Genomic DNA, 56,319 nt, shown 5'->3' with positions numbered 1-56,319 from the left:
TGATCAGGTTTGAGATATTTTGCAGATGAACAGTCGCTTCTCCTCTTTGCGGTTTTATCCTCATTGGCTGTTTTGATCGTGGTTTGTGTGTTCAAATTATTTTATGCTAACTTTGTACATCGGCATGACCATTTTCAGCAGAAACACCCTGGATTGCTACAACAGCGATCGACGACCTGCGCCAACCGTTTGACAGGAAAAGGCGTCCCCCTAATCTATAGCGCCTGTCTGACATGCACATTGGCAAGCAATTTAATACAGTCCAACAGTTCGGAATATTTTAAGTTTAATTTCATTGCCGAATGTTTCAAACGTGTGGATTTTATCAAAACCGTGTATATACGTTACCATGGTACGCCCTCGTCACAATTTATTGTGAATAGATTAAACGCTCAGGCAATGCACTATGATATAATAGAAACCGTATATGAATGATAAATGAACGCAGATTAATTAAGCTGAAACATTTTGACAGCAGACGAATATAATTGTATTTCACATCAAGGTCATCATCATCATGTCTATGCAACAATAGGATAAAGAGGTGAACTGAATATAGTTTTTGCATTGGCAAGGCAAAATAGCTAAACTATTTGTGTAAGCAGAAGATTGGAAAATACAGGATGGTGTTTTGTTCGATTAAAAAAAAATTACATGGGAGCCACGGGAACGCCACCATGGATTGACTAAACGGCCATTTTTGACTTTCAAGCAGGAAATGTTATTACTGAAGTGTATTTTAAAACGAAATGTTCAATTCAGGATTTTGTCGCTCCAAAGACAGACATTGACATGGAAACCATTTCACTATCCCCACGTATTACTAATTTTGTTTAAATGTTTAAAAAAGATTCCTGTCTACAAAACAGAAGATTCCAGGCAACACTGAAATTCATACCCTGAGGGAATTCTCTTTCGCGTGTACGAGTGTGTAACCTTGCCCAGTGACACTGCTAAACGCTATCAGAAATATTAGTGCGTAATTTGAGCGAACTCGTTCTCCGGTTTAGCCGCCTCGTTGCCGCCGGATAGTGGACCATAAAACCCGCTTGTCCGCCTACCTTTAACGACACGGCAGCACCACCCCCCTCTTCACGTTACGAGACCTTCTAACGGCAAATATATTTTACGTAGGTTTACATACACACGTTTCACAGCCATTTAAACTTTGGATGGCGTGGTCGCCGCTAAACTGTCCCGATTCCTGGTTTTCAGACATGTTATCGATCGGAACTGCACGTGGCTCCACTAAGCTTACTAACTGAAACTATGAGATCAACAACTGTGATAGCGAACTTAACATGTCTTTGAACACTGTATTGTAAAATTTTCAACATTATTACCTTGATCAATTTATTCTATTTTGACATACAAAGACATCATTCTATAGCACTGCTTCTTATAGCGAACTTACCATGTCTTTGGACAATACATTGAAACATTTTCCTATCAATTTAAGTAGAACGCGCCATGGGACAGATAGTCGGACTCTCAAACTTTTACAATTCTTTTCTGATATACCACATGTGGGGGTTCATTTTAAAGCTCTCGGCGTAGAAAGCTTTTACTGGTTTAATTTTACGGAATAGAAAATTTTATTTTTCTCCATAGAGTTAACATAGGGCGGGCGGCCATCTTGAATTTTAAATATTGGTAAATCTTGGGACATTTGTTTCTCTAGTACTAAAATTTTCGAGGTGATCCCCGATTTTTATTCTTGATTTTGAAAGAGAATGGTTGAAAAATTCCTTAAGGAAAGTTTGAGCAAAGTTTTAAGTCTTCCTTTTTCGAGACGCATACTACCTTAACTGATTACTTTGTTCTCGTTTGATACGGAGACATTTTTTTGTACCACTGCTACTTTCAATGTATTATTTTTGGTGAGAGTATCTCGTCGTTACTTGCCAAAAAAAACCCTGATATCTTTGTGGGTTCACTTCAGCTATCAGGAGAATTACGTTCCTTCTGTCACAACGATACCTCTCGACCTTCCTCGAAGTCGAAGCTCCAACTTTTTGCCGGTATTTTCACTGATTTTGTTCGCGAAAGTTCACTTTCCGCTTCTTGAAAATCAGTGCACTATTGACGAATGGATTCTCAGTAAGTGTTCCGACTGCAATGCAATTGTCAACAATATCGTTCGACGATACAGACGCACACCAGTGTCGTTGAAAATTTGAACCAAAGTAATTTCGAACCCCCCCCCTCAAAAAAACAAAAAAAATTGTCACCATACTCATTTCCTCCAGCCCCCCTCCCTCCCGAAAAAAGGAGAAATTAAAGTTCATGTAAATAATAAACGTAATACTAGCAAATACCTTGAAAGAAACAGCTGGTGGTTCTGTGACAGAAATATTCTTGTTAAAATGCTGTCATAGTTACATAGATTAATTTCACCGTATCCAAATTAAAACCGAGGATTTGAAAAGGCCTAATTTGCTAAACGCAAAGGTAATAGCCGTGGAATAGACAGTACGGAGTCCCCCTTAGGACATTTCTTATGTCTCAATAGCATTGTTGATCGACTGCAGCATATGCATCCATCTACACTTGCGTATCGCTGTTTCGAGTCAAAGTACGGTTTACCCGAGAGCGACCAGACACGGTAACTCTCCTCTGACGCCCAGTGCTTGGAGATAAGCTAAATACCCGAAGAGAACCGATGGTATGTTAGCTATTTCTTGGCAAGGCTCCATAATCTCTCCACGACAAACATAGATAATACAGGCTTAAGATTTTTTCAACAATGGCAGACGAGGCGAAAGTTTTTTTTCGACATTCAGATATGTCTAATTTTGTCGAGATTCACTTGTGCTTTTGCCACTATTGTAAAAGTGTTTATCAATCTACATTGATTTCATGTAGTATAAAGCTATATGGAAACTCTGATTTAAATCTAACAGAGCTATGCATGCCACTTTTTTATGTGACATAATTATATATAAGATAAAAAGACCACATATGTTATTATAGTTCTCTTACCGTCGTCTTTGCTTCCTGAACACCCCATGATTCCGAGAGAAGCGAATACACACCGACCACGTTTGAATCTTCCTCACTGTAATACAAGCAAGCGAATGAAGGCGTGTGAGTGGTCGTCGGTGTTGGCACGCTGCTTGGTGATTCAGCGCGGTGTGGTTGGATCGGATGGTCTTATGGGAATGCCGCTAAGCATCCAAGCAATCACAAGCAAGTGATAACTCGACTCGAGTCGTTATATACGGCTGGCAACGCAAACAAAGTATGATAACATTAAAAATTTATGCCGCTGACCCCGGCGGAGATGGGGTCATGATGAATTTAATCCATTTTGTCGTCAACCGCCGTGTTTACGAGGAACAATTCACGCATGGCGGGGTTCGGAGATGATTATTTGTGTGAAAGGACGACTAATGGTGGTTTCCTATTGTGTTGTTCCTGCTGCTCACGTTGATAGAGTCGACTGCGCGTGCCCAGACTACCCAATTATAGAAAGTCAAAAAGACAAGATGAGATATTCTAATTTTTATTTGATTGTAGCAGGTGGCAGTGACAAATGGGAAGTAATAACATTGACCTCATTAGGAAGAATTGTGTGTTTTTGCCTTAAATTCATTCCAACTTGACTTCTTTCTAGCGAGTGCATTTGTCTGTGATTGGACGCACATTTTTCAGTGGTTACGGTTCTTGAGCAAAGCTGTCAGTGAGAATATAACGCCGCGGGGACAGTTATAACGACATATATAATATGAAACTCCCCTGACAGTGAAATCTTACCCTCAAGATATCACTGACAGTATATGTATTGTGCTGTATTTTATGTTGACTTGCCCAGAAATATAGAGCAGTGGTCGCAAGATTGCCGGGTTATCGTTGAGTTATTGTTTCGTCAAATTATAACAATGCAAAATATTTTTTAACTTGCTTTTCTGGAAAAGGAGATCTTCGAAAGTACAAATTTCTGTGTTTTGAAAAACGTGCTCAAGCTGATTGACAGGGAAAGCTACTTCTAGATAATAATATTCGAAATTGATAACAATACTTCAATATCTTCATGATATAATTACAAAAAGACACAAACACACGTATGTATGTATGTATGTATGTATGTATGTATGTATGTATGTATGTATGTATGATGTATGTATGTATGTATGTATGTATGTATGTATGTATGTATGTATGTATGTATGTATGTATGTATGTATGTATGTATATGTATGTATGTATGTATGTATGTATGTATGTATGTATGTATGTATGTATGTATGTATGTATGTATGTATGTATGTATGTATGTACATCAACCTACGTTTTTCTGCATCAGTAGGTCCCCATTATAAATAGCTACAGACAGACAGACAGACAGATGCCCTTGCTTTTTGAGAACATAAACTTATAACTTGTCCAGACAGACAGATATACAAGCACACTTATACGTACAGGAATCTTAGCATGTGCATACGCGAGGATTATTGTGTGAAATGCTACACTAAGGACTCTATTGCATGATCGTGACTGATCAATCAAACCGAGAGAGATTTGAAAATAGATCTCGTTAGGTAAAGATATTATTTACGCTGTGAAATAAACAGATACAGTGTCGAGATGAGATTTATAAACTCTGTAGGGCAAAGTAATCTGAGGAATGGTCATCGACTTTTCCAGAATTTTATCTTCAGCTTTCTATATTACGACTACGTTCGACGCTTTTGAAATAAGATAACCGGATGTAGGTTTAAAGCAAACATCGACTCAGAAAACCGGCAAATAGAAAAAAAGCATGGTTAATTTATTTAAATTCGGCGCATTGATATCTGTTACCATCTTCCTTGATGGTAACAACATGAGCATCAGAATTAATTTCAACAAGGACTTGTCTATAAATATCACAAACACTGCCTCGGGGACAGGAACACCTTCAAAGCGTCACGACGACAATGGCAACAGTAGAATTTCGTTATCAGGTCACATGTATATACAGGGAAGAAAACGAGGTGTGGCTATGGTTTGGATGAAAAATAAGTGAAACATTTCATCCTTTGTTTTCATATTGTTTTAGGAAGGACCGTGGGGCAGTGGTTAGGGTACCTGACTCACTGTCAGAGGATGGTGAGTTCGAGATTCTAGCACTAGTTCGAGACTGAACAAGGCACTTTACTCATCAGTGCTCAATTGGGGTAATGGGTTATGGTATACCTCATGCTGTACCTGAGCTGATGCCCGTTGGATGATGGACTGACTAAAAAAAATTAAAAAATATTATGCCTGGTTTAAATCGTAAATACGATGCGGACATCATATGTAGCTGTTATCTTTCAGTAAAATTCATTGATTCGTATTCGCACGGAAGTACGTGCATTGTCATTGTTAGTCCAAAAACACTATCGTGCGTATTCTCCAAGTTTCATATTTTAAAGTTGTCGTGGCCAGTATTTTTATTCCCCTCCTGTCACGCTCGTGTGAGAAGCTTCGTCTGAACCGTGACGTCATTTCATTCATGATGTGCGTAGTGCATGTCGGCGTGCATGGCGTTTCAATCTCATAACTCGATTGTAATTAAAATTGATTTCCGCAATTTTCGTCGTTCACTTGTCATCCTATCTCTTTCAATGCCAACTAAAAATCACGACCGTCGTTACAGCGATATATTAGTGCATATCATGTTGCAAATTGCCTGAATATAAATAATACCATAAAATATACAACCTCCTTTCGACCCGATATTAGTAATTTCATCAACGACTTCTTCAAGACATTCCTGCCTCAAGGACTGTCTTTGCACCGCCATAACAGCCAGCTAGGGCATACACTTGTGTTTTTACGTCATACATCTTATCTGTTAATATATATCAGTGATTTTGTAGGTTATTGGACCTTGAGCTATGCAGTTCCTTTGACGCTTGTTTTCTATGTAACTTCTCACAATGTTATTACAAGCCAGCCGGCTTCCTGCAGCTGGCGAAAGTGTCAAATGATCTATTGCACTAATTCTTTGCCCTTGACAAATCGACTCTTTTATCATCTAACAGAGGCGAGAGAAACGAAAACAAACAAACAGGATTGTATTCTGAATAAACTAAATATTTTACTTGCAATATTGTTTAACTTGATCTTCAGCAATATGCCTCTTCTTTATTTTCGGTGGTATATTATTATCTGTCATACCAGTCAAGATTTGAGAGTCACAACATCACATATGATACTAGTTTAAGGTAGCATGCGCCTCGAAAGTGAAAGACTTAAACTTGTGCTCAAACTTTACTCAAGGAATTTCGGAACATTGCTCTTCCAAAATCAAGAATAAAAATCGGGGGTCACCGTGCAAATTTTAGTACTAGAGAAACAAATTACCAAAGTTTTACCGATATTTGAAATTCAAAATGGCCGCCGTCCCTGCGTTAACTCTATATAAAAGAAACCGCCAAAATTTTCGATTTTCGAAAAACTAAGGAGGTGAAATTTTTTCTCGCACAAAGAGCTTTAAAATAAGCACCCATAAGTGGTATATCAGAAAAGAATTGTAAAAGATCGAGTCCGTATATCTGTCCCCAAGGCGCTTTCTACCATAATGTCATCGCAGATAGTATCAATAACGATAGATGAGAAAATGATTCTTTGAATGATGGAGACGAGAAAGATCAAAATCACAGGAAACTAAATTTGAGCTGAACAACTGAATGCTGTTAATTACCCCGGGTACATGCAAACGTTTCGGTTGAATTCGGTGGACATAATGTACCGTGTTTTCAATCGAGTGACATATAACACTACCTCGGGTGGTTTTATCGTAGGTCATGCACCGCGGGCATCAAACAGTAACATAGATTCATTCGTGTAGTGTCACTGAATTTCTACTTCGCTGGCTGGCTGGATGAAGAACTTAACATGGTATCCCACTGCGCGCAACAAAATCTCTGTTTTGGCGTAATGACGTCGGCGTATGTCTCCAGCGGCTTCCCGAGAGTTTGTTCAGTGACGTCGAAACGAGATATTATCGCGCCAGTGTGTGTAAATTAAGGCCCTGCTCACGTTTTCCAAAACGATCTCTGTACAAATAGATATTTTCAAGTGTGGCATCCTTGGCACGCAGTTACAGTGAAGAATTAAGCATACAGCCGACAGTGAAATAAAATATGCCCTTCACAAAGGGGCGATGACCCTCAAGCTAGCGGAGAAATTTAAGACCTATCTGTCAAAACCAAGTCATGCAGACATTATAGCTAACATCAAGAGGCTGCACCTTATCGATATCAATTTTAATGTCGTCCTTTACAATGTGTCGATTCCTTTTTTAGCTCATTCTGTAGCGATCTCTTCCCCAAAAATAAATCAAACTCTTCAAAATCCTTCAATGTACTCAGTTATATATATATATATATATATATATATATATATATATATATATATATATATATATATAATATATATATATATATATATATATATATATATATATATATATATATATTATTTACTTCAACTACAAAGTAATGAAATCTGTCTTGGTAATAACTGATGAACACTTAGGAGATTTTGACGATGTTATTTCTTTGCTGTACATTAATTGTTATAAACTAATCCTGCTGATGTCGTATCTTCATCATTAATATGACACAACCATAGAGAACCCATATTGATCTATTGCTTGCACTTGCATGACGTTACTTTACATCATTGCTGTACGGTTTAACTACGTTTGATTATATATATATATATATATATATATATATATATATATATATATATATATATATATATATATATATATTATATATATACCATAAGGCATGAGCAAATCGGCTAAATAAGCATAGGTATGTACACACACACACATATATATATATAATATATGTATTCGGATAGTTTTCAATCGGATTCGAACCCACAACATACGGCATATATATAATATATATACCATAAGGCATGAGCAAATCAGCTAAATAAGCATAAGTATGTACACACACACACACACACACATATATACATATATATATATATAATATATATAATATATATATATATATATATATATATATATATATATAAAATATATACCATAAGGCATGAGCAAATCAGCTAAATAGCATAAGTATGTACACACACACACACACACATATATACATATATATATATATATATGTATTATATATATATATATATATATATATATATATATATATATATATATATATATATATATATATATATATCGAAGTATACAGATGTCCTCGAGGGAAATTACAGTGCTCAATGCAAAAAGCAGAGCGTTATAAATAAACAGATCACTTCAAGTACAAAGTAATGAAATCTATTACTTAAGTTTCATGCATCTTGCAATCCTCAGATAGAGTGAAAGGATTTCTAGCTCGACACTCTTAGTGTCGAACTAGAAATCCTTTCACTCTATCTGAGGATTGCAAAATGCATGAAACTTAAGTAATTGATTTCATTACTTTGTACTTGAAGTGATCTGTTTATATATATATATATATATAATATATATATATATATATATATTATATATATATATATATAATATATATATATATATTCGACGTCTATGTATACACAGGTGTTACATGCGTGTTATATGTGTGTATGTATATAGTGAATAGCACCAAAATTGCAGGGAAAGAATAATGTCCAAAATTAAACAAATCTTTTATTTACAGAAACATCGCTAAACTAACAGGACTTCATTTATTCACTACTCTAATTACACTTATTACAGCATGTGGTTCATTTGCCGTTGATCCATTATCTTCTTAGCAGCAATGACTGTGCAACGAAGAAAATAACCTTTGAACTTCGTATGTATTATACTGAATAAGCCATGGAAACAATACAGTGTTGGCAGATTGGCTCCTTTTCGTCACTGATTTCAAAGCTTCCTCTACTAATTGCTAAAGGTAGTAATAAACGTCATTCAGAAAACAGTCGATGATCTGGTAGTTCTGTTGAATTTGTTGAGGGAGTAAGTTCTACGCGGTGACTCTGTTATGCCTAAAGATAATGTACACTTCGCAAACACAGCACTACAAATAGTTGTCGCTTTTAGATAATGGTTATAAAGCAATGCATTAACTGTCCTAGTTCAAATAAATGTTTCCTTTAGTTACACTACTTTTTCCTACGTACGACTCGCGAATATAATCTCTAAAATCATCATGAAAAAAGTATCAAACCGAAGGAAATTCTCTTAGGCTGTCAACGACAGAAACAAATGCTTCACAATGTTCAAATGGCTATGAAATGTCGGCGTCAGAAAAGGCTCCTAGTAAAAACTATGTGAAATAAGTCGCTGAGTAAAACCTGCAGTCATCGAATGTCTATATCTCATATTTTGAAAACGTTTATTAAAATGACAAACTATAGCTTAACTTTCTGATGATAAAATGAAACGCATGTATGTATGTATGTATGTATGTATGTATGTATGTATGTATGTATGTATGTATGTATGTATGTATGTATGTATGTATGTATGTATGTATGTATGTATGTATGTATGTATGTATGTATGTATGTATGTATGTATGTATGTATGTATGTATGTATGTATGTATGTTAGTATGTATGTATGTATGTATGTATGTATGTATGTATGTATGTATGTATGTATGTATGTATGTATGTATGTATGTATGTATGTATGTATGTATGTATGTATGTATGTATGTATGTATGTATGTATGTATGTATGTATGTGCCATTAGCACAGTATTAGTTACCTGCCTATACCTATATTACGTTATCATACCAAAGAGATAAGAAATTCCATCGGTAACATATTGTGTCGCTAATACTGCCTTTTCGTTATTTACAATTTGAATATGCTACGATATAATTTATAAAACTCTTGGACTAAACTCCAGATGGCGCTGTCATTCGCTCAGTGCCAGTTGTAAGCTGCAAAACTATTAATGGACCCAGAGTTGAGGGTTACAATTTTAAGGTGAAAGTGTCAGTTAGCAGATATCGGGTGGTAAGTGTCCGAATCTGATTCTATTTCAATATCGTGTGATGATGGATTATTTCAATGTCTGTATAACAGTTACCGCTCCGCAATCTTCAGCTGCCATATTCTTTACACCCTACTTTTGCTGCAATTCTTTCTTTGCAGAGCAGGAAGCGTAGTTACTCTTGTGTGTTTAATTGTTTAGTTTTAAACTCTTGTTATTGTTATTATTGAGTGAAATGTCACAGCACCAATGGAAGATTCTTGAAAGCTAAATACCGTATTCTTGATGACATTACCTAACATCAGAAATTGGAAAACACTTTCTAGTTTTAATATATCACTTTTCAATACTTGGTTGACGCTTTTAGACATATCCATTTTCGAGTGAAGTCCAAAATTTCACCGTATTTATTACCTGTGTGTTACACACCATACTTTTACATTTCTATGTAAGGAAATGTTTCATTAAATAATTATCTACACTATCTACATACAATAGACACGGATTAATCGTGTTCTCTTGAAAAAGGGTTATGCTGCAAGGCAATTTGATAGAGACTCCAACTTTTCAATCCGATTTCTTCTTGAGCCTGATCACACCTTCGGTGTGAAAACCGCTTGTCTCATATAGGCGATAAGATGCTCTCATAGATACGGAGAATAACTTGTCAGGAGTGGTGGAGAATCCATTTTTGTCTATTTAACATCATTCCAATGATGTATTGCAGGATACTGCCAGGCAGGAGTCCTTGACAACGAAATCAAATAACAATGTCATTTTCTGTATTCCGTCTTCAGCCCCAGCAGCAAATGTGAAGGAAAGTATAGATATGCACAAAGGTTGACGTTTAGATAGCTGTCGCCGTATGTCTGCAGCTGTTCCTGTTTTAGAAACTTTAAGATATGCGATTTACGCGCGACGTGTCATACAATATGCCATGTGCAGGCGACCGTGTACACGCGTACCTTATATTTAATCTCGTTCATTTGTGATTACCGTCCTAAATGCAGTTTTCTTTTGCATTCAGGGTTTAAAACTTAACATTCAAAATTGGAATTGACAAGAGAAATCATGTAGGAAGACCAAGAGCCTAGGCTGTTCAGCGCCCTCAATGGTAGTCTATCCAAGAGTTCGACAAGGCTTTGAAGTAAAATCAACTGTACGTTCATAATGGTATCATATAATCTGTGCCCATAAAGAAAATGTCAGCTATTCCGTTTCGAAAATATTGAAAGCAGAATTCTTTACATATTAGCAGATTTATCGAAACAATCCGAATGATATCGATATTGTGCAATGTACTTGGTACAAAGTAGGTTGTCATACGAGCACAGAAGGTCATTGTCCCTGCAATCGTCTTGTGGGAAGTTGGACATAAATCGAATTGCAAAAGCACACGACTAATGCAAGTTGCCTGATCCTGGTATTATCGCCTGATTGTAAACCAATTCACACAGTGAATCACGCTGGGGTTGTCAGCGTCAGGTCGACAAGGAGAGCCTCGCCTCACCTTCGGTAATCAGGTAAAAGCGCGTTATCCATCAAGCAATTTATTACAGTAGCTGGCGGAGAGCCACACAATTCAATCAAAAAAGCCTTGACATCCGAGGAGTGTGTAATCGCTTGTCACAAACCGACTGCTGAAAAACGGCTTTGGCAATATTGTGAGGTGTCCCTGTTAATGAAACGGTGCCTCTTGAGATTTGCCAACTCTCTAAGTGGATTAAGGAGCGAAATTGTGAATTGCATGTACACCGATTGCAAACATAAGAATTCCACCTCTGTCGTTCTTTCGCTCAGTTAAAAATTATTTGATTTGAAAAGAGTGGATCTTGTTTCAATTTCCAATGTGTAATGCGGTTGATGATGTGGAAGAAACAGAAAAAAAACAGAAACAGAAAATTCAAAACAATAATCTTCCAGGACTTAAGAAGAGTTTTCCGTATGCCAGCATCCTTAAGACTTCCAAAGCCATGGCTTTACTGAGAAGAAGTTGCTCACTGCAAACCAGATAGCATTCTCGCGTCGTAGGCGACCTGCAAAACGTCATCCAGACCATAGTGGACTAGCGCCACCATCGGTGCGACGCACAAAGCGGGAGAAATTAGACACACCTTTTCCCGTCATGGGCGGTCATTTTTTGGTAGACGCCCGCAAAAATTCCATGTAGTTGACTTTCCCGTCTCCGTTAATGTCCGCCTCTTCCATCATGTCCTCGATATCCTCATCGGTGTAGTGCTGTGGAATTTTCCGGAGGGCATGCCGAAGTTCCTCGATCGTGATATACCCATTGCCGTCTTCGTCAATATCATGGAATACATCCATCAGACCCTGGTGGCTGGGATCTGTGAAAACGATAGCATACAGAAATATAGATGGCGATATATTGATGCCATACCCGTCCAGTTTACGACGAAATAACAAACCAATGCATTTTTCATTCGTCTAATCATCACGTGTCACATACGATAATGCATGTTGAAAGTTGTATTTGCGCTGATAATAATAGAGCCGTGTTCCAGGGCTCTGTTGCATGTCAAATACTTATATTAAGGACACGCCTTACTTGTAACATGGGTGAGATTATCTGTTGAACTTTGCCCATTGTCAAAAGTTTTCATAGCTTATCATTCATAGGATGGACTTGCCATCATGTTTGCCAGGACCTATTTCTCGACTTCAACATCTTGCAGGCATGCTTTCTACTGACATTTTTATCTCTCACACCTCGCTTCGAAATCACGTCAACATCACATAACTGGCCCACAACGATAAAAAAAAGCCCAACAGTTTCACTTGACAGATGTTTTTCGAGTATGGATACTTACTTAATTATCTTACCTGTGTGGTTGTAGGCGTCCATAGGGTCCTCGTTTCTGATGATCTTGGCGAACTCCTTGTAGTTGACCCTGCCGTCGCCATCTTGATCAGCCTCCTTCATCATCTCCCTCAGTTCATCTTCGCTGATCGTCTCTCCCAATTTCTTCATGGTCCTCCGGAGTTCGTCGATCGTTATGTAGCCGTCGCCATTCCGGTCGAACTCGCGGAATGCTTGGTAGAGATCATCCTTTGAACGATCTGTGAGGAAACGGAGAGAACGAAGATGGCAATCAATTGATTTAATGATTGATTGTCTGAAAATGTCACCCGGAAGTCGAGGCCCAATAATGGGATACAAAAAGGCTATAAAATCCGATCCAATACAAAATTCATTTATAAAAAGTAGATCAATAAATAGTAACTGACAACGAACAGAGAAATTGGAAGTCAGTACTTAATGCTAAGCCATGGTCACGTGAGATTTTAAAAACACACAAATGTTTTAAACAAGTAGTTCTCAGGAAGATGTCTGGTTTCAAATATAAGTCAAAATAGGTATGCAATCACATTCTCGAACTCTCCTTCCCAGTTATTCCGCTGACGATAACACTGTACTTTTGCGGTTTCTTGATCGAACGAGAAGTCATTTTATGCTTTGTGATGTAAATAACGTGGAACAAATGTCTCGGTTATTGCTATAAATACTATCATTTTTGAACCGAATATTTTGTTTTTCGATTACACGTGTGAAGTTTAGTTCCATGAGTTCATGGTTATTGCGAGAGATGTAGTCGAGTAAAGCAGTTGAGTTAGCTATAAATTCAATACGTTTTGTTGTGAAAAGCTAACTTTTCAACTCTGAAAAAAAAACCCATCACGACGCCGACTTAAGATTTACGGGATGAAAAGACACCCAGTAATGAAATCACGACGGGGATTACGTCGTAGCTGTGCTTGGATCTCGATCAGACCCGAGTTGTGTAATCCCCCCAGGGATTGGCTGGTTCAGCCGTATACATGCCGCCGTATCAATAATTCATCTCTTCCTAGTACACTCACACCACACATGGAGCACTGTGTTTCGACATGTGCATTAACCGTGTAACATGCAGACCCTCTTCAGGTCTCCAATATAATGAGTTAACTTAACCGTATAATGCTTCTTATCTCACAAACGACTCCATGTCTGTGGATGACGTCGATTCAAAACACCTGCGAACTTTGGTGAGAGTTTGTGGATAAGGCGAGACTTCGAATGGCTAAAGAGTATCTGTTTCGGAACATAGTTTTGACACCTCCGACGAGCTAACTAACTTAGTCATTGGTTTTCCTTCGTTTGAACCCACTATAGAAACACTTAATACATGTACCACACATTTGTGGTCTATGATGGAGCAAGACTCATGAAGATCATCAAACAGGTTGGAAATAGGGCCATGATCAGCGTAATATACTATTAAGAAGGGTTTTCCGTGAAATTCTATTATATCCCTTTGAAAAAATATCATCAGAGGAATATTGGATGTTAAAACTGTAAAGATAGACAACGTGACAAAGTATTAATGCATACTGGCCTAAGTGGCAATATACCTCTTCAGTACTCTCAGTACGTACGTACGTACGTATACATACATACATACATACATACATACATACATACATACATACATACATACATACATACATACATACATACATACATACATACATACATACATACATACATACATACATACATACATACATACATACATACATACATACATACATACATACATACATACATACATACATACATACATACATACATACATACATACATACATACATACATACATACATACATACATACTACATACATACATACATACATACATACAACATACATACATACATACATACATACACACACACACACACACACGTGTCACACACACACACATACATACATACATACATACATACATACATACATACATACATACATACATACATACATACATACATACATACATACATACATACATACATACTACATACATACATACATACATACATACATACATACATACATACATACATACATACATACATACATACATACATACATACATACATACATACATACATACATACATACATACATACATACATACATACATACATACATACATACATACATACAACATACATACATACATACATACATACATACATACATACATACATACATACATACATACATACATACATACATACATACATACATACGTTTGTATATAAAGCCGCTAAAGCTAGGTTACACACATACCACATTTGTTGAAAGGCGCAATTGATTTTCCTTCCCTTGTTCCTTTGGGTATGTGCCGACAATGACACAGTGCTAATATCCTGCATCGATTTCCTTGTTCAAATATCCTCGTAAGGTCGCTCTCGTCCTCAATGAAGGCTCATCAAATCGATTCTAGCGAGGCAGATATCACATCATTCTCATGCTTTGTAATATTTTTGATCGCTTGTGGAGGTTGATATTGCCTTTACAGACGGAACATCACGTAGGAATTGTGTCATTGGAACACGCATTTGATTAAAGTACGTGTGACTTTTGACAAATGTGTTCATCACAAATCACAACCCATCACAAGGCCTTGTTCTTATTATACATATTCAACATAGTTTATTGGCCGTCATTTATGTTGTATCAGCCAGTCGATCATACTAAGAAATGAGAAGAAAGAGCGGGAAGATTATTGCACTCTCACAATGTCACAAATCGTCGTTCGGTTGCGGATAGCATAGAACCATTCAGACTCCGCGTTGTTCTTATTTGTTATCGTTCAGAATAGCCGTAAGGTGTGCCATCGCCATGACAACAGAGGGAGGTTGCACGCAGGATGGCGGATGTTTATGTCGACTCTCACTACAAGAAATCGGTCTCGAAAAATTATACATTTGAAAGCGTCATGCGAAATGACGCATGGTCGATAGATACCCTTACTGCTAGGGTTTAATGACAGAAGAAAGTATCGGAATTCACAGTGTGATGCCACACAAAAGCTTCGGTAATTAAGGCAGAAGATATTATTTTCGTATTTGTAATTATTATAACTCACGAGAACACATGTGAAAGCCTCAATAACTGCACGCCCATTGTGCCATACGGCAGGCACTCATCAAAAGAAGCCTCTTGCAAGGCCACGGATTGTCGTCATAGGCCCAAGTTAGCGACATTTGTCGTAAAATATCGATTACCCTTGTACGGTTCACTGGTTCCATCTGCACAAAACATCCCCTCCGATGCACACTGTGAACGCTATGATTTACATCCGCTGTTTGATGAGTCTTCTCCAACAGAGTTCAATTATTCGCAGTGACAAAGGACACGGGAAATCGCGAGTGTCAGATTATACGTTGACGTATGTCGCCGGCTTGAATTCCGACAGACAGGCAGACAAGCTTGTTGCAAGCTTGTTCCGATACGCATCTGGACTTGGGACCAACCATGCTTGATCTCTACGGAGCTTGCCAGCCCTGATAATTTATCCGGTCAAAGGAACAGCATTCCTTTACCATAGAGAAAATGGTTTTGAAGTCTAGTTACACTAAAAACGATTACAAATGTCTCAGCTGGTTTCAGCTGGCATGTGTCTTTTGTGTGCATTAATCAAGAGCCCATGAAACCTTCGACCCGCAGCTGCGGGATACAACGACTTTGTCGACGCAAAGTAGAAATAGTGCCATGCTACGACGACTTCCCCTACGGAGATGAGCAAACACAAGCCCGAGAAACATCAATGTACAACGTGTTTGGCTTTTACAAGCACAGTTACCCTGTCTGCCTCAAGAAGTAAAAACATATATCAAATGGCATAGGGCAGGATATGTGCCGGTGATTTTCTTGCTTCCTTTGTTCTTTTCCTTCGATCTTCAGTAAACGCGCCGCTCGTCACCGCGAATGAAACTTTATGCCATCGGGCGATCTGAACACAATTAGGTTATCGCCATAGGCGAGAAGATCTGTGCACTAGAATTTTTAACATTACCATAGAATGATTTACGCGATACACGGAGCTTACGCAAATCGTCATGCGCATTTAATTAACATTCCTGTCGAGGACGAAATAACAAAATATGAAAGAGGACACATTTTCTAAACACTTTATTGAAAGCCTTACTCTCTGCCAAATCACCAAACATGACATGTTTGTCATTCATTGTCAAATTTTAAGAGGCCAGCTTTTAATTGCTAATCGCTAAATAGCTAAAAACTTAAAATACACTGAGGAATGCATATGCCATTAGCAGACGGTCGGTTCTGTTAATGTTGCAATAAACTCACTGTTCCCCGCACTAGGAATTACACGCCGCCGGGGAAATTTGTCATGATATTTTTTACCGTTTGCAAATATTCGTGCTTCGGGCATAATGTATATTGTTCGTTATTGTGGCAATCGTCAATATGAAGTCATTACTCGCGAATCGTTTGCGACTGAACATGTTTAACAATTTACCTCGGTGTTTGTGCCATGATCGACACGTTAGTTTTCAAATTAACACAAATCACATGAATATTGATAGGCTTTTTAGCATTTTCATAGTCAAAATACCCTTTTATGGCACGTAGGTAATCATTGAGGTCCAATATTGAGTGAATTTTCAGATCGACCACAGGCGATGGGAAACATTTTCATCATTAAAGTTTATTCTGTGATTCCATAGGCATCCTTTTCGAAGGATTCCCGAATTAGACTCCCTAAGCCTGTGGTAAAATTAAAAACAAACCCCTCCATAATTATGGGATATTTCAGTTCTAATAAATTGGCAAAAAATGAAAACCTATATCGCAAAAAATTAAACTTGCCATCTGTTATCATGTCAATTTGCCATCATGTGTGACAGACTTAAAGGTACCGTATGGAACATTACTGTTCTGTGCCTGCGCTATTTCATCTTGTCTGCGTCTTTGTGATAAATTAATCTTATGGGAAACATGCGTGGCATCGGCTTACCATTGTGTGTTGTACACTTGTTTTCGATTGGTCAATTGTACCGAAATAATATGGATTAATTACCACTTTCCCCGAGTAAATCAATTATGCAATTGAGATAGAGCATCTCTCTAGACCAGACTGGTATCGCCAACGCGATCGCGACTAAGAATTGCACGGCTTCCCCGTCGATTTAGTCGGAGATGGCCGCAATTATTATTCGCCCAGTGGTCTTTATCGAGTCTTCTACTGTCGACTTTGTCCCCGCGTTACGCATCAGAATGAGCATCGGTGTACATTATCTTTCTATAATCACCATTCAATCTCTGAGGATCGAGGCGCCGTCACGAACTTTCAATTTTGAAGAAAAATACGTTTACACAGAAGACATGACCGACCGCGTTGATGTAAACAAAGAACACTGTCGAAGCACGACTTGCACATTTTATTCAACAGTAGTAATTACGTAGAGTTGTGAAAATATTTTCCTCCATCGTATAACCATAGCAACGAATGACATGTCGTCCATTTAGTGTAAATCTGTCAGCTGTGATCACAAATACAACTGTGCTTTAATGATCAATGAAATAGTATTATGCATGTATTGATTGGAAGAATGGGAAAAATCATATTATGAAATTCTTGATGACAGCTTTCTTTCTACGCAAGATTAGCTTCAGTTTCTTCGCGAGCATGTTTTAATAAAAAAATGCGTTCACTAAAGCAATTTACAAAATTGACGACTATTATTTTGGTTAGCTTAAAGTAAAGTAGATGCGAAACCATCTTGAGCGAAAAACCAAGAAAGCAAGTCTTCATTAACATCAACATTTCCTTTCGAAGACTGAGTCATAATATCGTATTTTGATCCAACATTGACATCACAGATACGGAGAAATCTCCGCGCTCACATATGACCGAAAACTGAAATCGCGGTTTACTGCACCGATCGCTTGGGATAGCAAGTTCTTACAGAAGCGAACATCTGGCGGAGGAGGTATGTCGAATGAGCTCTCAGATGATGCTGTCTGCTGTATTCCCATCGGACAAAGTACTCGGAAGGAAATTAAGTAGGGCATGCCATAATCAGTGCGTTGTGTTCAATCAATACTAGGAGATGAATACATGGCTGCATTGTGCTAATGCCTCCCTGAAAGCCTATTTGATAAGTTGCACACATATTGACCTACTGACCTGCGGACGGACTATCAGACAGCGAGACACATTTTAAGAGATAAGCCGGGCTGCATCAATTTTCATGCACAAAAGTTGAATATACATTCCAAAGAGAAAACAACGCGGAAGACTGATGTGTTCTACATCTTGTGATGATAGCGGAAGTGGGGGGGGGGGGGGATCTACCTAGGATTTTAACCTCAAATCTATTAAGAAAAGTGTACCATCCCGATCTTTTCGTAATGTAAAAATGTCATCTAATGGGAACTGAAGTTCTTTACCCTCATTTAAACTTTAAAAAAAGTCTAATGTGGGTCGACTACTTCGCTCTGTCAATGATAGACAGCTACAGAAAAAACCACCAATGATTCCGTAGGGAAAACGTTTTAAAAAAAATTTAATGAAAACTAAGAGTCTGGTGGAGTGGGCAAAGAGGGGAATATACTAGTACTCAACAATTTGCCGGGTAATATTGAAATTCACTTGTCTGTGTCTGTTCATCCTTGTCGTGTGTTAGTGATATCCTTGGAATCCCATTATTACTGTTTATCCCTAGCCGAGTTATTATGTCCACTCTGCATCTTCCTCTTGTGATGTTTGTGATTTTCATCTACTAGACATGTCCATTTAATAATCATCATCGTGTCTCATATTTCCAGGCATAGAATCATACGATCAGAGCATTTGCTATCGAAGCTGAACTGGAGCAGCCTGCTTATGAAAGTAAGTGATACTTGTCGGCTGAAACCATGCAAGTTGGGCATCGAATGTTATTAGCATAAGACCGCAGACTAGACCCACTTATTTGAATAATAGTCTCGAATGCATAGATTCATCATCAGGTGAATTAAGGAACAACCTTTATGAAAAGTTAAAACAATGAACTCCATTGGCACAAATATACTTTTATAGGTCTAAATAACAAATATGGGAAACGTTTAAAGACTAGGAATATTGCAAGTTCAAAAGTGTGATTAAGTAAAAACGCGCGAGTAATAGTTACATCAAAATAACCCTTAACTATTGGTTGCAAGTTTTCGAGAGACTGTACTCAACTGCCAACTCTCAAAGCAAATATAGATACAAATGGTGAACACAGATATTTCTCTTACACACAGACTGTCCATACATGTGAAGGTACATTGTAATACTATACAAGGTAGCTCAATGGAAGATCCATCTCGAGAAGGGGACTCGTATAAATTTTGAAAGATGTGCAAGTTTGTTTACATTGTTTTGGCATATGTAAATGAACCTCAATCAACCAATAAATACATACACGCACTAGACGACTTGATCGACCTAAACACATAATGTTTGATGAACTGACTCAATATTTGACACCTGATTTAAATGTGTGGAACGTATTTAAAATAGAAATATTTGAGGTTTTTTCCGTCCGCTTTAATATTACTTCTAATTTTACTATATCCATCAAATTTCTGTCAGGCCAAAATCTAGGCTATCTTACTTCACACGTTATACTGTGTTGATAAGAATAGTTGAAGAGTATATGAGAAAAGTCGCGTTGACTTTATGGCGATTTTTGGCTATTTGTAACCACTTCTAATTGGACCATGCAGACGCAGCAGAAGAGCACTTATAAATTTGGCCGTCAGTCCGCCAGTACATCCATATAGGAAGTTATATATAAATCTGAATCCTGTTTATTCATACATGGCTGGCACAAAGACAGTGCGCCATTTATTCGTGTGCACATCAAGTTATCTTTCCATATGATCAAATCCTGCTATTAGGCAAAACAGTATTTTCCACAAGCTGAAAGAAATGTCTTTGCTTGTACGAGGCACCAGGTACCTTACGGTTTGCGATGCCATCAAATATGACTGCCATGCGGCCATTGTGTAACAATATGTTCAGGACCAGAGAGCTAAAGAGATCGTAGCCAGATTTTTCAAATTACAGATGCAAGGTATTCTTACATACTTTTGAACAAAATTTCGTTTTAAGAAAGAATCCTATATCATGCAACGAAGGGCCACTTCATTTCAAGCATGAATGAGCCGGGTTCTCTTCTACATCGCAAAACAATACACTATTATAACTTTAGACGGGATGTGAACTTGTTTTAATATATTATTCAGTAAGGCGGGCAGGCGGATAGAAATACATTTGTTTCAGATCTCTGTCCACTGCTTAAGAATCCAGAAACTTAATAAGTTATTTTTTGCACTATTTGAAAAATGTGTTGGGTGAGCAGAGCGGTCGCATATCCTGTCTTATTTATTTGATTACAGCTAAACCTCTCATATTAAATGGAAAAATAAGAAATGTTTTCATGACAACATTGTAGGTATGAGTGAAACTTACTTGCAGTGTCTCTTGAACATTCACAGTGTTTCTGCTGTGTACAACCTATACTGGCAACCTTTATGAATATGGGTGAGCTTGATTCATGTCACAATCACTCTCAGAAAATATTCGTTGTTCATTCAGTAAAGCGAATCACTCAAATTCATGGATGCAATCTGTGTTTCAAAGAGTTGGCCTGAACCCACCATCTATGTCGGAAGACAGTGGGACTAAAGAATTCGCGTGGAATAGTAATGTCTTTTTTCGGCAAGCTCTCTATTTGTATGCAATACAGTGTATATCGTTGAAATAATTTATCGCTTTTAAGTTTTCAGCTGACTTGACTTGTGTATCAAACGTTTCTGATCGCTACGACTGTAGTATGCGAATTCCGTTCTTTTTTTTCTCGGGTGACGTTGCCTTTCTAGTGATATCATTGTGCAATATTTACAACATGAGAGATTGGAAAATGGGCCAAATTTGCTCACATCGTAGCTATTCACAGAAAGCAACAAATCTTGAAACACCAATCTGATGATACTGAGGAACCCTGTATTAGTCTCAAGATGGCATGCACACATCTTATACAATGCAAAGTTACCTACAAACTTCTATTGAAAATCGACTACTGTACTCTATCACATGCTCTTTCTATTACTCACACTGTACTTTCCTTGCACATATAGGCGTCATTGACTAGACGTTTCTAATATGTGCTAATGATAATTATCAACGGGACTGTGTCCATGACGAAGGTCGCTAAAAGCATTAACGTACTAGTCAACACCTGACTTTTCGTCTATTTTTACGGACACATGCAAGCAGAACGATAAAAACGTGACCTGTATAAATATCATCGCTGACTACCGTTTGTTGTACTGACAGGTCCAAAAAGGAATGCTTACCCAACAATAATTTGGCGAAAACAAGATGTGGTGGTGACGAAATAAATGCCGCATCAGTTTAGATAAGCTTTCAATGAACTTTGCAAGCTGTAAAACTGTTGTGATGATAAGAAGTATCAAAAACAACTTTTGCACACGACTTCCTAATCTGCGAGTCGATTATTTGTGTCATCAGTCGCTAAGTTACGACGGCACAACTCAGTCACGAATGCATTGTGTTTTATTAATAAGAATTGAAAGTGAACCTCCAAAGTGGCATTCAAGATACCAATATTGCATTCGCAAGCTGGTGGGATAAACGTGCCAAGAAGCTGCATTAAAACTCCATTAAGTGTTAAATTATTTTTGTTTCATCTTCAAAATGCGATTTCTTGTTTAATGATGTCTACGGTTCACTTTGTTGACATGCTCTGTCTGTCTGTCTGTCTGTCTGTCTGTCTGTCTGTCTGTCTGTCTGTCTGTCTGTATGTCTTTCTGCGTGTTTGTCTGTCTGCATATAATGCTATTGCTGATACCCGTCGTTTATGCTTGACTAAAATGTATTTCTCAACAATAACGTATTTACCAAAGCACTGCATATTGAAATATGAAGAACATACATAATCGAAGTATTATCATTAGATACAGCTATTGCCACTCTAATAGATTTTGTCTTGCTCGGCTCTTCAATGTAACTTTGCTGAACGATGCCCCTTATGCCCACCAATGCAACACAAGTATTCTAAATATGCTTTTAACAGAGAATATGCATCATTGTGGATCTTAGACGCGAATCTTAGCTGTCATAATAGAAGTTCACTGCCATCGCTTGTGCGATATTGCATAAGAATGAATATTCTCTGAAGGTGCTGCCTTTTTGCCATTCTTTTGCGAAGATCTGATCTTGGTGATTGTTACTGTACTAGCTTTTCAAAGAATGCTGCTAATGTATACAAACTACATATCGATGCTATTGCATATTACGTGGTGTAATTTTCTGCCACTGTTACCGTTGCACTGGCTTGTACAATCATAATGTTCATATTCCTGTCAGAGAAATTGTAATTTGTCCGCCTTACCCCTGGGGAATGATAAACATGTTTTGATTTAGCTTTCGAACGCAATCGATCATAACATGCTGTCAAACCTTGGTATTTCCGGTATCCCGCTGGTATGACTTAAAATTATATTTCCATGATAGATCACACCATCAGTCGCCATATTTCATAAACTAAGGGTCCAATGAGTCACTGAGCACTTTTCTAGCCAGATCTGCAATTTTGCTTACACTGCTATCATTTGGCCAGAAATATATTACAAAGCTTAAACTCTTCAACCAACCTTTAGCTGGTCCTAATTTCGGCCGCTGACTTCACGTACAGCTAAGAACACTAAGACACTAGGATATATATATATATATATATATATATATATATATATATATATATATATATATATATATATATATATTATATATATATATATATATATATATATATATATATATATATATATATATATATAGAACCGTACTCTCTGTGCCCAAGTTCAGAGGTTGCCATAAAGCCATTATGGTGATAACCGGGAGGGCACATTGTATACATTTGTGTGTATATATATATATATATATATATATATATATATATTATATATATATATATATATTAATATATATATATATATATATATATATATATATATATATATATATATATATATATATATATATATATATATATATATATATATATGATATATATAGTATTGCTAATGAATGAATCATTAGATTCAAGGTTATTGAAATGATGTCTGTCTATCTATCTATCTATCTTTTCTATCTATCTATCTATCTATAGATCTATCTATTTTTCTATCTATCTATCTATATTATATATATATTTATATATATATTCATTTATTTATATATATTAACAAATTACTTCAAGTACAAAGTAATGAAATCTATTACTTAAGTTTCATGCACTCTGCAATCCTCAGATTGAAGTCATGACACCAAAATATATAGTTCTATCTGAGAATTGCAGGATGCATGAAACTTAAGTAATTTGTTTATTGATAACGCTCTGCTTAGCATTGAGCACTGTAATTTCCCCCGAGGACATCTGTATACTTCGATATATATATATATATATATATATATATATATATATATATATATATATATATTATATATATATATATACATATATATTGATGATGACTCTAACTTAAAGAATGATAAGATTCAATAGGTTGTTTATCTAATTATATATTATATATCATAACTGAAATGAAAAACCCAACTATTCATTTTGAAAATGGTGTCATGAAAATAATCTAGCTAATTGAAGTCAGGCTAAAACCTAATGGACTATTTTTGGTGATCGAATATTGATTCAACATAGTCATCTTCCTCTCATTTGGCTAGTAAAGTCGCCTTGAAAACGAGATTTCCAGATCCACAATAAATTAAAGGGATATTGAAAGCCCTTGGGAGGTTAATTTAATTACGTGCGCTGTATGGGCAGCTTGTGGACCGGTGATATCACGAAAGCGTGCTACTTTTCACAGTACGAAAACTCGGGAGCTCGTTGATATTCTCATGTAACAACGTTTTATGGTCGGATACACAGGTCATCCTATGCATATATAAGATAATTTGAGATATTTTAAGTTTCATATTGATCTTATAACTTGGACTGAAAATACCTTATTCTTTTGAGGACACCATTTTCTCTAGGGTATGACCTTCACCGCGTAATGTCTTTTCGATGCAGACGTACAACATCCATAGTACGTGTTTTGCCTGAAATAACGGGGGAGACACTCCCGCGGGTATTAAAAATTGCGTTATTTGTAGTGATCTTAAAATAGCAAATCGTCGAGACGAAGCATTTTGAAGTCACGGGGAAGACATGTTTGATGTATCTAGCGGCACGTTGTCCAGCGACGGAGGCAATTCAGCGTATTAACTGAGCTAAATACATAAAGCTTTATTCAATTTGGTTGGATTGATACACTAACGGTCAAAATTGAACGTGATTCAATCCAGCGTCTCCCTTTGTGTTAAGTCGTTGTAGACTCACAATTTGAATCGAGATACCATCGTCTCGTCGTCAAGGAAACCCGGTTTTGATTTACGTGGCGCCATTTTCGCAAGTAGAAGTTGATTTGCAAAAATTGTCGAATTTGTTTTGTGAGGTAAACTAAGCGCAGCAATACACTTCAAAAAGAAACGCATATTACCCTGAAAATATATTTTATTGATAGTGATCTAGGGAATAAATATTTATGTCGATTGTTCCATTGCTATTGACTATGAAGTGATTGTATTTTTTCATGGTGAGCCGCTAAGTCGTAATATATGTTATTTTCAGCTCATGATTTTTTTCTCAAATGCGCGTGCATTCACGTAAAATGAACTATAAATCCGATGTGAATGTTTCTAAAATCTGGATATTAAGGTTAACCGTCCCGCAAACACGGCCTGCGACCAGTAGTCACAAAGGGGGGCTGCGAGCATTAACTGGACTATTCCGACCGCTATTTACGAGTCAAAGTCAAGTCGACCGACACGCATGACATCCTCCAATCGATGAGCAGCTCGATTGGAAAATCGATCGAGTATGTATGCAAGCGTATCTAGAGGCCTGTAAATAACAACTCAGGCACTTGATAATCTTTAAATTTTATTACATCTCGACAGGGGAACCGCATTGTATACTTCGAGAGGCAATGAGAATTTAAAAGGGTATAGGCTGTACTAACTTTTGATAATATTTTCATCCCTATATTTTAAAGAACAAGTACAAATCCTTCTTTTCTGTAAAACGCATATTGAAATACAGAGTATTTGAGTAAATGTAGTCTCGTGATAGCCGTGTCAACACAAAACATAATACATAGCAGGCAATATCCAATTTTGACGAATAAATTCAATTATGGACTCTGGAATTTGACGTTCAACTATGAGCCGCGACGTTACATATGCAAAGAGCCTGTTTCGCCAGATGAACTCTGGACGCCTCGGCATGGTTTTTGGAGCAGAAAAAGAAACGTCACTTTACACATACAGCTAATACAGCTTTGATCGACGATTTATCAAAAGTTGTGTTTTATAATGTCAGCCATTCCGGAGAAGGATGCAAACAATGACAAAAGGCCACCTGTATAATTCCTGTAATTTTGTCCGCGTGGACTTTAGGATATTTTACACTTCCCTGACGTCAAGGGTTCAGAATATGACACTCTGGGTGATGTTTATTCCTATTCAGCAGTGCTCATAATTTCTCTCACGTAATAGAAAATTGTATTAATTCTAGATATCAAATTGATCTTCCATTTTCGCCGAGAACCCATTAATGCTGTTTCTGCTTGGCATGATATTACCTATTAGGGAACACACAGCCGTCTCATTGCCAATTTTTCGCCACATTTACCCCAACTATTCCATATTTTCAAGGGTAATTGAACAATTACTGAACAATCCAGTCGGATCACTCTTGCTGACGACAGCCATTGCCTCTGATTCGGGGTTTTGAAAGAATCCTTTGATCTGAGAGGGATGAGTCACGGTAGTAGAGCGAAACGCTATCTCGTAAGGGCTTAAAATTGAACTCGCTGCTTGCAAGTTACAATATTGAGGACATTTGTCTCGTGATAGAAAAATTACCCTTCCTATATATGAAGGAGCAAAACCATTGCTTGGCCTTTTGTTCAACAGAGAAAATGATTCATTTCTATATAGTTTTTCAGCCATCATCATATTGAATTAATCCCTGCTAGCTCAACGTCGAATGGTTCTCTTGGTAGTCGAATCAATATAAAGAAAAATAATTGCACATTAATTCGGGGAATATGAAGACAAAACCAGTTTAGAATCATTAAACAATTGAATGTCACAACAAATGCATACTGTTTCGAAGGATAGCAAAGTAAGTGTAAAGAACTTGATGTTCAGACCATCACAAGTTCAGCAAAAGTAGGAAAGCAAGCTACATGTAAATCTCCAATCACAAGTAAAATTTTATTTAAGTGCAATCCGATAATATGATTGCACAATAAGGTGTCGCACTGATAATTGGACATCGAGAAAATTGCACTCTTGAAAAGAGGTCACTCTTTATTCTTGTATCGTAAATAAATTTACTTCCAATCACTTACAATTTGGTACAGTTTACGTGTAATTCAATTACGATATTCAACAATAAATTTTGCACTAATAATTTTATGTCGGGAAAATTGACCTGACACGTTTTCGTAATGGAGTGAATCTATCACAAACTGATACCCGAAAATGGAGGAGTACTTTTGTGCAATGCACGAACAATATACTGAATAAATGGCCGCAAACGTGTTCATTCATGCTTTTGCTCATATGAAAGCAAAGTGCACCATTTTAGTCGAGTTCACTAAAAGAGAGTTTACTCTTTTTGACCACTCTGTGCTTGAACAAATCAATATGTGCAGTGTGTCGAGTGTTTGCAAATCTTACACAAATATTGTTTTTGTTCGTACGTGGAATGGTAACGGACACATGTTTCACACTTGCTGCAGTTTTATCCCTCTTTTGAGATCATTTGTAATGTTCCGAGGTTATGCCGTATGGGTATGGACAAAGACACCTTTGTCAGTATCCTTCACAACATTGCGGAGTTATTTATGTGCGTTAAAATCAATATTAACCCTTGAAACCTTGAAAACATGGAAGTATCCACATTTAAAACAGATGCATAGTTTCGTGTCAGCAAAACTAGACGGCAAAGCAGAGACCTTTGAGCTGCTCTTTGTTGAACAAGTTCCAATATATTCTCGTAAATGGTTACTGGTGACCTTAATCCCCTAGCATATGGAAGCATGATGATTTTGGATTTCTCGATACCAGAATCCCTAATGGTTCACTTCGTCACTATGCATTTTATTGTCAAAATTTTGCTATTATCCTCAGTAGTACCAAGTTAGCTCGTATATATCTAACGATATCGTAAAGCAGCTTTCGTCACAGACAAACGGAGCATGAGATCTCTAGTTTAATCGGGAACATTGATTTCGGAATCACCAAATTGCAGCTCCAAAAAATATAACAAAGGATAATATACACTTTCCAGAATAAAAACAGAATTTTACAAAAATAGCAAATTTGTCTGAATCTGGTAATGCTTACTGAGAAAGAAATACAGCTTGAGATGGTGTTCGGCTTGCATACTTGAGGAACAAATGTGTGGTATGTTCATTCAGTGATTATCACAGTAAAACTGGGAAATTTGGATACGCTGATCTTATCTCAAATAACATCGCAAACATTAATCTGCGTATTCTGACACAATTCTGACTGTAAGGATTCCTGCAGAACACACTATGACTGTTAACCGATGCCTATCATTCATCGCGAAAGGCGAAATATTTCCCAAGCAAATATCGAGAGACATGTGTTCAGTCTCGGACTGACAGGCCGCTAGTGTATGTCGACAGTTATATTATAACACAAGAAAACGAGCATTTGGCAGGAAAAAAATCGTGATAGAAAGTCACTATGAAAAAACTCCAAAATACTAGGGCTGCCTCAAAATTAACATCGGGAGATTTGTCATAAGCTGTAGAATTGGTGTCATGGCTAAATATTACAGCACTGGCAATTCACTTGCACCAATTTGCTAATATCTCCATCATCATCATCATCATCATCACCACCACCACCACCACCACCACCATCATCATCATCATCACTATCATCGCCATCACCACCAAAATCATCGTCGTCATCATCATCATCATCATCATCATCATCATCATCATCATCATCATCATCATCATCATCATCATCATCATCATCATCATCATCATCATCATCATCATCGTCGTCGTCGTCGTCGTCATCATCATCATCATCATCATCATCATCATCATCACGAGGTGGATACTGGAGCAAAGCGCTCGGCGACACAAACATGCGTGTTGCTCGGTCAAGTAAAGCAACCCACTAAACTTTCCCATATCTTCCTGACATTCGACCATAAAGATAACTTCGTGTAAATGCGTTTCGTAAGCGATCTATCTCGTCTGCCCTTCCACATCTACCTGGCCTCTTAGAACACATACCTCATCTTCAAATATGAAAAGCGACGAATGTAGACGTTGTAAAATATTATATCCATAGGTCTGACAAAATCTACAGATTGTCGTTGGCATATGCGTTTCTGTTTCTGTCGATATGGAATTGCTTTTAAGTAGGTCAAACTTATCCGGAATGCAGCGGAAGCCTCAAAATTTTTGCGATCTCTTAAATCTCGTTCAGAAGTGTTTTCGCATTGAATTCAGCATGAACATTTTAGTAATCAGTCGACAATGACAACGGCAAACTTCCAGAGCCATCGTCATCGGAAGCATTGAGCTTCTCAGAAACAAAGTGAAAATCTGCAAGTGCTGTCGATACGCCAATCCCTTTAAAAGGGGTATTTTATTCCAGAAAATTGTTATTTCGTCTACAAATAAATCATCACGTATCTGTCTTGTTTCTAGAACAGTACTCTACCTTTTTATTTAATTTGGTATAAATATAGATCTAAAGCACGGGGTGTATACAAACTTTGAAACATATATGTGCATGGGGATTCATTTATTACCGTATTGGTAATGCGGGTGCTGGTTTCTCGCTCAGTATTTTTAGATGGTGGTACTTGTTATTCATGATAGAGAAAGATAGCAGTTATTTTTGAGGCCAGGCTATTTTCCCAAGAATTCAATTGTTAGTGCCTCTACACTGTGACTGGCATTGGTGAAGTGGAGACAAATTTATTACAGTGCAAAACAACTGTGCTGTTTGAAAGAGGATGTTTTAGAGTGAAAGAGGTCTTCTCTATGGTTCTGTATAATATCAATCAGGTTTGAGCGATGTGTCCAATGTATCAGTACTCCGGTAAAGGCGCAAAAAGACGGAGGCAAAGTTAAATGAAAAAAAAAGGTTCAAACAAACCAGCAGACATTGCCTGTAAGCTTCTGACAGCATTTCAACTCTTTTCATTCAATCTGCATTTCTCTTTTTCACGTTCAACTCTGAAAAGCATATTTAACTGCTCAGCATTCAGTTTGTGAACACTACCCGTATCACTAATGCATGTCAATATTATTGAAAATTTAATTTCAGTCTAGATGTCGTGTTATCAATGATAATATGGTTTCATGTTAAGGGAATATAAACAAACTGAATATCAGTTATTTCCAAGTGCGCTTTAATTTACCTCTATATAGGCCAAACTACCATAAAAAACAATGGCGTTCGATACAAACACTGGCGGCAAATTGGGTACGAGATAAGACCATGACACCACCAAAAGAAATATAAAAAGTTGCACCTACTTGTACCTTTATCAGCAACTGTTTCTTAGTTCACCGCAATGAGGATAAACTCATTGAAAACAATTTTTTTTTACTTTTGATCCAGTAATTTATGTTTCATCAGTATTCGTCGCCTTAAAATTAAAGGGTATGTGTAATACATTGAATATCTAAATATACCTCTGAATTGTTATGGATCATTCCAGGGGCATGGGAGTCATGTCATGCTTACTTTGGGTCTTCTTGTGCCAGTGTGAACCTGATAGATGCATTTGAAATTAGTAAATACATGACATTGTGCCATTGATGAACTTGTAGCATAAAATATCATTATGCACGTTGATTTTTTTCACGGACATATGGTATGTTAATTCGATTTGTCACATGCACAACATATGTATATATATATATATATATATATATATATATATATATAATAATATATATATATATATATCTGAATTGTCTTTTAGCAGATTGCAACATGGTATTTCAAATTGAGTTATTATTGATAGTTCAGAGAACGAAGGCATGAGTAAACACATTCAAATAGTAGTACATCTGTTACTAAATTGAATTGTTGAAATTTTACGTAAGTTTTCTTTTAGTATGTCATTACATCAGAATCGCATTTCGACAGAATTTCTCTACGATTATCTTTTACTTCACCTAGTGAGCTGAGCACGCATTATTTCTGATATATCACAGTGTGACAAATATGGTGAAAACAGCCTAGATATATTCCTTTCAGATTCAACGTTTTACATTTGCATTATCATTGCATCGGCAAATGGCATATTTTATACGATATGTTATGTTTTGAAAGCTACAAACTATTAACGTTTGGACGTTTTTCACTACACTGAAAGAATGTACACAAATATCATATAATCCAGCGTCACTGTTTTGGTGTCGGGTTCTTGAAAAAGTCAACCACAAAATACATGTGCGAATGAACAATTTAAAAATATATAATTATATCAAGCTGCAGTGTTAGCCTTAAGTCTTATTTATAAGCCATGCTATTCAGGTTTGGTAGTATACAGTGTTTTACATTATTAAAATATTGATCTTGTGTCTCAAGAACGTTCAACAGAGATATAAATTAAAAAAGCTTGTGAACAACGTGCTATGAGCGTCTATAAATAATCGAGGTAAATTTAGAACGTTTTACCATTACAAAATGAATCAATTTACGTGTTCTAGACCGTTAACATTGAAACTTGGTGTCGTCATGCAAAGCAGGGCCGGTAGATTTTGTCACACAGAAGAGACGATATTTTTGTGACGAAAGGTTGTTAACGTGCAATGCGTGTTTTATTCCTTTTCTGACCTATCACGTGAACTGTTGTCGATGCCAATTTTAGGCAGTAATGCAAATACCGGAATCATTTAACGCTAATGATGATGTAACGTCTGATATATGTACAGAAATAACTGTTGTAAAAGTACTGCTCATCTAGGCTTGCAAGCTTCCTTTCAGTTACAGGGATCGTAAAGAGGCAAACAATACCTAACTCGAGGTTACAACGGCTGTCAAGATAGCGGTTCGGGAATAAATTTGGAACGCATTCACTCACATAAGCCACACATTTTAAGTCTTTGTAATTATATACCAAGAGCTAATTTACACACCACGAGCTAATCATGTAGGCAAGAGTTTTGCAAACAACATAAAATCCAGAGCTTAAATAAAACACAAAAACTAGTTATTTTCCCAACGTTACATTACTCTTGCGTTATAATCTTCATTTTAAAAGTCCTGTCTTCTAGGATAGATGTTCCGATTATGGAAAATTGCACCTTATTGATATACTACGTAGACCCCAATTTATCTTACCAAATCAACACTTTTGCCATAAGTGATTAATAAAAATGAAGTGGTAAGCAATTTATTTTACATATTATCAAATATCATAATAACGAAATTAGTTTCGACATTATTTTATATCAAATTCCCGTTATACGAAATGTAAATGCAATTCGTCACAGAATACTTGCTGTTGAAACTATCGATTATTGCAAATGGTATAACACGAAAACCTCATCGCTTAAAAACCAAAAAAAGTCTGCATTTCTCTTGTTTGATAAAACTAAAATAGAGGCATTCTAACACATTGGTTAAGACCACGCGAGCTTCTCCTTTTGTTACGACTTGCGGTATGCATAACTATGATACCATTGCGCTCTTCTTGTAAACATACTGGCAGCTTCGGATTTAATCAATAGCATCACATCTCCTGAACAATATACGACAGGGTAATTCCAACCACAGGAAAATATAATTTAGTTTTTTGATACAAAAGAAGTCACATTCAAGCTTCTCTCTCTCTCTCTCTCTCTCTCTCTCTCTCTCTCTCTCTCCTCTCTCCTCTCTCTCTCTCTCTCTCTCTCCTCTCTCTCTCTCTCTCTCTCTCTCTCTCTCTCTTCTCTCTCTCTCTCTCTCTCTCTCTCCTCTCTCTCTCTCTCTCTCTCTTTCTCTCATTCATGTCATATATGACATCTGTATACTTCGATATATCGAAGTATAAAAGATACCATATATGACACTGTATACATTGATATATATATATATGTATATATATAAATCAATATATATGTAAATCATATTATATATATATATATATATATATATATATATATATATATATATATATATATAATATATATATATATATATATATATATATATATATATATATATATATATATATCCAAGTTCCAAGTATCTCTTGGTACGTTCAAACTTTCCCCGCCTCGTGGGGGAATATGGTACGGTGAAGAATCCGGGGTAGAAAGTGTAATTCCCCTGTGCATGTCTCTAAACTAATTTTGATGGGGAATAGTTGGATGATTTACTCGACATTACACATGAACCGAGTCGGATTACTTCTGACTGGGACAAACACTTCATCAGTCCTGTAAAACTGTCTGCGCTGCTCATTGCACGCAAAAACATAAAGATACTTCATTCCAACAAATGGTGAACTTCTGTGACACTTGTAAAATATCGTGACACTGCTGTCTCAAGAGCTAATTCGAGTTATAGTCACTTTTATTTAAACTTTACGATACCCTCGGTATAATCACTATAGAAAATGTATAATTATCTTTTCAAGTATACAAAATACCAATACACGTATAATACAGATATATTGAAGAAGGTTTGTTATGATTTGCAATGTTGGAAAATCCCCCGCATTAAGAATATTACTGCTTATTTAACTAAATGCGTATTGAACGGTTGTGGAAAGCTGTGAAAGTAAGACGTCAACAGGTGCCGTCCTTTGTCTTCGTAGAGAAGGTTACTTAAGGCGATGAAATGTGCACAGCTGGTATTTACCTGAAGATATGATTTCTAATAAATGGGTGTATTCATAGAAAGCCAGATTTGTTAATCAACAATGGCCTCGGGGAAATGTCGTTTGAGAGATGAGGATTCATGAGGTCCTCACCCTAGATTGGAACAATATTTCTCTGGTTTTGTGTAGGTTGTATCTTGAAGTGAAGAGGCCGTCTCCTGACACCAAGCACCGGTAGGAACGAAGTCGGAAAATCATGCTGCCGTGCTACGAGACTTCGTAATACGGCTTTGTATTCATTAGATTACAGTTGACGCCATTGTAAGAGCAAAAATATCTATGGTCAAAGAAACGTAATATTGTTATCGTTTGTATAGTATATTCACAATTTACTATTAATTCTGCATTCACAATGGAATGTACGGGCCAAGTTTGACTGTATGCATAAATAATAACACCTTTGAGAGCGTGTCGTTTGTTTAAAAGTATTGTCTCATTCTTGCCGATGTATCCCGATTTTATAACAGAATAAGTCACTGTTAGTTTAATACTAAATCCATTGTTTTTGATGTCTAGTGCGACACAGACCAAACATGTATGGAACTCTGATTACATTTATTTATAGTAATAAGATATAGTTATTATTTTGTCGCACTGAAAATCTTCCGAAATGATGGCAAATAATTGAAACATGACGGGAAACGGACGTTTGAAACACACGTTCACTTTCTGTATCCAATTATGATGACGCGAAGTAACATTACAGATTAATTTAGACATGCCCCTTTGAAACTCGAGCTACATTGAAAGTTACTTCCCCCTCAAGTCAAATGTATCTGATGTAGAGGGGATTGTGTTGGTTGTATGGCAGTCTTTGAAAGATGGTTTGGATGGACCATTTATTTACCAGGAAGGTTGTAACATTTAAGCCGACCTGATGAACACAAAGGATTCTGAAACCAGGGCATGTTCGATCAGAGTAGACCTTAATACTCATAATATGGTTTTCCGTTTTGCCTGTTTGAATCGATGAACAGTAGAAGAAAACTCATTCCCTTTTAATCTATCGATTAAGACGGAGATATGTACATAATTACTATTTTAACCTAGATTTGAGAACGTACGATGATTTTATCATTCACCAATATTGAAGTTGATGTTATGTTTCTGTGACACTGTGGTTAAGTAAAATATGCTTTGTGAAGTGGGGATCTAGAATACCATATATATTGTAGATTGTTAAGAAATAAATAAAAAATCAGAGTAAGTGCCTTTGTTAACATGGATAGATTATATGACACCAAGTTTTTTCGGAAAATTATGTTTTTTCAAATTCTTTACATTTAATATTGTCTGTACATCCAGAGGAAAGGTACATTCATGATATGATATCAATGAGCTGATCATATTAGACAATAATAACACCATATCTACTGACAAAACAATAAAGATATGTGCCTGATTTTGACCGATGGAGTGAGACTGCTTCATGTTGATAGCGAACATGTTATTCAAATTAGCAACAATGCGCAGCAATGTCACCATTTACCTACCATTAAATTACCCCTAATTAACCAATTTGGCAGAATGCATGATTGTCATGTCGATTGGTACTGGGTGATGTTACTACCCTCTGTATTGTTACACTAAAAGTAAAGGTTATTTACATACACATATAAGTATAAGATTATCTATTTTTATCTATCTATGTCTCTCCTATATCCATAAACTATTTATCTATCCTGTCCATCAATCTTCATACACCTACGTATGTATATGGATAGAGAGAGAGAGAGAGAGAGAGAGAGAGAGAGAGAGAGAGAGAGAGAGAGAGAGAGAGAGAGAGAGAGAGAGAGAGAGAGAAAGAGAGAGAGAATTTGGTATTATTTCCGTGTATATTGTACTCATCGAAAGCTAGTGATTTCATTGCCGCAAATTTAATTTCCTTTGGAAAGCAATCAATTATCGTTCGTTCATTTGCATCGACAAATCTTACCCGGATAATGTCCATGGGCACAAGTATGGCGGATCCCTCAGCATAGTTGAGACACACTTTTCCGCTATTTTACGGAATCATCAGCATCCCGCAATTAGGTCTACACGTTCGGTATTTGGTTAATTATATCACGTGTTCGATATACATTGCAGATATAAACTTCATACTCGTAAATTTGCATTGTTTATGATGTCTTGGAAAACGTTATCACCTTCAGCCAGGTCTTAAAATTTATTAGTTTGAAGATAACGAGAGAGTATAAATGATAGTCATTATAATTTGTGCCGCTGTCAAGTTCCATAAAACTGATAACTTCTGTTCCATGATATGTTTGTTAATAGCATTGTGTGAAGGTAGAACAGAGGCAATTTCACGCAGCAACTGTCTTTGCCAATAAGCTGTTACTTCGAAAGACTCTTATAAGTTCTCTACAAAATTTTATGCGTCCTTTATACCGGATTATCTGGACGAAATGCAAAATTTATCGACCAGTGCTGTTGTAAATCCAGATGGCAATAAAACAAGTAAGGCGTATAAGTCGGTTGTAACGTGGACGTTCACTTAAAACCTGCCTAAGGTGGCTCGTAAACCAGATGTGCAACAGGGAGATTGTTGGCGACCTCTTGACCTGCACGCACTCGAAAGTGAGACGTGGGTGCTTCTGATTAATGTCAAATCAGCATTTTATTCTCCACGGCTGCTATTTCCAGCAACACAGATGGCATATTTATGACATACAGCTGGACATGACCAGCCCGACAATTTCAGCGAAAAATTTCATGCAATACATCAAACTTCTAGGCTCTCACTGGAGTAGTCGCGTAAAGCCAATAGCATATCTTGACCTTGACATATACAATCGAATAATGTCAGGCATGGGTGTAAGCTGCTGAACATTAAGTATCTAGGGTACTTTGCAGAGTGCACATGACAGCTTTGTTCTTCCAGTCGTGATACATTTAATATAAAACAATACACATGTATATGTATTAATGAGAGGCATTTCAATCTCATACAGAAATCACAATCATTATTCAAGACCAGCTTGTGAAACGGAAAAAAATATACATCATACCGTTGACTCAACAGATTAAACCCTGCAAAGTGAAACCACTGACTAATTTTCACGACAATACTGTAATACATATAGTCCACAAATTCACACCAAAATAGCGAAATAATACCAACAAAACATTCGACGTCAGAACTTGGAAATGATCTAATTATTGAGGTATAATTTCCAAATGAACCTATAATAGCATATGGATGAGTCAAATGTCAACAAATGAACAAACAAAAAAGATGAAGAAAATGCACAAATAATTTGATAATTTTGAAAGGCTGGTCCCTATATTTGAAGAATCGATAGTCCAGATTATAAATAAAGACTGAAATATAGAATAATTACTGATTTAAGAGTGCCTCTGGAAAAGGTACTTTACTAATGGTTTCTTAAAGCAAGGAAATGGACAACAACAAATGACTGGAGAAGACGTCTTGCCCGTGCATTCCTGTTCATTTTCCTACGGACGTTAAGACTACAATAATACAACATTACAATAATATTGTTTCAGAATCCATTTGAATATGTTCGGATTCGCCGTCGCTGTTAATAGATATGTTATTATAAAAATTGGTTTTGAGACTAAAGGCCAAAAATGCGTTTGGTCCTTGATATTCAACAAAAGTGATGCGGCGACGCGGTTTTTTTTTGTTTTCTTTTTTTCTTTCCTTTTTTATTCCTAACAATGCTGGTTTGGCACTATTGATGCAACAGTTATTGCGTTTTATCACTGGTAGCATAATGCTTCCGTTTTCTTTTTAAATTAGCATTTTTGGAAATGTTAACAGGGATATCAAGGATAGCTGTACTGATGAGTATGTAACCTCCCTCCTCCCCTCAAAAAAAAGCCATGACGCGCAAGTTCTGAAATGACGCGTGCGGTGACCAGAAACGAACTTTTTTGGCCTAAACGTTGTAACAATTCTTAAATTTAGTGACGATGCGTATAAAAAAACATTCTTCAAGTAGTCTTCATCTTTCGTAAAGTTCAGTGTAAGATTGAAATGCAACCCAATGCTGAAAGAGTGCGTATTTGCTTAAAATGCCGTTAGCGTCAAAGGTGAAGTCGTTTTACGGTGATACAGAACCTCTTGGCAATGCCTTGGGCGTTTTGTAGCCTGTCACTAGCGTTGGTAACGCTGCAATATATGTCAGCTAGTTTAGTTTACACAGCTCGGCGGGCATATCTGCGCAAATATCCCCTGAGATGTTGGGGAACCAAAGATAAATTACTAGCGCGATTGGAGCAAACGCTACTGTCAGGCAAATCCCAGAGGTTTAACAAGGTCGCGTGGCAGTAGCATTTACAATCTCGTTTCATTTATTTGTCAGACCCTTGTCCATAACGAGTCCGATTTCTGAAAATCTGGTAATTTATTTATTCAATTACAGCAAGGCGTTGACGTTGGAGAGAAAGACTGTCGAAAGAACACTTAAGGGCTTTGCAGACTTTAGAGAAAAGTCTAACTAACGAAGTTTGGGGATCGCAGACGTCTAACATGTATTACGTTTCAATTAACTCTTCAGTGTTTTGACTATGGCTTTGTTTATGTAAGCATAAGTTCAGATCACGGTCTTGTTCACGCTGAATTCTCTTTTCGATTTTTGAAAATTGCTTTCTGAAGAGTAATGACAGTAATAACTGTCTTCAGTTTCTCTTGCTTTGCATTATTAGAGAGGACGCTTTCCTCTCAGTCCCACTTTGTATTCGAGATTGAGCGAAGCAAGAAAATGAGGGGGTGTATCTGACACCAGCTACCCAAATTGAAATTCATGCGATGATATATTACCGCAAGTACGCCTAAGAAGTTTACAGTATGCATAAAGGCTGCATCGAGATGTTTGTTTTGCCTGATACCTAATATTTGCATAATTGAGTCAACCCTGTCTACTCCTTTGACCTTTGGTCAAATAAAAAAGATGTCGGTTGGCTACGAAACCGATTATGCCATTTGTCAAATGAACTGTTAAGGAAAGCCAAGTCAAGCGCAAATAGACCTATAAAGATATGCTTCAATGTAATATAGTTTTCCCGACGATGGGCGATTTTAACGAGACAAAACCTATGACTTTTAATTGTATTTTGATTTTGATTTGTTCTATGACTACAAAAATACATCCACTTTTTATCCTTAAAGCATGTTGAAATGTGGATTATTAACTATGCTGACACAACCAAATGGGTTCAGTACTCAATTGCATTGCAGATACAGCAATGCTTGCCTCGTCCGAACTAAAATTCAATTCTCGACCAGAGCATCGGACATCATTGGGCATTGTTCATATACGGGCTCAGAAAAGTTGAACTGCAGTCACATTGACACGATTTGGATACCTGGGTAAGAAACTGCATTTTAGAGACAAAGACAATGGAAATATTTCTGTAGTTAAAGCTGGTGGAGATCCAACTAGGTCTATTATATCCAATCGTTAGAGTCAACATTTTTTTCAGTTTTGACTCGGTTGAATGAACCTTCACGCAAGCTATAAGAATCTAGAATCTGTGCGAGAATGCTACATGTACTTTCTCATCTTCGTTTCTGATTTTCAAAAAATAAAGGGGGGGGGGATAACGCAAAATGTACCGAGGTGACCCGACTAAGAAAAGCAATTGACACGACTAGACACAATTTTGAAATAATAATTAGGACTTTTCTAGCTCCATATGAATTCAGAACCTTTGACCGATTTTTATCAAACCATAGGTTTTTTTTCCAACGACTGTAAGCCGCATAAAGCGTTGACTTGTCAGATAGCAATAAGCGGTTGATTGATCGAAGCCTTTAACAGCCTGTGCTATTTTTTTCTTGCGCAAATCTAAGAGAATTCTTTAATGGTTCGCCGCATTAGCCTTTCTGGAAACGTCAAGCTAAGGTAATTACATCTGAAGTGGTGTCGAAAGGTAGAAAATGCATCTTTTGAACTACATCTCGCAGGGACGACCACCCCCTCATTGTTAATCCGGTGTGTCTTACATTAGAAGCATTAATGTCTAAATGGCGTATAAGCATGGTACTCGTGTCGGGCTTGACGTTAGAGCTCTGAAATCTTGATAAAAAATCAACTACTGTAATAGCACAGTGAAAGTGACTTTACTGTTTTTAATCAGCGAGGTCAGTACTTGAGATTCCGGTACAAGGAACAACAGCTTCGACACGAGAGATTTCATGTATGAGAAATTGTGTGTAACCACAGCATGTATTATTTTGAAAAAAAACCCACGGATATCGGGAACGTAACTGTATAGTTTGGCTTTCGAGACAAAAATACTTTTGACTGCACGCAGTTTCGCCAAGCAATGCGTCAATTGTTTTGGTAAACTATATTGGTTTTATAATAAAGACCTGATATTAAATTCTAAGGGTGTAGTTTTTCGCTCTACGAAGTACCAACAGTCACTAAACAGAATGTATTAGTTGTTCGCTCTATGATGTGCCGATTGTGACCAACGACGGACGACAGAACACTTTGTTCAAAAGGACTGAGCAAGCTAGATGCGCATGCAACCCGAGCATTGCGCTATTCCGCCGGTGAATCGCACTACTTTTAATCGTTCTGATTGAACCTGATACACGATACATTAATCCTTCAAGGCGAGAAATAAAATAGGAAAATTCCTATAAAAATTCGAAGTAATTTGGTCTAAATTTAATCACACCTGATACAGTATACATAAATCTTTCAAGGCGAGAAATAAAACAAAAATATGTCCTTTAAAAAAATCGAAGTAATTTTGTATAAATTTAATCAAATTAAATAATTATGAAAATATCCTTTTACGCACTGGTCTGGGTTCACTGTACAGTAGTATTTATAGTCAAATTCAAGTATCTATAAATTTCAGGATCTTAGTACCTGCTAGGTATAACGACCTCCATCATAACGATACAGTAATATACATTTTACCGTTGGGTAAATCTAAATTCTCTCCTCCGAATATACATTAAAATGGCGCTTACATTTATCAGACGAATATGCACTTACTTAGAAATATGCGCGGAAATACGCGTCGACATATTAATACTTTGCCAATCATCATGGCGATAATTTAGCAATTATGTGATATTGACAAGACCATGCGAGTGTTTTCACACCACGGCTGAGTGCTGAAAACATTCAGCCTTTTGATGGTAATTGGAAAAGTATTGCTTTCAAGCAATCTAGAGACTCACTCTGCCAAATTTCCTACAAGAGGGAGCCATAACACTTCGCCGACCTTTTCAGTCAATTATCGTACTTTTCGGTTTTAACTACCGACATATCAAGCACTTTTCCAAATGTTGCAAGTGTCAGGCTGTAAACCAGTCTGAATGAAGGACTGAGCTCAGAGCGATGGCCCTACATTTCGCTGAATGTTTAATCGTGGGAACTCTATGCGCATTGATATGAGCTCTGGACTTTCGCGTACTAAAATTTATTTGCTGAGTCTGTCGCACACAGAGTAATAAATTGTAGGCTCACCAGCTGCGCTTATTGTGTCTACCAGTATATTTTTCATCCAGCCTGAGTCTCTCTCTCTCTCTCTCTCTCTCTCTCTCTCTCTCTCTCTCTCTCCTCTCTCTCTCTCTCTCTCTCTCTCTCTCTCTCCTCTCTCTCTCTCACACACACACACACACACACTATCAAATTTCGATCAGTGATAAAAATGACTTATATCTAACTGCGGTCGTACCATTTTCGACACTTGGTATATGATATTGACAACGCACTGTAAGTTTATTTCACAGAGTGACTGTATTCCGGACACATTCAGCGTATCAAAGGTTGCATCCATTCTACGGTGTTGTCTTTGAGATCCATCCGCAGATAAGTTTTTCAGTGAAATTCAAGTCACGGCTATCCGTCACACTTTTTAGCATCGGATGAAAATCGGCCGACACATCGATATCGGCACTGCCATGCAGAACACAAAACAAGGCTGTAAAAGAGTGGTATGATTATTAAATCGATTCTGAACCTTTTCAGCGTTACTATGTTGACATTCCCATAACGTTTTCATGTTGAACTTCCCCCTATTATTTTCGTTTTAACCCGTTCAAGGTGTGACTTCAACACTGACTCCCAATCATTCGACACGTTGTCTTATCACAATATGCATGAAGTTTATATTAGTATGATTAAATACATATTATCTCATCTTGCATCATTATAAATGATCTGCCTTATCACCTACGGCTCAAAACGTCACACCGATGACAGTTTATATTAATAAGAAACACCCAAGTAAATATTGGTAGTTCATCATGGGAAAGACGGCGCTATTGATGGTATGAGCCACGGACCAATTGTAATTCTCCGGTGTTTGCCTTGATTCTCTCCAGTCTTCAATTATTTCACGAATGCTCACTGATGGATAAAATTGGCGGAATGGATTCCTGAGAGTCGTGTGAAACGGAGTGGCTGAGGAGAGATCAAAAGTAGTCTGGTGTTTCATAACGTATCGGATGACGGCTAGAGTCAACGGGAAACCGAGTAGCAGGAATAGCGACCTTACAGTATACCTACATCGTGGAGATCGAGGACAAGTTCCGAGTAAATGACCTTTCTTCTCAACTCCAGAACTTAACGACTTACTGCAGACATAACTGAGTCGGTTTATTTTGGCCGCCAACCCTGTGTTAACTCTATGGAGAGGAATAAAATTTTCGATTTTCGTAGAACTAAGCCGGTGGAAAGTTTTCTTACGCCAAAAGCTTTAAAACGAACCCAACAAGTAGTATATCAGTAAAGAATTGTAAAAGTTTGAGAGTCCGAATATCTCTGTCCCCGAGGCGCGTTCTTCTTTAAAAGTATTTTGATTCACAGACTAGTATTCATACTCTTCATGATAATTTGCACAACACCGCACGACGAGATCAGTGCTATGACGTTGGGCGATATATGGACAGCAGCATGCAGCATGATAAATATATCGCTTCACTTTGAATATCAGAACCGGCATAACAGCTGCATGATAGTGTAATTTCTCATATATCTCGCAGATCGTCTTTCAATTACGGAGGATTATCGCTTGACATACGGCTGTTCTATCTTTCTCAGTGAAGACTACCCCGGGGAGAGCGCTATCGCAGAACGTTGACCCACGCACTTAGGAACCAGGTTTGAATGCCAAAAAAGACAGTATAAATTGTCATTTGGATGTACTTTAAAGGAATGAAAGTCTCGCTGCCCGACAGTTCAGTTGACAAAATCAGTCACATCCACGTATCACTTTGATATTAAAAAGTCTACCGTATTACTCTCTGAAAAGAAAACAAGTTGCCTCATTGTCTACGCCTTGTATTAACAAGAAAACATGTCCGATGCGACATAAGTATCTTTTAATACCAATGGATAATTTACGATTTCAAATAACTACGGCGGAAGATTGAATTTATGTATACTGGAATGTGATAAGAGTGTTTAATCAACGTTATTTCTTCCGACAATGAGTCATTTGTGTCCCCGTTATCGTTGTCGTATTCAAGTACCGGGTTTCCGTAAATTGTATCACTAATTTCGTATTACATCATCATGCTAGAAGTGTAATGACATTTAATGTACACTCTGACGACCACAGGGATGAACTGATCAGCCACGCCGTGAATAGCTATGGTAAGTAGCTTTGATTATTGTTTTAACAAAGAGCAGTTCTTAACTAGTAAATTCTGAGATATAAATATGAATATGTAATGAGCTATTTGCATAAAACATGAAAAAGTGAAATCGATGCAAACCATTTGCATTGTATACAATGCACAATGAATATTCCAAATTGATAAAGAATCATTAGCATAAAATTTAAATACCAAAACAATGCTCATTAATATAATTTGCATAAATTAATTCTAATCTACCCCGTATCTTTTACTGATAGTTGGATTGATGATACAAATGTGATTGCAAACACAGGTTTGCGGATGTGAATCTGATAAGTAGAACAATGTAATATCATATCAAAAGTATATATATATATATATATATATATATATATATATATATATATATATATATATATATATATATGTATGTATGTATATGTGTGTGTGTGAGTCTCATTTACGCGATATTTTAATATTTGTAAGCGTTATAGAAATCATACGGTTGTAAACGTGTCTGTTTGTCGACAGTATATTTCCTGCTTTTTGAAACATTTTATACTTGTCTGTTGTTCATGATTTAAAGCAAATACACTTATTATGGCGAGTAATTATTTAACGCAAACGACCAAAGACTACGTTCACGTGGCAAACGCCCCGATGCTCGTGGGAAGATACGGTTAAAGTCCCAAATTTGACATTACCGTACTTAACTATAACAAGTTTTATCTTCAAAAAGGCATTTTTCAAACTTGGGAAGACTCAATAATTTGATGTAATTTTTCAAAATCGTACATACTTGTATACTTGCCATCAAAACATTTCTCAACTATTTGTCTCTGTCGCTCGGTTCCAGAGAAACTGTATCATTGCGCTGGTCTTTTTAGAGAGTTCGAAATGGCCATAAATAAGACTGCTTTGTCTGTAATCTTCCCCTGTCATGTGCACTGGACAAAGTCGGTGATGAATTTCTCACTTTTGACGGCAATGGGTCTCTGTGATTCGACAAGTGTATGTAGCACTCGGTCTTTCACCGTACAACAGTTACTTGTCTCAGCAAATCGAGATATTTGTGGCATGAATAGGAACATAAGTATGCCTGTTAGCTAGCAGATGAGCCTGCTTGCTATTTTTACTTCATCCAAAACGACATAAGCTTTCAGTTGGCACGCGATGCTTAAGGTCAGTTCTGAAATAAGGTTTCGTACCGAAATAGGGCTCCATGTCACTCTTGTTTTTGAATGTACTTTCTCAAAAATCTAATCTCTGTGATCCTACATTCACGATACGAACAATTTTCAGCTTGGTCATAGGTGACCCGGTGGTATACTGTCATTACAGATAAGAATATTTATGTTTTTTCCTCCTCCTGCGCCACCCTCGGTGTTTATCGATCGAATCCGAGATTGCCGAGAAACACGCAGCGAGGACTGATACTGGCGTATTATGACAGTGGAAATCCGTCTCGACGCCATGAGATTTTCGTTAGCCAAGCTATACTAATGGCGGATGAGCTACTACTGATGCGTTGACCGCGACCGCGACAACGATGATACGTACATCTCTATGTGTGTACAAGATGTCCTTGCTCTATTAACGTTGACAATGTATCAGCTGATCTATGTAAGGGCAGCTATTGTTGTTGCGACTCTAGGCGTTCGAAAGACAGCCCTGTGCCATTTCGTCTGAGAGTGCGCCTATGCCGATAGGTGTGAATGGCCATGAAACGTTTTAGACGACTGACATTTAAGTGTTGTAGCCATGTAACACATAGGAACTGGCCGGTTAAATGCATGTAAATATATACACCTTTCTGCGTTTCCATCTTAACCTAGAAAACAAACACACAAGGTCCACACAACCATATATAAAGATGCATCTGTGCACTAACCTTGTCGGCTGTTCGAACAGCCCATGTTCGAGCGAGATAATTCTCAGCTAAGTCCGTCGGTTAACACGTCAGTGTGTTGCTTCTGTGACACCAGTGCCCCATACGACTGTTCATTGTTTTGGCGTTATGTTTAGTTCGCGTCAACTTGCAGTTCTGGGTCAATTGCGACATCGGTACGCACTCTTCACAGGCGAGTTGAGTTGCATGCCGACGTCACATTACACAGATATCGTCTTCGCGCCCCACAATGCACCCATGCGTCCTTATTTGCATAACAATCACTGTTACTTCCAGGAAACCACGACGACGAGATGCCAGAAAATTCGTAGAAGCTGGTTTTCGTGATGTCGTCACAAAAAAAAACCGATTTCAGGTCTTTTTTGTCTCGAGTAGCGACGAAACAAGAAACAGTAATCCAAATCCAGCTCTCAAATTCTCAATCAATGATTTAGAACGTTCCAGTTCTAGTTACCCTACCGTTATTGTTAGCGCAATACGAAGTTACAGCGAGGTAAAATTGCGACTACAAATCTCTATGTCCTCTACAAGCGCCAGTTGCCGTGGTTGTGAGCGGGAGAGAGAAGGTTACTACATTTGAACAAATGAGAGGAATACAGTGCTCGTTATATATGCAAGACAAACATCCAATCAGCGACCTCGATCAACACCGACGCAAGCAGAATACCGTACATGTGCTAAATAGCAAAAGCTTTTCGCGGAGGTGTCTTTGCCAATAATCGTGCGAAGAGGAGGTAAGGTTATTTAAAAAGAACCCCTTTACCGTTCAATGCCAAGGAGAAAGCTTCCTACTCATTTCCGCTAGACTGTTCACCATCGGCATTGTTTTGCTACAAGCAATCAATGAACCTGCGTGACCGTTTTGGGTGATTTATGAGAAAGAGAACAATTTTGTCAATAAACTTCCAATCAGTACAGAACCTGAATGTACATGACCGTAAGACCTAGCTCATACATTTAGGCTTTCTATACACCTTCATGTTATATGCATTTGTGATAAAGACATAATGATGATGATGGTGGTGGTGGTGGTAATGACGATTATATAACAGCCAATAGATGTGCAATAAAATAACATACGTAAGAAGGATTATGCAAACGCTCACACATGCATCTCTTGTTCATGTCATACATACATACATCATCCATCCATCCATCTATCCATCTGTCCATCCGTCCATCCATCCATCCATCCATACATACATCTATCCATCCATAGATACGTGCATACCTACCTACCTACCTGCCTGCCTACCTGCCTGCCTGCCTGCCTGCCTGCCTGCCTGCCTGCGTGCGTGCGTGCGTGCGTACGTGCGTGCGTATGTACGTACCTACGTATGTACGTATCACCAGATAAAATGAGACAAACTGCTCTGAGTTGACTTCGACGTACATCGCCACCATACATAGATACAGAAATATATAGATACATAGATACATACATAGATACATACATAGATACATACATAGATACATACATAGATACATAGATACATAGATACATACATACATACATACATACATACATACATACATACATACATACATACATACATACATACATACATACATACATACATACATACATACATACATACATACATACATACATACATACATACATACATACATACATACATACATACATACATACATACATACATACATACATACATACATACATACATACATATACATACCTCCCTCCCTCCCTCCCTCCCTCCCTACCTACCTACCTACCTACCTACACCTACTGACCTACACCTAGCTACCTACATACATACATACGTAATATTTATTCGGTAATCTAGGCCAAAGGCCCTTTTTATAATGCAGAAAAATATACAAAAATAAATTGGGGCTTATAGGTGATGTAAATTTTGACTATATCTTAATATTGGAAGTATTTCTGATACATTATATTTACATTAAATTCTCTCTTCGTCTGAAGATGTGAAATTATACATGATATTGTATTATATATGAGTTCAATATTGTATGGAATGTGTAGAGTTCATCAGATTTATATATTTCACTTGAGTTACTAGGACACCGTTCAACTTGGAAACTAAGTGAAAAGATGCTAGTCAGGAGAGAGAGAGAGAGAGAGAGAGAGAGAGAGAGAGAGAGAGAGAGAGAGAGAGAGAGAGAGACGTTGATGATGATGAGGTCAGTGTATTGAGATTCAACTTCATCTATCACTGATTTTTTCCCGTAAAGATGTCAATTTTGCACTGGCAAATCGCAATTTCATTGACTCTGAAATAGGTGTACTATGTCAATGAAAAGACTCGCAGGTTGCCAGGAAAGGGAACAAAGGCCTCGGTAGGTTTTTATTTGCGCGGGACTGACCGACATTTGCAATGAATCTCTCTTTTGTCTGTCGGAATCAAGAATCGAGCTATTCAGTACCGAAAGGTGCATTGATACGCTGTTTCAATTGCTTCCATCGCGTCATGTCACTATTGACAAATTAAACTGTGGCTGCCCGTTGACGATTCCTCTTTTGTATCGCAGAATCAGGTGAACAGACCAAGCGTGAACAACTGTTATATAAGCCTGTCTTTAAATAAACTGAATAAACCTACAGCACGACTGAGTCTATATTTATGAACTATAAAACGTTTTTTGTTATTTCTCGGCATCATCTGGCGCAAGCTTTACTATGGGGAAAAGGGCCATACTACAATAACACCAACTGAAATAACGACGATTATGAATCTGAAATTTGATAGTGTAAGCTTGGTAGACCAGTGACAGATACCAATATCAATCTCGTTTAGCGCACGTTGTCACGATTTGCCCTTTGATTCAGGGCCTGATTGAAAGTATGCCATAGCATGGGATATGGTCTTTTTATTGCTTTGTGGTTTTATGTAAACGATCACGAAAGTTGTGCAAATCACCTCGTACCTAGATTTAAGAACCATAACACATCTTTAGATCGCTGAACAAAGAAATAACTCTTTGTTTCCGGTATTTTATTTTTCACAAGTATTTCGTAAAAACTATACTACAACTGTACAAAAGGAGAGAGAGAGAGAGAGAGAGAGAGAGAGAGAGAGAGAGAGAGAGAGAGAGAGAGAGAGAGAGAGAGAGAGCTATCGACTGCAACACGACCGCAACACGTAGCGATAATAAAATGAAGTCTCGTACGTGACCCTTCGTCGACTTGTATATAGAACAAACTGTCCACATAGTTGGCATAAATCTGTCCCCCTTAAATACGACGCCAACGAGATCTTTAATGATCAATAGCTCTAATTTTTTGATATATTTTCATTAAAACACGTTTGGAACTAATTTGGGATAATTGGATATTTAAGTAATGTCTGTTTAATCTGCAAATGCAAATGCAAAGTCATCTGCTTTTCTTATTTAAGTTATACACTTGTTTTTATGAGTAATTTGTAATATTTCAACATTCAGCTATATGGCACCTAATACTTTGGAGAAATTTGAACAATATAAAGATTTAATTCTCCGAAATTAGTTCAAATCGTGTTTAAAGTTATTTTAAAACAAGGGCTTTTTCTTCTCCTACCAATGTAATGTTGTGCTGTGTATTAACCCTTGAAAACCACGACAGACTAGGTATACATTACACAAAATTTGACAAATGAATTCTTGTTGCGATACAAATTCAGTCAACTCAGTGACATTAAACATTGCACACTGACAGACTGCATGGACAAGCTGAGCGCCGACCTATTTCGACTTGACTTTGGTAGCAGAACAAAAACACGGTGATAAAAACATACCAGAGAAAAAACAGAAACACGTGGACATTTACAACAGGTAATATAACTCTACCGGTTTTTTTTTTGAATAAATCCAACGCGTGCTCGAAGAAGTTGTACAAGCATCAAAATAATACTTTTCTTTACACTTGTGCTGACTATGATTGACCATGGCGGGACATCAATCTAGACAAACATCCCAGGCAAGGCAGCTTTTACACAATTCATAATTGATGCTTTCACCAGTTGTTTTAAATTCAAAACAGGATGCACACCAGATTCCCAAGTCTTATTCTAGTCATTTATTACAATACAGAAATACACTTACAAACATATAGTAATAGTATGACACAAATAAAGCAATGATTACTCTACGCTGTTGAAATATAGAAAAGTGTTTAAACCATTCTCCGGGTCTTTGTTACATCATTCATATTGGCCTCTTAGTAGCATTAGTACAACACATTTGCACAGCTTATTGCAAAAAAACCTCAAATAATACCTCATTTGTTATGTCATATTTATGTGATATGTGGACCAGCTTGTCGCTCATTTTGATAAGGCATCTCTGCACTCTTTACATATATGCACACAGATACATGTACACAGCAGTGATAAATGACCTCCACATGCATGGGATTTTGAACAAATAACGTAATAACTCATCTGTTTATGCCTCTTCGTAAAGAACACATACTGCCCTACACATTAGATATATTCCAAACGTAATTAAAGTACTGTAGCATGCATTCGAGCAGCATTGTGTTCTTAACGTAGACAACAAAAATGAGTACGAATTTCTTTCACGTACGATGAATATTTGATGAAGTAGCCTGTAAATCATCAACTTCACAGCTTGTTGCCGAAATTTAATCAAAATGAATAATGCCGTTATTATGAAATGGATGTGCCATCCCATTGTCCCCATTTTGAAATTTTACAGATATATCTGCCAAAAACCCACTCTACGCGATGTGGTAGTCGTATCGGTGGACGAACCAGCCAATACTTGTTATTCGCTGAAATGTCACATTGATAGATGAGACTGTTGCTGTTGCCATGGAAACGGGGATTCTTTCTCTTTCTCCGCCGTCATACTGTCAGTACTCGACGCCTGCGGGCATGCGCTGTACCGTCATGAATCTTCCGAATCGGAATGCAATAACCAGAATATGCTCTGAACACGCTTTTGGCTTGTGTAGTAGCGGCAAACATTTATCAAATACCAATGCTGTATTGTCACAGCGTCCTTCGAGCTGCGCGCGAAGTTTCTGCGCAGGAGACTGTTGATATTTCACAGACTCTGCTATGGTTTCGGCCGAAGTAAATTTCTGTAAATCTGCCATGGTGACAGATTGCCTCGAGGCTGAAATTTCCACCTGGTTTTTGAATTGTTAAGGAACCTAGCAAATTAATTTTGGCGACATTATCTCATCCGCCGAGGGTGTTTACCATCTGTGGTAGTCAATCTCACTCTTCAGGAATATTCCCATGATAGTAATAAACCACTGACGCTTGTGCCTCCCGTGCTTAATAAAGTCTTCATAACTTTTCAAGTCTTTTTAATTTTACTTGTTATTGTTCCCCTTGGCCTTAAAGGATTTGTATTGGAATATAAATTAATTGGTAGAAGAACTATCAAATCGTCCTTCTTAAAGGGAAACAGTCGTCGGAACTGCGCCTGCGCGAGTTTCTTGTTTACAAACAATGTATTTCGTGCATGATATCTAGATGCACCTCATCATCATAGCTGCAACATTTAAATTATACGACGTACATTATGACAGACATGTTTTAACTTTCATCAATCGCCATCGTACCTTGTACACAGTGTTGCCATTAGTCGTATGGGTCCCATACGAACTTTGGGCGCCTTTCCGACGACTGTATCACTTGAATGTTTACCGAGTGGTGAAAGTAAACTCCCGCTGACAGTAACCCTTTTCCCATGAAATGTCCAAGATGATGGCTTTTCTGAAGGCACTTCGGTTTGAAGTAAATATTACCAACACTATCAGTGATCAATTGAAAATTACTGTAAACACAATGGAACAAATTTTGGATAATACGATGGTGAAGTAATGTCTGTTTAATCTACTATGTGTAAGCTTATCTGCTTTTCTTTTTAAGTTATACACCTGTTTGGATCAGTAATTGGTAATATTGCAACAATCAGCTATATGGCACCTAACATTTATGAGAAATTTGAAAAGTATGAAGATCCAATTATCCCAAATTAGTTCCAATCGTGTTTGTAGCAAAGTTCATGACGTATCAGCTCACTTATATTTGAACTTTACTGTAATTACGATACCTTAGTATGACCACTGACTGGTCTATATAATATTTTACCTGTCTGTCTTTATGTATGTATGTATGTATGTATGTATGTATGTATGTATGTATGTATGTATGTATGTATGTATGTATGTATGTATGTATGTATGTATGTATGTATGTATGTATGTATGTATGTATGTATGTATGTATGTATGTATGTATGTATGTATGTATGTATGTACGTACGTACGTACGTACGTACGTACGTACGTATGTATGTATGTATGTATCTATGTATGTATCTATGTATGTATCTATGTATGTATGTATGTATGTATGTATGTATGTATGTATGTATGTATTTATGTATGTATGTATGGTGGTGATGGTACGTCGAGGTCAACTCGTACAGAGAGCAGTTTGTCTCATTTCATCTGGTGGTAGGTTGTTTACTATCATAATTACGTTTGTAGAAAGTGATTGTCTATACTCATACTAGACCGATAGCTCGTTAGGTTTCTTCAAACAGTCGGGGATTTCTTCTTGCAAATAATCGATTGGTCTTGATTATTTCTGACAAGAGACATCGTCGACCTCTGGTCTCGCGTAATACGTTGGTTTATTGCTCTTTAACGAGATTCGATTGTACTGGATGTGACGTCACGTTCAGACACATAAAATATATCCCACAGCCTTTGCAGCTATTAGGTTCGTTGATATTCAAAGTACGGGCACCCTTACAATTCACAATTCAAGCTGAACCGAATGCTTGTCGGGCAGGAGTCAATTGAATATACGTGAAAACGAGGCAGAATGGTGACATTTCGTAAACCTCAGGACCAGTAGTGTGGGTAGGTACACGACAGGCCGCGGTTTCCGTTTCTACTCCCAGGTGTGTGTCTTCCCCCACGACGTCGTGGGTTTGACATTGACGCCTGGATAAAAAAGGCATGTCCCGAGGAATAACCTTGATTTGGAGTTGAATCCCCAACTTCCGCGATATTTATGGGAAAGATTAAATGCCGGAAATGTGTAAGCGAAATTATCGACGAAAGAAATGCCAGACACTGTAAAGTCAGTTGTTCTTGGCAAATAGCCATTGTTGCACTGACGGAAGTTTAAATTATTCAGAACAGAGAGGTAAATGTCGAGAACTAAACGATCATCTTTAAGGGTATACAGTCACCTGTAATCTAAATATGACCATATATGGCAAAAGTGGCGTTCCTTGGTATTCAAAATGCCCATGTGAGGGCGCTGTTTTGTAAAAAGCGGCCACCCGCTTAAAATCTGTGATTGGTTAGATTTTCTCTTTCCATGGTAGCTGGCAAAATTGGAACAGGTGGCAGTATACCTTTAATAACAATTTGATTTCTTTCATATATCTTATGATAAATGGAACATACGTCTGAGGACAATACAATAATTAATGATTTTGTTGAATTATGGAACAACACCAATGTTAGTTTACAACACGCTCCTTTAATATCTAGTACATGGCAGCATGCTGTCATGGGGTGCATTTTTATTGCTTATTAATCTTTTTTTTAATAATCATGATCTTGATTGCTATCCATTTTATCGCTAAAAATTTCAAAACACATCTTTTTACGGGATTGGAATTTGAAACCCATCACAGCTGTCTTGCTGACAATCGTTTTTTTCCTACCTAAAATGATAACATGACGGCGTTTGATATTTGTGGAGGAAATATCATTCCACTGACAAAAGAGACAGGAACCATATGTTACTCAATGTTTTCACATCCATACAGAGAATAACTTGACTTAATTTCCTGGTTTTTGTGTGACTTTATCGCATTTTATATGATACAGTACGGTTACTATGACCAGACATATGTTACATTTTTATTGACTCGCCTGGTCACTGTCCGACCTCGAAGAACGGGCATGCGCAGAACATCAGGGCATTTCAACGACGGAAAAGTGAAAGTTCTAATAGTTTTTCCAACGTTTGCCATCTAAAGTATGATGATAGTACTTTAGGATCATGAGTCATAAGATTTTTATTTCGTTCTGAATCGAATACAGTCAGTATATATTTTTGTAATACTTTATACGCCATGGATCAAATAGATATTTTGGTTCCGTGCGCTCAGGCGCAGAGATTTCCTCAGGGGAGCTCACTCCTTCGTGTAACAGAAGGACGACGGAAGAATAAAGTATCCAGGGCCTGTTCTGCTGACTACCCGATATTCTGAAGCCGATCACTGTAAACTGAAGACTTCATTCCATCACTGCAGGCATTTTTTCAGCTCTCTCTCCCCCCTCACCTTTCCACCTTGGTCAATTTCAGGAAATGGCTAATCGATAAATTGCCAAAAAACATCGATTCACACAGGAAGTTTCGATAAATTACATCCGTCCGCTCGTTCGCCCCTTGATCCCCCGAAGGGATCGGGGAAAAATCAGCATGTATATCAAAATCACTTTAATGTTCGCTGTCGACAGCTGAGCGGTGAACCGCGTGATTTCATCGCGGGAATATTAATCAAAGACGTGCTCTGAACCTGTGGATATATTTCCGGCGTTTAATTTCTGAATGCAATTTCTCGCGCTCGTCCTGATTTCCATCTTCCTCAGTCTCCTCCGGGTCTTAAGTCAAATTAATCTGTCATATTTCTTGAATATTTATGGCAGCGATGAGAATTTCATAGTCTAAGTTTAATAGCCGAACGTGAAGTTAGCATCGTCTATATGCATAATAAGCGGCTACAGACAGTTGCAATACATACGAGTGTGGACTTCAGGATCGCGAGTGCGTTTATGGCACTTCGGAGTGGCTCATTCGAACATCGACTATTTTGACCTCCTCCAAGTGGATGTCTTGCCCTTATTCGCCTCTAATAAAAATCCACTGTAGCTGTAATGATGGTAAGAAACATACAAAGTCAAAATATACAAAAAAGGGGTCATTGAGCTGATGTTAATGTATCAGTTCGTGATACGCGACTTTTAGCAGGAATTTCAATTGTCAGAACCGTTCAGCGATGACAAGCTGTGATCCGCTCCCCACTTACTTTCACTCGTCATTGTAGCAAAGAAAAAAACCCAGACGTCAGTGAAACCGGCCGCCGGCAGGCATCGAGTGATTTGAATTAAATTAATCAGTCGCGGTGTACAGTTTGACGGTGGTCACCCCTTGTAAGTTACCGCCGGCAAATGATCTAATCGCGCAAAGTATCGAGCGAGATTGCCGAGCGGCTGTTACCTTCACTTCCCCGAGGAGCCAGGTCGTGACCCCTATTACGTCAGTTAAACATTCGGCGTAGCGCTGCCATTCCCAATATCCAATTTGCTAGTGGCGAAGGGAGGACAGAAACTGTCCGTAAGTCAAGTTTACATGCATGTTCACAATCGGCAACTTAATTGGCACAGCGGATGAAACCAGCGACTTGCCATGCTGAGCGCAATTTGACATGCCCAATGCATTTCAGACGGATAAAAATAAGTGGACACAGTAAGAGTGTTAAATGTAAGAAAATATTTGCTCGCCCTAAAAACAAATTGAAGGTCCTTAAGGAAACATACTTGCAAGCAATAAGCTTGTGTAACTTTGCCACGATTGCTTCTCTGAATACAAAATGTTAGGTCTATTAGAAACACATAAGCAAATGGGTACCGTTTTTCGTTCGTCTAAATTCGAAAATATAATTTTATATCGAGACCATGTTTAGTCTTGATAATATATATATATATATATATATATATATATATATATATATATATATATATATACACAAAATTTATACAATGTGCCCCTCCGGTTATCACCATAAAGGCTTTATGGCAACCTCTGAACTTGGGCACAGAGCGAACGGTTACACATTGTCGAAGATTGAAAATATGGACTCACCAGAGTGCTCAAACGGCAACACGTACCATGAGCGAAGCATAGTGCCAACAGTGAACGCCCCTTATATTACGCAAGAGGCTGCCCAACAATCTCAGAGTGCTCTAACTACTATAAAAGCAGTGAGCGATATATATATATATATATATATATATATATATATATATATATATATATATATATATATATATATATATATATATATATATAACAATTCAGAATTTTTACGGATAGCACGAGCAAGACTTCTATAAGAGAATTTCCTTTAGTGGACCCTTACAAGCGAATATTGTTTCAAGGTAGGGGGCAGTCACAGACAAAGAGTGGGACAGCCGAGATTTTTAAACAGTTTCGGAAACGTTTAGCAAGATATCCTCAAAGTGCCTTTCAAGATCGCCCGAAATCATCTCGAATCTCGGGCAGTTATTGATGTCACCAGAAATGCGGAGCTACTGTCTGACCAACACAGCTGGGTAGCCAGGAATATCAGACTAAATAGTATACTGATTTGAAATCCCGGAAATGGTCATCCTGTTCATTAAACTGACGAAACCCTTACTTCTCAAGTTGTATGTCCTTCTTGCAGCATATCATGCTGTTCCTGTAATCCTTTATACTACGTGTGCTGAATTCCCCTCTCATTATTCTGCTTGATTGTCAGAGGTTTCATCACTGACACAGTCCGTATATAAAATATATATAGTTACTCATGTTAAAATATATATACTTCTTAACTTCTTAAAGTATATATGTACTAGATCAAGACCAAAAATATTATATGTATATATGTATATATATATATTACATAATTATATATATATTTATATATTACATATATATATATATATATATATATATATATATATATATATATATATAAAGCGCTATAATATATAACATAATTTTGAACGCCTCTCCGTGTTTCAAATTAAATTTTAAATATCGCATGAACAAAGATACTTGCTCTGACTGACAACCGTAATCAATTTTGTCGAGTCGACTAAAACTTTGATTTGAAATGAAAAAACCGTATCCAGATCGACCTCCCTAGGCGCATGATGATTTACACATATTCTGTGACCTTCGACTTGGAGTGACATCTAGAGGAGGCTGGCACAG

General features: G+C 37.3%; 1 protein-coding gene across 2 annotated transcripts; it reads right to left on the bottom strand.

Annotated features, from left to right (window-relative positions):
• Positions 1 to 8,619: 8,619 nt before the first annotated feature.
• Positions 8,620 to 45,889, bottom strand: LOC139133371 (calmodulin-like). Of its 2 annotated transcripts, XR_011552579.1 has the most exons (4): positions 45,290 to 45,889; positions 12,786 to 13,022; positions 9,601 to 12,289; positions 8,620 to 9,548 (listed from the first exon to the last, which is right to left on the bottom strand). XR_011552579.1 is itself a non-coding variant. In XM_070699928.1 (3 exons), exons 1-3 carry the CDS (start codon positions 45,312 to 45,314, stop codon positions 12,078 to 12,080), a joined length of 474 nt encoding a protein of 157 aa, XP_070556029.1. In that variant the 5' UTR covers positions 45,315 to 45,888; the 3' UTR covers positions 8,620 to 12,077. The 2 variants fall into 2 exon arrangements, 1 of the variants encoding a protein (XP_070556029.1); XM_070699928.1 differs by having other exon boundaries at positions 8,620 to 12,289; positions 45,290 to 45,888.
• Between the last annotated feature and the right edge of the window lie 10,430 nt (positions 45,890 to 56,319).

The sequence above is a fragment of the Ptychodera flava genome, chromosome 5, assembly GCF_041260155.1.
Source record: "Ptychodera flava strain L36383 chromosome 5, AS_Pfla_20210202, whole genome shotgun sequence".
Taxonomy (NCBI): Eukaryota; Metazoa; Hemichordata; class Enteropneusta; family Ptychoderidae; genus Ptychodera; species Ptychodera flava.
The sequence above is the reverse complement of the archived record's forward strand: the minus strand, read 5'-3'. Positions and strand labels throughout refer to the sequence as shown.

Coding starts and splice junctions, on each gene's coding strand:
- LOC139133371 (XM_070699928.1), bottom strand. CDS start 45,314: ATGGGCTGTTCGAACAGCCGACAAG. Junction 13,023..45,289: donor CTGTTCGAACAGCCGACAAG/GTTAGTGCACAG, acceptor GTTTCCTCACAG/ATCGTTCAAAGGATGATCTC. Junction 12,290..12,785: donor GGACGCCTACAACCACACAG/GTAAGATAATTA, acceptor TCGTTTTCACAG/ATCCCAGCCACCAGGGTCTG.